A 70,559-nucleotide genomic window follows, 5' to 3' on the forward strand; every position below is an offset into this window, starting at 1 on the left:
CCTTTAGCTTGAGCAGTAAACCAAAGTAGTTCATTTGTCCAGCCATCGATACTTCTGGTAAAACCTAACCTAATTAGCAAACGTGCTCATAACTCCTTTGTGACAGTGCAATCAAAAAGAATGTTCAACAGTCTCCTTTTGCATTATTACAGAAGCTACATTCAAGAGGGACATGTATATCAATTTTCCGCAGTTTGTCAGTTGTAGCAAGTCTTTGCCAAGAAGCTAACCAACAAGTGAATTTAAATCTGGGATGAATGATGGGATGCAAAACAATACTCTTCCATGTTATCTTTTGGTAAATAGGGAGTAGGTTAATGTACATCTTTTTTTATAGAGAATCTACCATTGTGGACCATCATTGCTAGCCTGCTCTTTAGATCACCTTGCAAGTGTTGTGCATTCAAGTTGATTTTAGAACCTCAACAATCTTTCTTAATATCCAAGTAGCATTCGTTGGGATGGAACATAACTCCACAGATTGGCTTTCATATAATATACCTACAACCATTTAATCCACAAGCTCTCCTTCTCTTTTGTTACTGCCCGCAGTAGCTTAAGAATAGTTTCTTGATTCCAAAGTGTCATATTTATTATGTTATGGATTCTTGCAACTTTAGGACTACATAACTTTGCCCAAGATACTAAGGCCTTCTTTGAATTCAGAATATTAAGTGTCCATAAGTAGGTTCTACAAACTCTCTATCATCTTCAAAATTCTTTTAGGCAATAGAATAATTTGTCCCCAATATATTTGAATGCCAAAAATAACTGATCTAATTAATTGAGTCCTTCTAGCGTAGGAAAACAATTTAGCTGACCAACACCTGATTCATGCAGATATCTTTTCAACTATTGGTAAACATTGTGCCAAAAATAGTTTCTTTGAGGATAGTGGAACGCCCAAATATTTAAACGGTAGCTCACCTTCTTGATAGCCAAGCTGACCAAGAATTTCCTGTGTCACCCTAAGTTTCACCCCAGTCATATATATACAACTTTTGTGTTGTCCTGCAGTCCTGAAGCTTTAGAAAATCTTGTAAAAGCACCATGTAGCATCTGAATTGACTTCACCTCAGCTTTATAAAAAAGCAATAGGTTATCTACAAAAAAAACATGAGATTCCCAACCTTTTACACCTTGAATGATACTGGAAATCAATGCTTTTGTCCAATTGATAGAGTTCCCTTTGGAGGTATTCCATGTCAAGCACAAAAAGGTAAGGAGACATAGGGTCCCCTTTTCTGATGCCTTTCTTGACCTAGAAAGGTTTTGTGATTCCTCCATGAGTATGATACTGAAGTAATGCAAGCGATCACCCATTTTATGAATAAGTAAGGAAATCCCAACTCTGACATGATTGATTCTAAGAAGCACCATTCAATGGAACACAAGCTTTCCTTGGTATTAATTAAGGAATTTATATGGATTTGATGTTGAATTTTCCCAAATAACTTATGAACCCCTATGTCTCCAAATTGTGACTTTGTGATGTGGGTGATTTGTAGTTTGATGAATGTTGTGGGGTTATATTGTATTAGTTAAGTTAATTGAATCATGTTGTATTTTCATTTTAAATGTAGTAATCCTAAATTAAATTGGTGGATTGTGATCCTTGATCCAAGAAGGGTAAGACATGAGACTTATGCCAAATTGTTGCTTAATGTGTATACTTTATGAACATGATTATACTCTAAATAATTGTGTGTTGAATTGCATGTGGTTTAATTGTAGAAAGACTCCACCAAAATGACATATATTATGGGTGATATCATACATTTAATAACTATATTACTTGAACTAAGACTATATCCATGTCTAATATAATAAATGCTAGAGGTGTTGAGTAAATATGGTCTTTGGTCCTTAGAGGGCAATATATGATATTATACATACCTTGTTAAACTGTGTTCACGATGTAAGACCATCTTTTGAGCAAGTAAAGTGATCATGACTTTAGTGTAATTGTGGTGTAGTTGAAAGTATGTTCTCACTCTACACTTTAACATGATTATCTCATGATTATGATGATATTACTATGTTGATTGAAAATTCATTTTCAGACACATAATGAGTATAATGTGAAAGTAATCATCACATATTGGAGACTCTATATTGAAAGGTAGTTCTCACCAAATTGAATCCAGCATAAAGATTCTAGGTTGAAAGTCAGTTCTCACCTAATTGAATCTATCATGAACACATGGATTGTGAAAGTGTTTCTCACGCATGATCTAATGATTTATACTAATGAAAGAAGTTAGGATTCAATAAATACTTCATGGTAATTATGCTTAGAACCGAGTGGATATTGAATATGAGATGGAATCTCCCCCCGCTAGAAAGGAATCTCATGAGATAGAATCTCCCCCGCTAGAAAAGGCTGGTTTCAAGAAACAATCTCCTTATCCCATAACTATGTGCCCTAGGTTATTTAGCCATTGGATTCATTTCCAAGATTATGCATTTTAGTTCTACCTTAGGCAAGTAGGACAACTCTTTTCGGTTGGAGGCATGAAACCAAATTACATGCAAGCTCACATGGTCTATGTCGGTTAAAGCTAATTTCCACAAGGTCAAGTCTAGGATGTGATATGGATATTCTAGGAGTTATAATTAATATGAGTGGGGGTATAGGACTTCATTCATGCATTTCAAAAGTAGTCTTTGAGATCATGTAATGAATATGCTTGGGTTTAATTGGTAGTTGTAACTGATGTCAAGGCTACTTAAAATGTTGCATGTTAACTTGGCTTGTGGTTATGAGTTGTTTTTATTGATGTGGTTGACTAAAAGTGAATATTTCCTAGTCTACGAGAGATAAGTTGAGGATGAGATTAAAAGAGGGTCTTAACCTATGCATTGCACAAGCTTGCCTTGAGGTGGCTCATGATGTTTTGCTCACATATCATGTTAACACTAGATTGCATTAATTGTGTATATGTTCCTATTGGTATCTCTTATTTGCACTAGTTGTGATTGTTGTCTACCATGATATGGACAATGTTACTTCATGATGTCTTGTATGCTTATGATTGTGTTTTCATACTATTTTCCAAAAATGGTGATTTAAACTAGCAGAGTGCATGCATTCAACTAAAATGTCCATTTTAGTATGTTTTCAAAGGTTTTCATGCATGGCTATCATACTTAGTACATATATGTGTTAACCCATATTTCTTCTATAATTTTACAAAGTATAGGGTTTGTAGGCTTGAATTTTATTAGAAGGAAGATAGTTTTTTTAAAGAGCATGGAGTTGAAGATTTGGTGAGTCCTGATAGATTCGAGGACAAACCCATTATTACTCATTATGTCTTTTATTTTACTTTAGAACTTTTGTATGGGTTATGTACCAAAGTGTTATTCAAGTGTGTAGATGGTTTGAGAATTATTGTCATAGACTCCCGGCAACTATTTTAGTAAAAGACTTCAGTTGTAAAGAAAAGTTTTAAATTTCCATAAAATTTCCTATGTTCTTATGCTATGATATACTAAGAGGCTCTTCGGATTTTTTTACATCATTTTATGTCTAGGGAGTACTCTCGTATCGTAACATCTAAATTGATAAAGACTCAAAGTTTCAAAATTAATAATTAATAGACAGTAATTATAAAAAGAACCGAACCAGCCCGATCCATTATTGGAAATCGGGACCGACAACAAAATCCTAACCGAGCATGGATAGGTTTTTTTTCTCCTTTCGTTGTTTAGATCAATACCGGCCCAAACAATTATTGAAAAAATGAGGTTTGGCCAGATTTGGTATATCAGAACCAAATAATTAGAGGGACACGCTGACCCGTCCAGGCCCAATAAACAAGCTTACTTGTTGTTTCCATAATACCAAATTTGTGGTTCGAGAATGAATATGTATATTTTTTTAATATTAAATATTTATTGATAAAAAAAAATATAAAAATCATCAATAGGTATAAGTACAAGCAAGGGGAGCAAGGCCTTATCTTACCAAACCTAAGAAGGTATGAACCTCTACTAAATAACAAGCGTGAAGAAAATAAGAACTAGAGGGAACTAGGTATTCTATGACCATAATTGAGTTAGTAACACACACTATGATGATATTTCAAGTGAGCATATACTTAAATAATACAAAATTATAAAAGCCAAGAATAAAGTTGTAAGACCTCAAAAATGACTTAGGTGAATCTAGAAACTAACATGGTTGTTATGATGGTCTAAGGTCCTAAAATTGTTTATAATGTGGGTTTGAGGCAATGTTTAAGAGTTTAGCTGCATTGGAAGTCAAACGTCAAGGGACAAACATATTTGAGGTGGAAACGTCTGGGTGCGACTCCATGTAGGAACCGCAAGGGGCCCTAAAGGAGGACCCTAACATTGGAGTTCAACACTGCCAAGCAGTGGCAATCGAGGACCCAAACGACGGCCAGTCGACCAGGAAATGGCCAGCCGATGGAGACACTTCTCCTGCAGGTTGGGGAGCTGCAGGTGCAACCCAAGAGACCCTCATCGACGGGACATGGGTGAGACCACGGATCGTGGATACATCCGTCGATGGGTTGCTTGTTTTCTACCAGCATTCAGTTAACTTGTGGGGTGAAGTTATAAATTCACCCCATGTCTTATTAAATGTGAGTACATTTGTTTTAAGTGTTTATGGGTATTTTAAGAGTATATAAGTCATTAACTCATTATAACCCTAACACCTAAATCAAAACATATTCCCTCCAAAAGTTACTCCAAAAACCTCCATATGAGTTCAAAGTGAAGATGGGTCTTCAATGGAGTTTATTCTTCAATTAGCTTTGGATTCTTCAAATAAGGTATGAGAGTTCTTGATCTAAGACTTCCTATCACCTTAGATCCAACTTCAAAGATGATTTTCAAAGGATTTTAAAAATATGAAAAAGTCTAATTTCTACATGAAGTCTTGGGTGCTCGCATAATGGTTTCCAAACATTTATATATGATGAAATTGATGTATAATTGATGTTTTGCAATGAAATTCTCCATGAAACCTTGATCTTCTCAAATCTCTAAATTTCACTAAAATATGGGTGAATTGATTATGCTTTGAGATTGATGAATTCATGTATAGATTGTTATGGGCTTTTGATTCATGTATAGATTATGTATATATGGTGTATAGGCTGTTTTAGTTTGATTAATTGAGTAATGAATACTCTTAGATCTATTACATTCTAAGCTTATTGAATTGATATTGACTTAATACTCATTGATTCTAGTGTAGATTTTTATGTGCTTTCTAATGATGTAAGAATTGTATTCAATTGATATCCAATTGATAAATCTTTATTGAATTGACTTAGATTTCATTGAGTATTATAGTTTATGTATTGAATTGATGTTCATGGCCATGGGTAAGGGTATTATGGTATCAAATTGGATGAATAAGCTTTGGAATTGAAGTGTTAAGATGGAGTGGGGGTATGCTGCCCTAATTCCTTTTATTTTATGGTAATTAGACTTCAATTATATTGTGATTGGTATGGTACACTTATGGTGGCGGTGCTATGTGAATTCATGTGGCCTTGTCGGCGTTACTTTATACAATGTGATGATCATGGCCTTGTCGGAATTACTTTATGCAATGTGATGATCATGGGATTGTCGGCACTACTTGAAGTATTATGATGATTTGCTTAGTTAATTTATGTGAAGCATGAGTATATCTATCTATTTGGGAAGTAATGGGAAGGTATGTTTTTTTCTATGTATGTTAGGAAATCATGTAGACTATGGCTATGTGCTTCTATGTGTAGTCTTAGGGTTGATGCATGGTTGTTCCTACTTGATTATATGAGTTTATAATAGTAATATTTATGGTGATATGATAGTGTATAGGATGACTTTAAAGATGATAATGGTTATTCCTATGTGCTTATAGAATGAGTAGTAATATGTGTTAAGGCGAAGTATGTGGTGTCTTTTCTTGGTTGACTTGTGTCCCGTACTTGATGCTTGTATGAATATGAATATGTGATGTCTTGACTTAGGATGTTATAGTCTCTTAGTCTTGAACGTATGAAAGATATGTGACCTTGAATGATGTTAAGAGGGTCTTTTATGTGAAACCTTGAACCTAGTGGTAAGGTTATGGATGTTGAAGTCGTAAGCCATAATTGTATCCTTCAAAGTAAAGGAATGATGGACTTAAGGTTAATTATCTAGAACGGCATCATATTAATCCTTAGGAAAGTCATCATGAGCTTTTTCTCGCCATTGTAAGGTAGCCCTAGTGGACCTTTTTTGGTAGGGTAAATGTGATTGGGTTATGAACTTGTTCTGGAACCCTTTTTTGTGAAACTTTAATGTGGTTAATCTATGAAAACGAAGGCTAGTACCGAGTGAGTATGGTAAAGGTAGTAGTTCTCTTAAGTATGAGACTAGATTACATACCATGCCATTCATATTCCTTAACCATGTGCCTACATGGGATGTGTCCTAGTTCTACCCTTGGCAAGTAGAACACCCTCATCTGAGTAGGTTAGAACTCTGAATTCCATGAGTTTCTACCATGGTCTATGTTGGTTATTGCCTATTCTCATCATATGGGATAGCTACTAGCATGAGAGAAGTTCTATGAAATTTAGGTGGTGGTATGGGACACTATCAATACATTACACAATAGGCTTTAAAGGTGTTGGTGAGAGTCCCTAGGTCTTGTCTAAGACCATTACTTGAATGTCCTTTATGTGGTGAATGAGTCCTAAATGAACTAGCGAATAAATGACTTAATTTAAGAAAGTATGTTAAATGATGTAGTACTTACCTAGAGTAATTAAGGGTTGTCTAGTTAAGGTATGAAGGGGCATAGGAATTGTCACTTCTTATGTTACCTAGATAACTCTTAAGAATGACTCTAGTTAGGGATTTTGGTTGATTATGTGGACATGGTCTAATCCTTAGGTATTCTTAAGGATTACTTAGGTAATCTTGAAGAGGTCAATCATAGATGTTATCTTCTTGATTTATTTAAGTAAGTCTTTTGATAGACTTTGAAGGAGAATGTCATACCACCTATATGTTAATGTGTTAAATGAGAATGATTCTATCTTAGGTAGTCTATAGAATATCTTAAGTGTGTGTGTATGGGATTGTATGGTAGGTATCTTCACAACTCACTCAAGTGAACCTTAGAATCGTCTATGTAGGAAAATCTCATGTTCTTATGTTAATGTCTCTTAAGTGTGTATGTGACTCGTTATAAGTAAGCTTGACGTTCGTTTAGGCACATTTAGAGAGGGTGTATAGGCGGTCTCTCTTTGTGTGACTTAAGTGAATCCTAAGATGGCTTTGAGTGAGAAGATTACATGATAAAGGGTGTTTAAAGTGAAGTGAAGGAACTTCACTGTAACAGTGAATTGAGTTCACTGAACAGTGAAGTGAATTCACTGTAAAGTTTCTACAAATGTGATTATTGGCTTAAGTGATTTCTTATGTTTTTCTAATTTGTTAAATGTTGTTCTTATGCTTATAGTATGATCTTTTAATCGAAATTCATGAATAGCATGTTGTTTACTAATGTCCCTTTTTCATGATTTTTACATGACTTCCATACTTAGTACATCTAATGTGCTAACCCCTTCTTTTCCCTTTTGACTAAAGTGTAGGGAATTGGAAGTATTGATGTGCCATGGAGGATGGATAGATTTCTAAGGTTTAAAGATGAAGTATTGGTGAGTCCTCATCGATTCAAGGACAATATCCACATGTCCCTTATGTTATAGTCTTTATTTTATTGTCTTGTATGAGATTAGTCCCAAGTGTTGTATACTCTAAAGTTTAGATGGTTCAAATAGATGTTGTAAAGATTTAATGATTTAAATAAAAGTCTTCCGCCTGTGTAATGTTTACAAAAGAGTTCTTCGTGTGTCAAGAAAGTTTTAAATTCTTACTCATTTTAGTATGTTTATTAGGCAATGAACGATACGAGAGGCTTAGATAAGACTTCTTGAAGTCTCATTTTCCGTGTGACGACACAAGGACGCTCTAATTTCTAGGGTGTGCTTGGGGGTAGTGACAAAAGTTGTGTTATCAACCTCAGCTTTCCTTTTACAAATGTATGAATTAAAAAAATAGGTTATCTGTCTAAAGTGACTTAGAAGTATTTTCCTCTTGTCTTCTTCTTCAAATTTGTCCAACAGCACATGGTAGTTCATCACTTTTTCTTGAGTTGATTGGATCTTTTTAAATATATAGGCACTGTCATATGGTTTTGTTTTTCTAGTAGCCTAGGTAGTCACCATGGAACAAACTCTCTTATTACTTTGCCATTCCAACTGTGCTTCCTACCATATGTCTTCCTTTTGCTCTAGTTACTTCCACTTCTTTGATACCTAAGTGATATATCCCCATCCCTGGATACTTTATCAAAGCATTCTTCTAGTATATCATCTTCCTCATTCTCATCAAAAGAATCATTGCCCAAATCAATAGCATAAACTTTAGTGGGATTAAATTTTGATGTCAAGGCCTCTAATAACTTTAGTGGGATTAAATTTTGATGTGAAGGCCTCTAATTTATTCTTATTTTCAATCACAATTTTAGGCACAAATTCTAAATCTTTTGGCCTGAATTTTTTTATCCAAAATTGGAGGTGAGACCTGCTCTTCTTCATCAACCAATAAGCCCACCTAGGAGCACTCATCTCCCCCCGATTTTCCTTTGAAATAATCAAACTAGTTGTGAGATTAGCTTGAGAAAGTGATGACATAACTTTCATCAAATCTTTGTCATTCCCTTTGGACAAAATAAGTTGTCCAGATTCACCTTGAAGTTTCCCAAATGACTCCAAATATTGGTTAGGGACCTCATGAGCAAAGGTGTTTAAAGTGACTATGAGTGGCTTGGTCGCTATATTGGATTTGAGTGTCATGGCAGCCTTACATACTTGAATAATCTTATTTACATCAATATTAGAAATATGTAATGTTGGATACATAACATTACCATCTTTTATGGTATCCTTCAAGAAAGTATCAAAACTATTCTAGCATAATAGGTCAATTGAGGAATTACTTCACGAACCTGGAGAAACATTAGATGATGCCATCCTATGTATAACCACATTCCATTTCTTTGGTACAAGTTCCTCTCCCTTTGTTCAAATCCTTGTCCAGCTTTATTGCTAATGATCCATCAACATCCTCACTCGTATTAATAGCAGTTAAAACTGCAATTTCCTTGGCTTGATGTACCAATTCTTCAACATGTCGGGGGACCTCATTTAAAAATTCGTGATTAAAATTGCCAATACAAGAAATATTGACTTGCTGCATCAAATTTGGATTCTTCGACCTTTGATGTTGTGTTGTTTTTATAGGTGTACAAAAAACTCTATCACTTGAACTTGTTCTCATATCACCTCAATTTCCAAGCTCCAAATTGTTCTCAATAGAATTTTCATTTGGTAAAATTGAAGGTTCAGAAATTACTTGATGGTTCACATCCTCTTTTACCACCTCCTCACCAATCAAAGAGGATTTAGAAGTTGAATCTACAAAAGTATCAGTCCTAAACTCATTACTACATATATCATGCAGTTTTGAGACTCCATCAGCAGTAGGTAGCCAAAGAACTATAATTTGTAGCCAATTTTTGCATCACATTTTAATTGCTAATTGATTTTTCGATATATCCATTCAAAATATCACATGAATCTCCTTGTAATTGTTCCATATTGTTAGCCTCAGAATCAGATTGTGTAAGGGCAACATCTCTCCCAATTTCGTCGACTAAACGATCAACTTGTGACAATGTCTTCCCTAGTAACAAACGACATTCATTTTCCTCATGTCCTTGATTTTTACAATAAGTACAATATAGTGGAAGATTATCATAGACAATTCTTTAATAATGCTCAATAATTTTACCCGATTCTTTCTCCTGAATTTGTAGTCTTACACTATTTGTATGCTTGTCTAGTAGGTCTAGAATTATCTTAACCCTAGTCATACTTGGCCAAGTGTAATCTTGTGTTGTTTTATCAACTATGATAGTCTTTCATGCAGTTGTACCAATTGATAACAAGGACCTTCTTGCAAAGAGATTTGTAGGTAAATCTGGCAATGAAACTCACACCCAGGCTTTAGGTGTTTCGTCCTTAGGGTTGAATGATGGATTCCATAGAAAAATTTTAAACAAATACTCCTCTCCACCAAACTGAAAATAGCCATAAGAACTTGACAAAAATGTACGAAGTCCTCATATAAATCAAACCTGATCAACAAGTGACGAAAATCAAATTGTCCAATATTACAGTTTCATTTAACATCAAATTACTTCAGTATACACTTTCACAACTTAGATAAGTCTGGTTTTCCATATGAAAATCTGATAATCACTGCTTGATGCAAGCCTTCTTCCTTGGAAAACTGGTCTTTTTCCTCCACAGTAAATCTCACAGTAGGTTCCCCATGAATAAACTCAATTGGTTTTAGTGTATCTTTTGACAATTTTTAGATCGATTGGGTGATTTTAGAATTGCTGAGTAGGATATTTTTGAATTAAGGTTGACGTTTTTCACCCCCACAGCCACAGGCTGTGAAGAAGGCGAAGCAGTCATGGTGTCTATCATGTCCCCATTGATCACTTGAGAGAAGAGCGGATGCTAGGGTTTTTAATGTCGAAAAATCTTATCCTTTTGTTGTTGATTTAGGCTAACATCCATTTATTTTAACCATGTTACGAAAATACGCTCATTGGGATGAATGAATATGTTGGGTATATAGCAAGATTTAATGGAAAAGAGAGGAAAAATGAAAAGAGAGGAACTTGAAAAGTACTCTTATACTTTAGTAAAAAAACATTTCTGCATCATCGGTGGTGGAAAAAAATAGAATAGTTTAAATATAGATACACTCCTATTAATTGTTGAAACGGTTGGAAAGAGGCACCCCCCTCGCGTCTTCATTGTCGTTCGGCTTCGGCCACGACTTTTGGAAAATGATCGATCGAGAGATTATTTTTTGGACAAAGTTTGATTTAATTATTTATTTGATTAATTAAATTAAATTAACTGGACAAAACGTTTTCAATTAATTATTTGATAACCCAAATATTTTCAATTATTTAGTTGAGATTAACCAAAATGTTTCAACTTTTTAGTTGATTAACCGAAACATTTCGACCCGACTCGAATCGCGAAACCTATATTATTTAAATTCTCGCTATTGGAAATGATTGTTCTGAAAGGTTGCAACTTTCAAGAACAACCATGACCATTTGAGTGGTTGCAAACTTTCATGAATGGTCGTCTGGATTTTCAAAGGATTGCAACCTTTCAAAACCAGTTCCTTTTTGCTATAAATAATATTCATTCGTCAGACTTTTTCCTTACGAAATTTTCTAATTTCTTCTTCTGCACACAGTTTCTTCGTGTACTTTACTGTTGAGTGGCTCTTTGACTCCAGCCTTTTAGGTATCACTAAACTAGTGATTGAGATCATTTTATCCTGAAGGACATATTTCAAATCAAACTTCGAATACTAGAGGGGAATAATTTCCTTAAGGGGACACTGTGCATTTAGTGGGCTTGATCTTTTTCCATTATGATTTTTCCAGATTCTGGTATGTTTATAGATTTTAATTTTTTGTGAATGAACTTTTGTTCTTCTATTCTTACTGGTTCATTAAACTTTGGTAACTTTGTATTTTCACAAAGTTTGTTGAAATTAATAAATCTATTTTTAAACAGAGATCGACAATAATCTTAAGGAAATTATTTTTTTTTTAATTTGTGTTTCTAAAGGAGACAAAAATCTTTGTTATTTTATACCCCTATTAAATTTGCAACATTAATTTATTGCTTACTAAGTCTGTACGGATTTTTGTTCATAAAAAATGGCAAACAACAATGTTTTGTTGCACCAACCCAAACTGTTGTACCACCAGCAGAGAAATTGGGAAATTTTCCGATGTGAATTTCAAAGGTGACAGAAATAGGTATTTTTATATATTAACACTCTTGGTCTGCAGAAATTTACCAATGAAGAAACTCAGTGTGTGTTGCTGAAATGCCAAATAGAGAAAAATTCATGATTTTTAAAGCATAGAAATAAGTATACTTATGATGTAAGGGCTATATTTTGAATGCTTTATAGGATGAATTATATAATGTCTATAGTGCAATGACAACTTCGAAAGAATTGTAGGATGCACTTCAGAAGAAATATAACATGCATGCTTTAAAAAGTTATTGGTCGCAATGTTTTTAGACTATAAAGTGATAGATAGTAAATCTGTTGGATCACAAGTGAGAGATGTTCAACTTATTTCCCATGATCCGATTACTGAAGATATTATAGTAAATGAGGTTCTTCTAGTGGCTGCAATGATCGAGAAGTTACCACCTTCGTGGAACGACTTCAAGAACTATCTAAAGTACAAGCATATGGAAATGAAGCTCAAAGATCTTGTGATTCGGCCGAAGATAGAGGAATATAATAAAATCACCGAAAAGAATTCGCGAAAGAGTTCTACAATAATTGGGATTAATATTGTTAAAGAAGCTCCTACCAAATACAAGAAGAGAAAGGAGTCAAACGGACAAAAAACAGAACATGCCAAGAAGAAATTCAAGGCCAATTTTTACAATTGTGGTATGGCTTGTCAGAAGTCTTCTGATTGTCGTGCTCCAAGAAATGACAAATACAAAGGCAAAGGTAAAAGTCAAGCAAATACCGTGGAAGAGATAGGAGATGCAGATGACATGTTTACAATGACAGAGGAGTGCAACTTATTTGGCAATCCCAAGGAATCATTTCTCGACTCAGGTTTCACTCGGCATATTTTTTCTATGAAAGAAGTCTTTGCAACATACACTCCTGCCGATTTAGATGAAGATTTTTTCACGGGAAACACAACAACTGAGAAAGTAATGTTAAAAATAACATCCGACAAGGTGTTGACTTTGAACGTGTTCTGTATGTCCCTACTATTAGGAATAATTTAGTTTATGTTGCACTGGTCATTGAGAACGGGTTTAAGTGTGTCCTAGTTAGTGACAATAATGTAATAAGTAAGAATGAGATGTTCTTAGGGAAGGGATACCTCAATGAGGGCCTCCTCAAACTGAATGTAATGGTTGTTGACAGTATTAACAAGAATCTTGCTTATGTTTACTTATTAGAGTCAAATGATTTATAGCACACCCATTTGGGACATGTAACTTACAAAGCCTTGTGAAAATTGGTTACTTTAGAAGTATTTCTTGATTTTAAATGTGATAAATCGAAATGTGAAATTGTGTAGAAAGTAAGCTTGTGAAACATCCTTACAAGTTTATTGAAATGAATTCAAACCTTTATACTTAATTCACATTGATATATGTGATATGAAGTCACACTATCTCGTGGTGGGAAAAAGTATTTTACAACTTTTATTGACGATTGCACTCGATTTTGTTATATACATTTGCTTAATAGTGAGCATGAAGTAATTGATGCATTAAAGCAATACAAATGAAATGTAGAATCAGTTGAATCTAAAGATAAAATGATTCGGATTGATAGGGGTGGATAATACGAATCTCCTTCTGCAGAGATATGTTTGGAATATGCTATTATACATCAAACTACTGTACCTTATACACCACAATCAAATGGTTTGATAAATCGGAAGAACAAAACATTAAAAGTAATAATGAATGTCTTGATAAACAGTTCTGGTTCAGCGTTAAACCTTTGGGGTAAGCCATCCTTATGGCTAATAAGATACTCAATAGGATACCCCGTAGCAAAACGCAATAAATTCCATATGAGTTGTAGGAAGGAAGGAAGCCCAACTTGAAATATTTCAATGTGTGGGTGTTTCTAGCAAGGGTAGAGGTTCCTTTACCCAAGAGGATGAACATTATACCCAAAATGATGTATTATTTATTAATTGGATATGATATGAATAGTAAGACCTGCCAAGTAATCCTGAGATTCATGTTAATATGATAATTAAGTTAGATAACGCATTATTTCAACACATTTCCATATAAAATTAAATGTGAGTTAGCAAGTGAAACACCTGAATGACCATGAGAAGAATCAACAGAAAATATACTACCTAGTGAGGATCCTAGCTACGCCAACGAAAACCCACTTCTTTCAGACTAGATTTTGTAGCATTGTTGCTTGAAAATGAGCCTCAAATATTTAAAGTAGTTATGTCTTCTTCTGACTCAACTTATATGAAACAAACAGCCAATATTGAGATTAAATGAATTTTAAGTAATCATACTTGAGAATTGGTTGTTCTTCCTCCAGAAAATAAACATTTAGCATCAAAGTGGATATTTAAAAGGAAATAAAAGTTGATGGGACTATTGATAAATATAAGGTTAGACTTTTAGTCATAGGATACAGACAAAAGGAAGGTTTAGACTACTTTAACACATACTCTATAGTAACAATGATAACATCAATTAGGATGTTAATAACACTAGTGGCAGTGCATAATCTTAAAATCCACCAAATAGATGTAAAGACATCCTTCTTAAATGTAGAGTTGGAGGAAGAAATTTACATGAAACATCCTGAAAGGTTTGTAGTTCCTTATAAATTGAGAAGCTGTGCAGAATTGTAAAGTCGCCTTTTGGGCTCAAGCAGCACCCAAACAATAGCATGCTGAATTTGACCAAATAATGTTGGCAAATTGATTCAAGATTAACAAATATGATAAGTGTATTCATATTAAGAATGTTCTGAACCATGAAGTCATTGTTTGTCTGTATGTTAATGATATATGCTAACAATTAGTAAAGATATTGACGATATAAATGCTACTAAGTGAATGTTGTCTAACAAGTTTGTTATGAAGGACTTAGGAGTTACTGATTTGATCTTAGGGATCAGGATTCTCAAAACTCCTCAGGGACTGCATTATCTTAATCTTATTGTATTAAAAGATTACTCGATAAGTTCAAATACTTGATTTTCAATATTGTCAAAACTCCAATTGATTTAAATTTCACATTTAAAAAGAATATAGGTGGTGACTCTCAATTGGAATATGTCAAAGTGTTGGAAAGTTTGATGTATAGTATGAATTGTATACGACCACAAATAGCATGTGCTATTAGCAAACAGAGCGGGTTCACTACTAATCCGAATCTAACTCACTGGAGCATGAAACGTGTGTTGAGGTATCTAAAACATACACAACACTATGATTTGTATTATAATAAATAAATAAATAAATAAATAACCATTATTGAAGGATATACTGATGCAAATTACATCATCGGGTCAAATGAAGTAAAATTCACAAGTGGTTATGATTTTACACTTAGCAGAGGAGCATTCTTTTAGAAATCATCCAAACAGACATGTACCGCTCGTTCCACAATGGAATATGAATTTATTACTTTAGATGTTAGACCCGCAAACTACTTGATCTAACTACATGCAGACATGTCAAGGACTTGGGCATTGGTCTTGACATGGCTGATGAAAAAACAGTGCAACACAAGTTCAAGGTGCTTGGGTGTTGGCAAGGAAACTTGAACGTGCAAGGCTTACGTGCGGGCTAAGGGCATTGACAAGGCAGCGTGTTGGATTGACAAGTAAAGGATGTGAAGACTTGACAATGTCAAAAACAAAGGCAGTTCACCCGAATTGCTGAAATAAAACTAAGTGTTGGAGGACAGCTAAAATATTCTAAGTGATGGAAGCTGGCTGAAATATTCTAAGTTTTGGAATGTAACCTGAAATATTCTAAGTGTTAGAATATAAGTATTTCGTGTAGCTAAGAATGTAATTTGAATTAGATTCTATCTGTTAGAAATATAACTGTTGGAAAACTTAGTTTGAACCCTGTGATGTCAAGTGTCGGACAGGTGTCATTTGTAACTGCTGCATGTAACTACCATGTGCAGGATTTTTATTAAGGGTGGAAATTCGTCTAAGGCTTAGACAGAGTGTTTTTAGCCTTAGAAAAATTCGTGAAGCCTTCCTTTGTATTAATTACAGATTAATAAAGGTTGGTAAGAGTTTTTGTAAAGTCTGCTTGCTGTTTAACTTTGTTGCTTGAGTATTTTTATACTTAGTCAAATTTGTGGGTGTAAAGTATGTTTAGTGTTACAGACGTTTGTAAAACTTCCTAGAGTGGTGTTCGGTAAAAATAAATCGACCCTTTTTCAATTAGTATCAGAGCACGGTTGAACGATGGTGAAAAACGCAGAACTGTGGGAACTGGCATGAAAAATTGAATTCTTCGTTGGGTTTACTGATGATATTTTGGGAGACCCTACGTTTGTTGATTTATTTACACAATTCATTTATTTGAGACTTGACGCTGAGAAAGTTCAGGGGGAGATTGGTGTATATTGGCAGAATGTTGATAAACATATCACTGAAATCTTGGATTTTCGTACCACAACTACGCAAAAACTTGAGGGACTACAGAAGGAAAATGAGAACCTCCGTGCAGAGCTAGTTGTATTGTGTCGGGCTGTGGCTACGTTGAGTTCAAATCGTGTTGAATCATCTAAGGTTAAGATTTCAGAACCTAAGGCCTTTAGTGGCGCAAGAAGTGCTAAAGAACTGGAAAATTTCATTTGGGACATGTAACAGTATTTTACTGCTGCAAGAGTTCCTGACGCTAACAAGTTAAATATTACCACAATGTACTTGACGGGTGATGCTAAACTTTGGTGGAGGACTCGAAATGCAGATAACGTAAGTGTTGGTCGTCCTAGAATTGATACATGGGATAAATTAATAAAAGAAATGTGTGATCAATTTCTTCCTAGCAACGCATCTTGGCTTGCAAGGGATAAATTGAAAAGGCTAAGGCAGACAGGTTCGGAGAGGGAATACATTAAAGAATTTACCTCTGTAATGTTAGACATACAAAATATGTCTGATGAGGATAAATTACACAAATTCATTTCAGGTATGCAAGGCTGGGCTCAAAACGAACTCAGGAGGCAGAATGTTAAAGATCTGCCTGGTGCAATTGCTGCTGCAGATTCGTTGGTTGATTCCCGGACGACTCGTTCTTTGACAGATGTTCCCTCCACTTCAAAATCTAAAAAAAATTATAAGAAAGGGGAATGGAAAAAGGATAGTCGCGAGGACAATACAAATGACAAAGGAAAGGCACAAATGAAGGATGGGAAAGACAGACCAAAGAATAAAGATGCTAATTCTAAGGCTGTTGGAGTTGTGGTGGTCCTCATTTGGCCAAATCTTGTCCAAACCGGGAAAAAGTGAATGCTTTGTTTGCTGGAAATATGAATCAAAGGAAGGAGGATGAGGAAATCGTGGCTACAATGGCAAACCCGTTGGGATTGTCCTTCAATCATATTATAGGGATTAATAATGTTGGAAAAATGTCTAGTACTTCGAATCCTCATGCTTCCCTAATTCATATAGAAATGAAAGTGAAAGAACAAAGTTGGGTAGGAAAACATAACTTGATGGTGATGCCGCTTGGTGAGTTTGAAATCATACTTGGGATTGATTTTCTAAGAAAAATCCAGTTTGTTCCGTTTCCTCATTTAGATGGAGTGATGGTCATGAATGGAAGCAATGTTGGATTTCTCAAAAGAGTTCATCCATTTGGGAACATTAACAAAGTTGCAAAGAATAAAGACAGGGGAATGTTCTTGTCTGCTATGTCAATCAACAAAGGGCTGAAGAAAGGTGATGACAATATACTTGGTGCCTTGGTCGAAATGAAACCTGATGTGAAGATGGAAGTGCCTGATTGTGTTGCTGAATTGCTTAAAGAGTTTACTGATGTTATGCTGCCTAAATTACCAAAGCAATTACCACCAAGGAGGGATATTGATCATAAAATTGAATTGCTGCCTGGTACGGTTGCTCCTGCACAGGATCCTTATCGTATGGCTCCTAAGGAATTGGTTGAATTATTCAAACAATTGAATGAGTTGTTGGATGCTGGATTGATTCAGCCATCTAAGGCCCCATATGGTGCTCCCGTTTTATTTCAAAAGAAATAGGATGGGACAATGTGAATGTGTGTAGACTACAGGGGACTGAACAAGGCAACTATAAAGAACAAATGTCCGGTTCCGTTGTTGTATGATTTGATGGACAGGTTGAGTAAGGCATGCTGGTTCACAAAACTTGATCTCATGACGGGTTATTTGCAGGTTAAAATAGCAGAGGGTGATGAACCAAAAACAACATGTGTAACTAGATATGGTTCATATGAATTCCTTGTAATGCCATTTGGGCTGATAAATGCCCCGACAACGTTTTGCAACTTAATGAATAATGTATTGTTTGAGTATCTTGATGACTTTGTTGTTGTCTATCTAGATGATATTGTCATTTATAGTAGAACATTGGAGGAACATGTTAATCACTTAAGTTTAGTTCTGTCTCAGTTGAGAAAATACACACTTTATGTCAAGATGGAAAAGTGTGAGTTTGCTCAACAAGAGATAAAATTCTTGGAGCATCTTGTTAGTAAAAACCAAGTTTGAATGGATCCTAAGAAAGTGCAAGCCATTGTTGATTGGAAGGCACCTCGTCATGTGAAGGATTTGAGGTCGTTTCTTGGCTTGGCTAACTATTATAGAAAATTCATTGTTGGTTACTCAAAAAAGGCAGCGGCTTTGACAGATTTGTTGAAGAAAGATACAAAGTGGGTTTGGTCTGAACGGTGTAATGAAGCATTTCAGAATTTGAAGAATACTATTGCATGGAACCTATACTCAAATTTCTTGATTTTGAGTTACCATTTGAAGTGCACACTGATGCGTCAGACAAGGCAATTGGTGGCGTATTAGTGCAAGATGGTCATCTAGTGGCCTTTGAAAGTAGGAAATCGAATGATGCTGAACAGAGATACACAACACATGAAAAGGAAATGGTTGCGGTGGTACACTGTTTGCAAGTTTGGAGAGTTTATCTCTTGGGTACTCGATTTGTAGTAAGAACTAATAATGTAGCAAATACATTTTTCAAGACACAGAAAACGTTGAGTCCTAAGCAAGCACGGTGGCAAGAATTCTTGGCAGATTATGATTTCATATGGGAACATAAACCAGGAAAACACAACCAGGTAGCTGATGCACTGAGTAGAAAAGAAGTGTCTGTTGCAGTATATTCAATTTCAAAACTTGAAACTGATTTCTATGATAGAATCAGGTTGTGTGCTGCAAATGATTCAGTATATGTTAAATGGATGGGTCAAGTGCAAGATGGCACAATGAGACGGTATTGGGTCGAGGGCGATCTACTCTATTTTAAAAGGGGGAGAATCGTTGTACCAAATCAGAGCGGGTTGCGCAAAGACTTAATGAAAGAGGCACATAATTCTGCTTGGGCTGGACATCCCGGTGTTGAAAGGATGTTACCCTTACTGTCTCGTGTTTATTTTTGGCCGAAGATGGAAGATGATATAGAGGCATACGTCAATACTTGTCATGTTTGTCAAATTGACAAGACTAAACGTAAGAAGGAAGCAGGTTTGCTGCAACCTTTGCCTGTTCCTGAAAGGCCATGGCTATCAGTAAGCATGGATTTCATTTCTGGATTCCCTAAAGTAGATGGCAAAGCATCTATCATGGTGGTAGTTGACAGGTTTTCAAAATATTCTGTTTTTATTGCTGCACCTGAACTATGTTCATCTGAAGTTGCTGCTGATTTGTTCTACAAACATGTGGTTAAGTATTTTGGTGTTCCGGCTGACATTGTGAGTGATAGAGATACAAGGTTCACTGGTAAATTTTGGACAGCATTGCTCAATATGATGGGAACTGAATTAAAATTTTCTACTGCAAATCATCCACAAACAGATGGACAGACAGAAAGAATTAATCACTTGTTGGAAGAATACTTGAGGCACTATGTGTCAGCAAGTCAACGGAATTGGGTAACATTGTTAAACACTGCGCAGTTTTGCTACAATCTGCACAAGTCATCTGCAACTGAAATGAGTCCTTTTGAAATTGTTTTAGGCAAACAGCCTATGACGACACTTGATGTCGCCAAATCTAAAAATCAGGGAAAGTGTCCAGCAGCATACAGGGTTGCAAGGGACAGACTTGAAATGTTATCCGAGGCACAGGATAGCTTGAGCAAGGCTCAGTGGCGCATGAAGAAGTATGCTGATCAACATTATCGCTCAGTTGAGTTCAATGTGGGTGAAAAGGTGTTATTGAAACTTACCCCACAAATCTGCAAACAGATTGTAAGTAAGACCAGACATCGGGGTTTGATTCCTAAGTATGATTGTCCATTCGAATTGGTGAAACGAGTGGGCGAAGTTGCTTATAGGTTAAAGTTGCCAGAAAGGTTGAAAATTCATCCCACTTTCCAAGTGAGTTTCTTGAAACCTTACTTTGCAAATGCAGATGATCCGGACAGAAACAGGTCAAAGAGGGCTCCTCCATCAGTACCTACACAGTATGATGCTGAAATTGAGAAGATCCTTGATCATCGAGTTTTGGGTAAAAGTAAGAAGAATACTAAAACAGAATTCTTGGTTCATTGGAAAGGAAAGAGTGCAGCTGATGCAGTTTGGGAGAAGGCAAAAGACTTACGGCAGTTTGATGCTCAAATCGTAGACTGTCTTAAAACAATCTCAATGAGGACATTGAGTTCAAGTGGAGTGGGTGGTCTGTTAGACCCGCAAACTACTTGATCTAACTACATGCAGACATGTCAAGGACTTGGGCATTGGTCTTGACATGGCTGATGAAAAAATAGTGCAACACAAGTTCAAGGTGCTTGGGTGTTGGCAAGGAAACTTGAACGTGCAAGGCTTACGTGCGGACTAAGGGAATTGACAAGGCAGCGTGTTGGCTTGACAAGTAAAGGATGTGAAGACTTGACAATGGCAAGAACAAAGGCAGTTCACCCGAATTGCTGAAATAAAACTAAGTGTTGGAGGACAGCTAAAATATTCTAAGTGTTGGAAGCTGGCTGAAATATTCCAAGTGTTGGAATGTAGCCTAAAATATTCTAAGTATTACAATATTAGTATTTCGTGTAGATAAGAATGTAATTTGAATTAGATTCTATCTGTTAGAAATATAGCTGTTGGAAAACTTAGTTTGAACCCTGTGATGACAAGTGTCATTTGTAACTGCCGCATGTAACTGCCATGTGCAGAATTTTTACTAAGGGTGGAAATTCGTCTAAGGCTTAGACAGAGTGTTTTTAGCCTTAGACAAATTCGTGAAGCCTTCCTTTTTATTAATTACAGATTAATAAAGTTTGGGAAGAGTTTTTGTAAAGTCTGCTTGCTGTTTAACTTTGCTGCTTGAGTATTTTTATACTTAGTCAAATCTGTGGGTGTAAAGTAGGCTGAGTGTTACTTCCTAGAGCTGGTGAAGAATTTAAATGGCTCGGAATTTCCTAAAGGATATTCGAATATGTCCCAAACCTGTGAGACCTATTTACATACATTGTGATAGTCAAGCACCAATAGTTAAGGCAGGGAGCATCATGTACAAAAGAAAGTATCATCATATAAGACGGAGATAAAACACCGTAATACAACTTCTCTCTAGTGGAATTTTCACAATTGACTATATGAAGTCAAGTAATAATGTGTCAGGTACACTAAAGAAAGGCCTACAGAGAGAGGAATTGAAAGATCATCTAAGGGAATGGGTTTACGTCTTAGGACAAGTCAGCATGGCGATAACTCCATTAAGTAGATTGGATATCCCAAGAGCTAGATTCAAGGAGAAAAACAAAGTTGTGACTTACAGTTCAACATTGATAATCAAATCAATCTATTCTCATGATGAAGACAATGTTCAGGAACAAGGTTATGACTTTAAGGCTTGTTAATGAGTTAATAAAGCTTAAAGTTTTAATTATTTTCCAAGTTAGGCTTATTTGACCAAATAGTGTATCTACGACATGACACGGTTAGAAATCACATATATGAGTGTGAAGTGTAAGTTGCTTCAAAGAGAATTTATGTCAAAAGCCCATTCTCTATACATTCATGAAACTATGAGATTTTGATGGCTGAAACAAACATAAACGTAAGAACCATAAACGGAAAAAGGCTTAATTGTGTGACATATGGTTGTCTAGGTATACACAAAGCTCAACATTTCAAAGATATCGCATCTATCGATTCACCGAGTATATCCGACATATGTTCACTACGGAAAGTACAAGGGGAAACTTACTTATCCAGGTGCAATTTATCCTTGCTTGTAAAGTACACACTCGTCTGTGCATTCCTTATGTTATAACCATTCTTCATTCATATGGGGTATTGTTGGGTATACAGCAAGAGTTAATGATAAATGAAGGAAAGATAAAAAGAGAGGAACTTGAATAGTTGGGGACTTGAAAAGTTCTCTTATGACTTAGGGAAAAGGTGTTTCTCCCTCATCGTGGTGAAAAGAAAATAGAATAGTTTAATATAGAAAAACTCCTATTAATTTTAAAAAGGGTTGGAAAGAGGGACCCCCTCGCGTCGTCGTCGTCGTCGTCGTTGATGCTCACTCGGCTTCGGCTTCAGCCTGTTTTATTTAAATTTCTTTTCATTTTAATTTGAACTTTCCGCCGTTGGAAATGATTGTTTTGAAAGGTTGCAACTTTTAGAAACAATCATGACCATTTGAAAGGTTGCAAATTTTCATAAATGGTCCTGTGAATTCTGAAAGGATTGCAACCTTTCGGAGCTAGTTCCTTTTGGATATAAATAACATTTATTCTTCAGACTTTTTCCTTACAAAATTTTCTGATTTCTTCTTTTTCTTCTGCACAAAGTCTCTTTGTGTATTTTATTGTTGTTGAGTGGCTCGTTCACACCAGTGTTTTGGATATCAATACATTGATGATTAACGTCATTCTATCTTGGGAGGACATATTTCAAATCAAACCTCGAATACTAGAGGAAAATAATTTTCTTAAAGGGGCACTGTGCATTCAGTGAATTTGATCTTTTTTCATTCTGATTTTCCAGATTCTGGTATGTTTACAAATTTTTAATTTTTTGTGAATTAATTCATGTTCTTCTGTTCTTATTGGTTCATTAAACTTTGATAACTTCGTGTTTTTGTAAAGTTTGTTGAATCAGTGATTCTGCTTTTAAACACATATTGGCAACATAATATGTATCCATGATCGTAGTAATAAAGAAAATTTTGAATGATATATATATATATGAATGTCTTGCTCAACACAATCAATCGCATGCTACAAGCTTTCTCGAATAAAAAATGTACTTTCGAAATACTTTTTTAGGCCAAATTTCATCAATTAAGAAAATTATTTTCAATACGATATTCATTTCCACAAATAACTCCTCATGTACAAAAATGCATGGAAAACAGACTTACAGAGTAGTACTCAATAACGATATATTATAAGTCATATAATATCAATTAATTAGCAAAATCTTAACTTGAAATTTACGATAATGATTCATCTCTATAATACTCTAGTCTCATCATTTCTCCCAAGCCATAACATTGTTTATACAATAAGCTATAACCCAAATAAAGTAGAGCGTGAGTCATAATCTACCTCAAAAGCTGAGAAAATTCATCATAAATTCTTACACAATTACCTTACTCTTGTGTACCTCCAAAACGCTCCCAATCTATTAGAATTATGTTTTACATGAATATACTAGTCTAACGACACTCATATTGTCAAACTAAAGTTTGGATCAAAAAGTTAACCACAAACCACTGAAGTCAAATTTAGAGTTTTCTTTTAGAATCGTTTTAACCATAAGGATAAGTAACTTATATTTGGATTCTTTTCTAAAACGTGATTTGGATTAACTCTTAAATCACCATAATATGATTTATAACTTTAGGTACAAAATTCCTTAATTTTAATACTCAAATGTTGTTTAACGATCAAGTCAGTGATAAATCCAAGAATAAAAATCAAGTAAGGCGATACAATCTTATCTTTGAAATAAAATCTTCAAATACCTTCAAGAATCTCTCCAATTGAAGCTCAAAACATCCAAGAATTTAATTTAGAGGTCTAGATCTATTTGGGGGAGATAATTCAATCTGGGTAGTGGGTGTTCTTCTGAAATGCGATATTTCTAAATAGATACACTAATAAAGAGTGTTAAATCTTTTACAAATATTAGTTAAGTGTTATTAGATTCAATATAATAAAAGTCTTAGCAAAATATAAAAAAAAATATTCTATGATTGAAGTAAAGTTTCTTTGTTGATTATAAAGTCAAGTTTCTTCAGTGATGCTCAAGAAAAAAGAATGATTTTATTTATTAATGCTACTTATGTGATTTACACTCTCATGAAATTCGCTTCAAAATAGTTATTATTATATAAACAATGCCCTTTTGTTTTACATACTTACTACTTCTTAATACTTCAGTATTTTAGACGATGAAAAGTTCATATGACTTGCAATAACACCGGTTGAAGTTTATATTAGTTTAATTTTTATCGCTTATTTAAGGAGTAGTTAATTTGAGATAAATATTTTCATTAATACAATATATGTTTATATTTGTATAGGTATTTGTATTTAAATTAAAGTATTATATATGTCACAAACGTATTATCAAATTAACAAAGATCTTCTAGTTTCAAAATACATTATTTTAACTTTAAGATCTTTAAAAAAAAACTTGTAGTTGAGAAAATTACAGATGTCACTTGTTCATTAAGCGGGTGTAAACATTTGATGTTGGCAAGTTTTTTCCTACTCTACACCTGTCTAAGATGTACCTGAACAAGACAATATAATAAAATTGAAGTAACAATTAAAATAAATATTATATTTACATTAATAATGTAATAAAGATCAAAACGAGGTATTAAATTATAGTTACTTACCCTAGAAAGAAAAATTAGAGTTGAAAGTAGACTTCTTTTTATTATTTCCTTATTAAATAACTAACTGCACAACAATCCAAAAAAATTAATCTAATAATTTACATTGTCACAACTCTTTCCTAAAAAAAGTTGCCATAAATAATTTTTGTTATAGAAATTAGAAACCGAGTAAATAATAAAATTAAAAGTTTCTATAACATATTAAAAAAGTTCCTTAAAAGTTATGTATGTAGCGTTAAAGAAGTGCAACATCTGTATAAATCGCTATCCTATTTTCTTCTTTTCATTCAATCATTCTTGTAGTTTTGAGAAAAGAGAATGTAGGAATTGGTTAAATAGTTCCTTTTGTAGTTAGTTAATTAATTAAGTTGATTAGTAGAAATGCTAATTAGCTAGTGGGGTCCACAAGGTTGTTAGTTAGTTAGTACGTACTAATACTGTGTAGTATGAATAGAAAGCATAGTTCATTGTAAAAGTTAGTTACATTTATTAGATCAATAATATCTTTCTCTTCTTTAGTTCATTCTTAGATCATATTTTCTATATGGTATCAGAGCAGGTTCATCTCACCCGATGTTGGGACCCCCAAAATCAAAACCACGCACCAAATGCTAAGCACTAGGCGTGAGGTGGGGTGTTAAAGAATGACAAAAGTCTCAAATTAGTGGTTAATAAGATGGGTGGACTCCTTATAAGGATTGGACAATCCTCCTCCCTTTGAGCTAGCTTTTGAGGTGTGAGTTAAGCCTAAGACCTAATTTCAGATGGTATCAGAGCTAGGAATCGAGTTCGATTCAACTGTGTGAAGCTAGGATCTTGTATTTCTGCCATTGAAGACCTTCTGTGAAAGCAGAGGTAATGGTGAACAACAAAGAATCAATTACTGCAACTGCAGTCAGAACAGAGACGCTAGATGAAATCAATAAAAAATGTAACCATCCCCTGTATTTTCATCCTTCAGATACTCCTGGATGTGTTCTCATCATAGTACAACTCACAGGAACAAAAAATTACTCTATATGGAGACGACCTATGCGAATCAATCTTCGAGCTAAGAGCAAGTTAGGGTTTGTATTGGGAACATGCAAACGAAGTGACTATCAACTGGAATTGGAAGAGCAGTGGGAAAAATGCAATTGTTTTATACTTTCCTGGATTATGAATACAGTCTCCAAGGAATTACTTAGGGGGATTGTGTATGCAGATGATGCAGCAACTGTATGGAAGGATCTCAAAGAGAGACTCGACAAAATCGATGGATTGAGGATTTATCAACTTCACAGAGAGATCTTCACAATTCATCAGGGTAATTTGACTATTTCTAACTATTTTACAAAATTGAGGTTACTATGGGATGAGTTTGATGCGTTTTTACCTCCACCATCATGTAACTGTGATAAGTCGAGGACATACGTAGATCACACAGCATACTTGAGGTTATTTGAATTTCTGATAAGATTGAATGAAGTATATACTGAAGCGAGAAGTCAAATTTAATGATGAATCCACTGCCATGTGTGAGCAAAGCTTATTCTATGATAATGGCAGATGAAAGTCAGCATACAAATGCAGGGACTCATTCTAATAGAGAACCATTAGATTCAGTAACCTTATATGCAGGGAAAGGACCCTATCAAAAAGACACAAGGAACTTTCAGCAGAAGAAGAAAAATTGGGATCAATTTTGTGACTATTACAAGTTGCAGGGACATGTTAAAATGAATTGTTACAAATTGAATGGATATCCACCATATTGGAAGTTCAAGAAGAAGAATGTATCAGGAGTTGATCAGGGAGGAACTTGTCAGATGCAGGGGTTGCAGATCAATGATAAACACCTCTAGCCAACCAAGTTAGATGTGAGAAGGATTCTGATGTATTTGATTCAAGAGCCTTGACTAATGCAAGATATGAGCAGGATTCTAACAATGCATCTTGATCAGGAGTCTTGGGAACTCATCCTAATTTCTCTCAAAGGCAATATTAAAGAATTACGCATATGCTGGATAAATAAGAAGGACAAGCATATGATAGTACTGTCGCAAATGTAGCTATGGCAGGTATGAGCTCAATTACTCAAGTTTTTTTTGTGAATGATGAAAAAAGAAGCTGGATATTTAACTCAGGGGATACGTGTGACATGACTTCTAAGCTAGGAAGATTAACTCAGTAGAAATTGCATAGGTAGAAAAGTATATCTACCAAATGGAGAGACTATTACAGTAACACGTACTGGGAATTGTGACATAACTACTGGTGAATCACTAAAAATGTCTTGGTGGTTCCAGAATTTAATTGTGACCTGCTCTCTGTATCTCAAATAACCAGACAATTAAATTGCTCAGTTAATTTTTTTTCCTGAGTTTGTTGTTTTCCAGGAACAATTAAATGGGAGGGTGAAGCGGATTGGTAAGGAATTGAATGGATTGTATTACTTTTCAGATCAACCAACACAAGGAGAAAATAAAGCATATGAGATTTTACTGATGGCATAAGATGGAAAACTAGATAGTAGATTGTTATGGCACAACAGGTTAGGTCATCCTTCAGTCAAGGTGTTGAGACAACTGTCATTATCTTCAACTGATACAGATGTTGCTTGTGATAAATGTCATGTGTGTCCATTAGCAAAACAAATCAGATTTCCTTTTAGTTTAAGCTTGTCTAAAAGTACTTCTATTTTTATTTGATTCACTTAGACGTTTGGGGACCATACAAAAGTGATGACTCACAATGGTTATAGGTTCTTCTTGACAATTGTTGATGATAATTCTCGAATGACATGGGTGTATCTACTTGAATTGAAGAGTGATGTGTTTCATACCTTACAATCATTTCTTTCATTTGTTCAAACTCAATTTAAGAAACAGGTAAAAAGGATGCGATTTGATAATGGAAATGAATTTTTCAACAAAGAATGCAATGAATTGTTTAGTAAACAAGGGATAGTTCATAAAAGTAGTTTTGCATACTCCCCACAATGAAATGGAGTGGCGAGAGGAAACATAGACATGTCCTTGAAATATCTAGAGCACTTATATTTCATGGACACATTCCTCTTAGAATCTAGGGAGAATGTGTTCTTGCAGCTGTGTATTTGATAAACAGGTTGCCAACAACAGTACTAAAGGGAAATACACCTTATGAAGTGTTTCATAAGGTGAAAGCTAAGATAGATCATCTGAAGACCTTAGGTTGCTTGTGTTATGTAACAAGAGTGCCTAAAGCTGACAAATTTTAACCTAGAGCAGATGCTTGTATTTTTTGGGATATGCATTTGCTCAGAAAGGATACATATTATATAATTTGAGTCAGAAAAGGATGTTGGTTAGTCGAGATGTTGTTTTTAAAAAAGATATATTTCCTTATTAGCATATCAGTAACAAGTAGTTACCCCTATTTCCAGTTGATGATCAAACACTTCATGATGATGAATTCCATGAAGCAACTCATCATTTCCCACATGAGGAGATATTGACTAATGTTGCCTTACAGGACATGAACATAGTTGAAGGGAATGATCATGTTGATCATAATGTTGCAGCAGAAGGAGGGAATTCAGTTGAAGGAAATGGTCATGTTGAAGGAGGGACTAGACAATCACTTAGAGTATCGCATCCACCTATATGGATGAAGGACTATATGAAGCAAGTATCAGATTTGAACCCGCTTTATACAATTGGAAACTATGTCTCATATCAGCATATTTCTCCATCTTATGCTGCATATTTGTCTAAATTTTCCACAGAGGTTGAACCAAGGAGCTATAAAGAGGTAATTAAGGATCAAAGGTGGGTAGATGCCAAGAAAGTAGAGATCTAGGCACTGGAAGATAATGGGACTTGGAAGTTAGTAAACTTTCCAATACACAAGCCTGTTATTGGTTGTAAATGGGTTTTTAAGATCAAGTATTGATAGATTTAAAGCACGACTGGTAGCTAAAGGGTACAATCAGAATGACGAAATTGATTATCAAGAGACATTTTCACCAGTGGTGAAGATGGTTATAGGTAGATCTATAATCTCATTAGTTGTTGCTGAACATTGCATTATTAACAAAAGATGTTTACAATGCCTTCTTACAAGGTGATTTGTTTGAAGAGGTGTATATGGAATTTCCTAAGGGATTTCAACCACAGAGGAAGAATATTGTCTACAAGCTGATTAGGTCTATTTATGGACTCAAACAAGCTTCTAGACAATAGAATGCAAAGCTCACAACTGCACTTTGTCATTCTGGATATACTCAGAGTCACTTGGATTACTCCTTATTAACTAAAAAGAGAGGCTCCAAGCTGGTTATTATTTTACTATATGTGGATGGCCTGTTGATTACAAAGGATGATGCTAATTTGATAGAAGAGACCCAATGTGTGCTACACAGTCACTTCAAGAACAAGGACTTGGGAGAGCTTAAGTATTTCTTAGGCATTGAATTTCTTAGATCAAATAAAGGGATGATGATGAATCAAAGAAAATATGCCCTTGAGTTGATATCTGAGGTAGGATTGGCAGTTGCTAAACCAGCTCCTACACCACTAGAATGAAAATTACTAGTGTGGAGTATGACAAGAGTGCTGATTTACATGATGATTTATTTGAAGATGTAAGCAGGTAACAAAGACTGATTTGCAAGCTATTATACTTAACTAACAGAAGGCCAGACATAGCATTTGCAGTATAATTTTTGAGTCAGTTCATGTAGCAACCAAAGGCCTCACATTGGAATGCAGCTTCAAGGGTAGTGAGATACGTTAAGGGTGATCCAGGTAAGGGGTTATTGTTGAGTTCAGATCATAAGCCTCAGCTTACAGGGTTTTGTGATGCAGATTGGGCAGCTTGCGCAAATACCAAAAGATCGGTTACTAGTTTTATCTTGAAGTTTGGTGATTCCCAGATTTCGTGAAAGTCTAAAAAACAAAACACAATTTCCAAAAGTTCTGCAGAGGGAGAGTATAGAAGTCTAGCAGCACTGACTGCAAAGATAGTTTGGGTTACAAATTTGTTTCAAGAGTTGGGGATTAATTTATTAGCACCACCCAACATTTATTGTGACAGCAAAGCAGCTATACAGATTGTTACTAATCCTGTATTCTATGAGCGTACTAAACACATCAAAATAGACAGTCATTTCATTCGGGAGAAGATTCAAGCAAGATTGATTTTAGACCAATTACATCCATACCAAGGACCAACAAGCACATCTATTGACAAAAGCACTTGGAAGACCACAACATGAATCACTTATTGACAAGCTTAAATTTTTGAACTTGTTCAATAGATCCAGCTTGAGGGGGAATGTAGGAATTGGTTAAATAGTTCCTTTTGTCGTTAATTAATTAATTAAGTTGATTAGTAAAAATGTTAATTAGCTAGTGGGGTTCACAAGGTTGTTGGTTAGTTAGTACGTACTAATACTGTGTAGTATGTATATAAAGCATAGTTCATTTTAAAAGTTAATTACATTTTTTAGATTAATAATGTCAATATCTTCTTCTTTATTTTTTAGCTCATTCTTAGATCACATTTTCTATAGAGAAAAAAGAAAGAGAAATTGAGTGTATAATGAAGAATCTATATATATATATAAATCTGAATCAAGAATTGCTGATGTGGCATGCCTCTAAGGGCTGGATTATTTTATTTATTTATTGGAGATTTTTGGTGTAAAGTATTTTTTCATTTTAAAATATAAAATATTATTTAATATTTTTGTAAATATTAAAGCATAGTATTTAATCATTCTCACATTAGATCATACATAAAAGCTTCAGTTATCAAATTCTTACCTTAAAAACATTTTTCTTAATTGTAAAATTTAAGAAAATTTATTCTTTACACTTAATTAGAGAATTTGAAAAGTTTTTTAACATTAACTTTTGAATACTATATAAACCATACCATTAGATTGCTACATGTTGGACATAAGATTGTTTGTAAAACATGAAAGTCGGACGAATATGATGTTGTCGAGATAGCCATGGATTTATGCGCTGCTGATCGAAGAAGACGACTGAATATGGAGTTTGAAAACCTATGAAGCTTTTGTCATTCTTTTGCATTTGTTTATTTACTTTTCTTTTTTTTAATCTAGCTAGTGCTATAATTTATTTTCCTTTTTGATTATTGAGATCGATTCCACTTTTGGAATTGATAGATGTACTATTTTTTAATTTTTATTGATTAATAAACCTTGATAGAACATTTGTGTTTTTTTAAAAAAAAAAAATGTTTCATGTAATATAATTAAAATTTAAGTTTAATTTACAGTCATTTATTTTGTTACATATTTTAATTTTTTATTTTCTCTAATCCATGAAATCTAAAAAAAATATCAAATTTCTCATCATTATAACAATTTATTAATTTTCATTTTTCTTTATTATTACTACAATTTATTATTTTTATTTAAATTCTTTTTGCTACCTTCTATTTTTATAATTTTCTAAAAAGAAACGTATTTAACTCTGATTCTTATTTCCATAACTTAACATTGTACCTTCTATTTCTATTATTTTTTTGTGAATATATATGTTTTATTTATGTCTCCTTTTATTACCATGAATATGTTCTGCCCATTTTTTCTCAATTAATTTCCTTTAATTTGTTGTAAAATGTTGAAAAAAATTAAAATATCTTATTTTTTTATCATTAATAAAATACTATTAGTTAATTTTTCTAAAATTTTTCTTTCATTCTCCTAATTTTCTTTCATTTATTAAAAAATAAAACACTTTTTAAATTCTGATAAATCTCTATCACACTCATTTTTAAAGTTTTTTTTTTTTGTAATTTGTCAGAAATTTATTTATAACTTAATCTTTTTAAATTTTTAAACTTCCATCTTTTTTTGAGTAGTAGGAGTTTAGTTTTATATATATATGTAAACTATAAAAATAAAAGGTAATAAGCGAAATATAAGGAAGAGAAATATTTAAGAAATATATTTTTATATGTAAGCAAAACTGTAGCTTTTGAATTTCTTATTTTTGGAAAAGTATAACTGATTATTAATTAATAATTGATTTTTTGTTTTTTGATTTTCTTTTTTTCCCCTTCATTTACAACTCAATTCTTTCTGAAATTGTTTATCATGATTTCTATTTTAAGAGTCAAACTATAAAAACTTTGACTAACATTTTAAGATGTATTTTTTCATCATATTAATATGCAAAAAAATGTAATTTATAGTACTTTTCATGTAGTTTTAGAATATCTAATTTTTCTGTTTAACATATCAAATTAATGTAATCTAATTTACCTTTGAAAATTAATAAAATTGACTTTCGATAAGCGCAATATGACAAATAATTCCGGATGGAGAGAGTATTAAATAAAATGTTAAGAAACTAAAAAGTCATTTCTTTAATATAAGTTTTAATGATATTTATTTTCATTACATTAGCAACTTTTTATTTTTCTAATTTCTAAAGTAATTAATAATCATATTGATATTAGATATTATAGTCTATAAATAAAGATAGTCAAAATTTTATAGAAATTATCACTTTAATTTTTTTGTTATTATGTTTTTGAGAGATATTGTTAGATTATGCAGAAATCATCGCATTGATTTATTTTTTTTTTGTTGTTTTTATATTCTTTATGTTTATTATTTGCATATTTTAGCTTGACTCAAAAAAATAAGATGCAAATTATTAAATTATGATTAACCTATGGAGTGGATATTAGCAAAACTCAAAAGATTAATTATGCATTAAATTTATATATTATTCTTTGCTATAAAAAATCAAGGTCTAACAATTATAATACAAACACATCTTTATTTATATAATACTTAATAAAATTACTCATAACTTATCATTTTTTATAATCGTGCGAAGCGCGTATAAGTTCACTAGTTTCCAATAAACAAGAACCATGGGATATTCATAGTCATGAAGTTAGCTAGTGAAGAAAATTACTCAAGTTGTCACCAATTTGCTTTAGACCTCATTTGTTTACACTTAATGATCTGAATCTTTATAAGTCAGATTCAATATATTAAGTATGTTTAATTTTCATTTGTTTACACTTAATGATCTGAATCTTTATAATTCAGATTCAATGTATGTTTGATTTTTAGGTTTAAATCTGAATGTCAGAGTCAGCCATTGAGTTCATTGTTTTATTTTTTTAAAAAAAATCTTAATGAATTTAAAGAAGTTGAACAAATCAGACCTGTAGGAAACTCTTAACAACATTTAGACTCATTTATAAATTATTAGATAATAAATCATAGCTTATATGCTTTGAATATATTTTCTTATCTCATAACTAAAAGCTCTCTTTATCACTTTTCTCAATCAAATACAATTTTTTTTTAACCGTAAATTTTTATAAATTCTTTGAAGTATATTTTTATATTAGTAATTTTTTTACATTGTTGTATGTCAAGAATATTAGTTACAATAATATTTTTAGTGTATTATTACTTATTAAAAAATTTAAATAAAAAAATAATACTCCACATGATGATTACTAAAACTTTTAAAATTATTCTCTAATCAAAAGTTAGATATTGTATTGAAATAAAATTTATATTTTTAATAAGAATCTCAATAATCAGATGTATATTCAATAAGGTCTTACTTCAATCTGGTCCTCTAAGCAGTTGTGATAACGTCTCTCAACTAATGTTTTTAGTCTTCTCTGTAATAAAAAATATCTTATATCTTCCGAATTTAGGTAAAAACACTGTAACATATGATTATCATTTCTAAAATTGAATTAAGTATCATACGAAATAAAACAGAATCCAATACCCACAGTACAATAACTTTTCAACCAAGTTCCCATCTTACACAACAAACATTAGATACAGACATCTAATATAAGTCGACCAATTTTTACTATTTTTTCCAACTAGAAATTAGAGAAAAGGTAAAAGAAAAAAAAGACAAGTGAAATATACTCAAACTTGATCGAGATCGTTAGTAACGATTTTAATTTTGAACGAAACCTTTTACTTTTTCATCATTTAATAATATATTTTTTTAAAAAAATATAAATATCCAACTGGATAGGTGATCTTTAAAATAAACTATTAAATATTTTATTAAAATAGTATATGGGTAACAGATTCCTTCCAAAATCTGAATTTGTTTCAGAAATTTCGATTTAGAGCCGTTCAAAAAAAACCTGCTAACTAACTATACTAGGTAGAGAGTGCATGGATGAATTTTAAAATGAAAAAGAAGAAGAAACTTGAGAGGAAAGAGTAATTAGGATGTAGAAAATAGTATTAAAAATACATCATTTCAGTTTGATTTTTCCAATTGAAACATGTGGTAGCGTCTCCATGAAAATCGACCCCAAGCAAACTAGGGGCTGGCGTATCCCACACTAAATACTTGCCGTTTCCATCTTTAAATATGGATGCTTCCTCAAGTACTGAACATTCTCCATCCCCATCCTCAATTATGCCAACATCTGTTGATTCTTGTTCTGAGAGATTGAGTTTGGCGTCGGATCCATAAAGCCTGCGTGCTGCATCATCATAGGCTCTGGCTGCTTCCACTGAAGTATTGAAAGTACCTAACCAAATTCGTGCACCCCCATTCGGTTCTCTAATTTCTGCTACCCATTTACCCCACGTTCTTTGTCTCACGCCTCTATACGTGCATGAAGCGTTCTCTGGTCCACCTTTACCTCTCATACAACCTTTTCTAGAACGTGATTTCCTCTTGGATTCTACACTCTCAATCCTACTTTTGCCACATTCCTCCATTCTTTACCTTTTATTTTATTCAAATCAAAAAGTGAAATACACACGACGACATTTTCGTTTATACTTGGACAAGTTACAAGTGTACACACATTGGTTATGCACGTGGATCATGTGCCACGCGGCACACAGTAGATAATACAACTCTACAGGTGAAGTAAAATCGCTAACTCTCATGATTTATGTATTAATTGAAGGGCTAACAGTATTTAAAAACGATTATATATTTCTTTCGTCTAAAAATATGGTTCATTTTTATTTTTCGGCTTATTAGAAATAATTTTTCTTTTACTTTTTTGGTTTTAAAATACTCTTTTAACTTCAATTTTATTAAATTCCTTACTAATTGGTTGATTCTTTTATTTATACTAAACAAAATTATTCGAATTCTAATATTTAGCTTATATAAAAGATAAAATATAATTATATCAATATTTATTTATGTTTTAATTCATAATAACTATTCCCTTTCATCCATTTTTATTTGTCATGTTTTGTTTTTCAAAAGTCAATTTAACTAATTTTTAAAATTAAATTAAATTACCTTAATTAAATATCTTAAACAAAAAATTTAAACATTTAAAAATTATATAGAAAATACGATAAATTACAATCTTTTATATATCAATATAATATAAAAATATATTGTAAAATGTCATATCATATAGACGAAGAGAGTAACATATCACAATGATAGCACTAGTAATAATAAAAATTATTTGGATATAATTAAATTTGCAGGTAAAGGAAGGTTGTCCAAATTTCCAGAAACTTCTGTACGTTGAATTTGAGGTTAGCTTTATGAATTTCAATTGTTGGATACTCTTTTCATCATCCAAAAAGAGAAAAAGAATTCAAGATACAATATTTAGTATTATATATGTTATTTATTAAAAATAAATTAAAGAAAATATTAAATATTTATATAATTAAATTTTAATATGATAATTTAAATATAATTAAAAATACCAGAAAACTAGAAATTAAAACACAAAATAATAATAGTGTATAAAACATAAAATGAAATCCAAATTCGTTGTGTAAAAAATGAAGAATAATTTATTGAGATATTTTAGCAGAGATTCCACGTGTGTAGAAGCGAATACCTCCGTTGGCGCACAATAGCGGGAGACACGATGGTAAAAGCATTGATTATCGTCCAAATTTTGCCGCTCTAGTATTTGATAATTTTATCAAATATTGATAAAATTATCAATTTCCCCACAAATAGTTAACCATATTTTGTAAAAAACAAATGAATAAATTATCATTATCATCATTGTTAATAAGTGATGGTTTTTCCGTCCGATCAAAATAATAAAAAGCTATCACGTCGCCTCATTCTAAATAAGGGGTATTTACGTAGATTAGATGGATTCGTCGGACTATCAGATATTTTTATATTTTTGGTTAACATACTATACGTGGTTTAGCGCAAAATTGACGCATTGTTTTGCCTCACATCGGGTCAATGTTTCCGTCTCATTCTGCTTCTTCTCTTCGTCTTCCCTATATCCAAGTTTCTAGAGCAATGAATTTCTTTCAAACTTCACACATTTTGTGGCTAATTTGCCTCAGATCTATTGTGGTAAGTGTTTCTCCAACTAATTTCTCTGATTGTCCTTGTTTCTGAGCAATTTTTCCTGTATTTTTATACAATCTTCACATGCATATGTACAAATAGATACTTCAATGCGTGCTTGTTCTCTAATGGTGTTTCGCTTCAGACAATTAGCAGTGAACCTATTTCGAATAGGTGAATCCAAGGTGTTCGATGAAATGCCTAAATAAGCCAACTATTTGGCAAGAATTTTCATTGTTTCTTTTTTTGCTATTAGCCGGGAAATTAGGGTTGCATTGATGTAATTAGATATTAGTCTTCACCTCTTCAGTTCTTTGTTAAAGTTTAGGTAGTTTTTTTTACGTTTTGGTATGATAAAAGTTATTTTGCCCAGCTGCAAAATCTGTTGTTGGAAATGTTTCTCGTGTGAATTATAATCATAACGCCTAGGTAATCAATGTGTGTGCTTATAGCTATTATAAATCAACTAGAACTGATTCTTTTCTTTATTTCGACGCTTTTTACATTTATCAGCATTTTCCTTTCTTGTTGTGTAGTAACTTTTTCCCCTAATAAATAATCAAAAATTTCAAGGGCACAGGGAAGTGAAACTATTGATATCAAAGATTCTTTATCTCATTTTTTTCATCTTTTCGTAAGTTATTCATAGGTAAATGTAGCAGGCAACTATATCTTCTTTGTTCCTGTCTGTAGCCTCCGCTTGAAATTTCGTATAAGAGAGTGAGGCTCTATTATATTATGGGGTTATTAGTTGTGCTATTATACTTCTCTTAGAGAAGTATGAATCCAAGATGAGTTGTTGATCAGAAAGACACAAAGGCTTGCAATGTCCTTTAGGACACTGATAGGTGTCGATGATAGTTCCAAAAGAATTGAGGATTGTGCCTAAAGTTATTAGGAGTGGATCGATCAGTCACTTCTTCTATTTTATTTTCTATACTTTGTAAGTTCTTGCATAGTGTTAAGCTCGATCAATTTAACTAAGAGGAAGTAAAAGAATTTCTAAGCAAAATATAAGAAGGGTAAGGAGAATATGGTACACAATGAGGATGATATCTCATTGTAAATCAACGAAAGGATGTACAGGTTAGTATTGCCAATGGTGAAAGACAATCAAAAGATCCATCATTTTGCAATTTTACTTTCATCAGGTATGTTGTAAAATCATTTATTTCTTTTTGTATCATTTAGCAACACTTTTGTAACAATCACATTATTGTCGCGTCACAGATAAACTCCTTCCACTTCTTCAAACAAGAAGGTTGTGGTATTGCTTCAAAAACTTTGGACCTTAGCTGAAAGACCAAAAGAGATTGTGATATGTTTTAGTAATATGTTCAAAGAAAACAAATTATTTAGCCTTTTTAACCAACTCCCAGTCTAATGTTATTTTCCACAAACAATTTTTGTTTTATGTCTCAAAATTGTGTAGATATCAAGTTTAATCATCTCTTCTTTATTTACGTTTCAATACTTAAGTCCGTGCCCTTCCACGAGCATCCTTTATCTACTACATGTATAAGAGTCCTAATCTATTTTATTTTTGGCATTGGGCCTTGTAATGAAATTTGAGTGAGACATTAAAATAACATCCAAACTTACTTTGCCGCTGTTAATTTTTATTTTATATCTTAAATTTCCATCACTATCATACTAATTCAGGATCACAACTTATTTGACTTTCTACGGCATAGAATTCTATTTGTGATAAATACTTTGTATTAAAAATCTTTTCATATTTTGAATTCGAAATAAATTTCTAATTAAGAAAACAATAAATTTATCTACTACGCCACAATTTTTGATAATACTACTAAAACTAAATTGGATCTGCTAATTGCGAATAATCAATTTTGTTGAAAAATTATGAAATTATTTTATCATATATTCAATTATGAATATTAATTAATTTAAATACTTTATCTCATCATTTAAATTTGAAACAATGAAAATTATCTATTTTATTTTAATAAAAAAATAACAAATCCCATGAATATCCTATCCTGTCGTATTCTACCCAAAAAAATAATAAATCTCTAAAAGAATCAATATTGGATAAGAAAAGAAAAGGCACATCAAGTACCTTGATTTTAATTTATTTTTTGCTAACTGTTATAATATTCACGCATTTAGATTTTGTTCTCTAGTCCCAATTAATAATGTGATAGAAATGAAATTTCAATATTCAAACTTCTACATTTTGATTATATTAGGACATTATGTTCTAAATATTTAGAAACTAATAAAAAATATTATAAATTAAAATAATTAATAACTTAAAATGTTTAAAAAAAAAAAGAGTTTTAGTGAATAAAATGTTTAATCAACTCTCAAAAGTTTTAATTAAGATAATAAAAATAGATAAATGCAGTTATTTGACTTATAAACACAGTTGAATCATACGACACTCATTTATAACTCGAATTCGACAAATAAGAATAAAGAAATAACATGGAACGTACGGTAAAACATATATAAATAAATACTTAACAAATTAATAATCTTCATAAAATAATTTTTTTCTCTGGTTTCGACTTGGGTCAATGAAAAAAGCTATCAATTTTGAAAAGATAATATGATAATATATTTTCAGAAGCCCCTATATAAATATATGATCTATTATTATCATAAATTAATAATTCTTTAAAAACACAAATATATCTAGACAATTTAGTAAAATATGATTCTATTTGTTCTGTTTTTTCTTAAAATTTAAATCTAGTTGAAGCTAATCTCTAGTTTTTTTATTGCATCCAAGAGCAACGGTATTGTCTTTTCGAACTGCACCATAAAATATGAAGAGTTCTAAATGCGATAAGCGTTTCCTTATGCGTAATTGGTTCCAAAGATATAATACCATCTTCAACTTCATCATCAACATTGATTTTTTCGATGGTATCCACAATTTTTTTTAGATTTGGACCTCTGAACGTTTATCACTTTCACCCGAATAATTCAACAGGTTATTGACATCCATTTTATTATAATAACCGAGATTATTCGTCAGTAACTTCAAGTTCATGAATGACGTTTTCACTAGTAGGTTCATTTAAATCTATTGAGATCGCATCCTCCGGAGGAATTGCACAGTGTCAAAAACAACTTTCTATTGTCTTAGATATATTTATTGTCCAAACAGGAATAGCGAAATTGATTGCATCCAAAATTAACCTTAGTTGGATTAGTTTGTCCCATTTCACAGTCTTTTAATATCCTACAACAAAATCTTTTTAATAATACATCTTGAGATATCTTATTATCCCAACATCATAAGGTTGAAATTAGTAAGAAACTATGATTTTGATGTATTCATTGTACTTTATGTATACTTTTTAAAAAAAAACGTGAAATCAATAAATATGATGCATAAATTAGTAAAAAAATATAATGATTATGATAGATTCAAAACTAATCTTTATTAAATCTCAAATCGTTCTTTAAATTAATAAAAATTAATTTATCAATTAATAATATCTCTATAAAATAATAAAATTTCATGGTTATACCTATATTAATTTATAGAGGTTTTACTCTATAACTTATGAGGCAAAGAAGGAAGTAGGATCACCTTGGCGAATATAGGTAAAATTTGAGGCACGTGAATTCGTGATTTTATTTTATTTTAACAGTTAGTTGTTGGCGAATATAGGTAAACTTAGAGGCACATGAATTCGTGATTTTATTTTATTTTAATAACTAATTCTTCTGTTTTATTTTAATTTATCTTTTTACTTTTTATTTGCATTTATAAATTATGTAACTTTAGTATCCTTCAATCCTTATTTAATTTTTTTGAAACTCATGTTTTCAATCATGAATATGCATTAATTTATTTTGATTAATTAATATAATTAATAAATATTGATTATTTACTTAACTTTTTTAAGTTGGTCAAATATATATATTTTAAGGTTAATAATTTATAAAAATAAAAAAGAAACATTATAATAATTTATATATTATTTTTATGAAATAACAAATATTATAAACCAACTATTTATATAAGGAGTGACATACAAAATGAATCTGAGAGAATATGTATATATGTCAAAAATGTTAAAATTAATTGAATGTTGAATTGTTTCCCTTAGACGAGTAGGATTGAATACTCAATATGTTTTTTCTTCTTCTTTTTAGTAATATATCCATATTTTAAAAATGTTAAATTCATAATTGGTAATATCACAAACTCATACGAAAAGTTGGTAATAAATAACGGCAAAGACGAAACGCATGCATGCTGCCATGGAAAAAGATTAGTTGAATAGGTGGCTAAACAGCCGCACTTGTCACCTAAAACTTAGCTCTTATTCTCTCCCTCTTATTACATCATAGCAAACTCCTTAAAATTATCGAATTCAAAAGTGAGATAATTAAATTAAATATAATTATATTCAATTTAATTATATTGTTTGGACCTGTTTGATGGATCAGGTTAGCATATAATTGAATATAATTGACGGAGTAATTACGGTCTTCGATTTACATAAAGGGACTGTAAATTTTGATAAATTTTAATTTATATTTTATTATTATTATTTTGAATTCTTTTTTATTGTTATTGTTTTAAAATATTCTAAAAGTTTATTTTATATTTTATTTATATCACTTATATTCCATTTTTTTTTTCATTTTCAACCTAACCTTCGCTTCATTGATGTTATGCAATATTTTGTAGTTCTATTTTTCATTAGCATAGTTTTATTTGCATTATAAATTTTAAATTAGTGTAGAATTTTTTGTTGACTCCCAGCGTATATTATTCGATTTATAACTGCACATTTATCTTTCGCAGTGCCGGCTCTTGCCTATAATATTTTAAATTATTACCTTAGGCTCCCAATTTTTGGGAGCCTCAAATTTCTATATATAAAAATCATGTTTAAGTTTTCCACGAAAAAGATATATATATATATATATATATTCTTTATTTGCTAACACTCACAACTTTTTGTCTTTTTGTCAATATATGAGTCAATAGTGAAAAAGTGTTGAACAAAATAAATAACAAATATTCTTTATTTCTTCGTAATTTTCAAATTAAAGTAGGATATGCCAATTTATCAACTTTTTGAATCAGATTCTATTATTTTAACCCTTATCTTTATTTAAAATTTATGAACTCATTACTTATAGAACTATATTATCGATTCATATAATAATTTTCTCAATAAATGATGTTTTCCATGTTGAATTGATAAAATCTTGCTTAAAAACAATATTTTAAAAAGGTATTTGAAAAAAATCATTTATGAAAAGATATTAAGGAATAATCTACACCTAAATAATTTAAAAATAAATACATCCAGATAAAATTTATTTAAATTTTAGGCCTCTAATCAAAATTTCGCTTTAGGCCTCGAATTATGTTGAGTTTCCCCTGATCCTTCGCGAGAGTTATATTACCCCCTTGAACTACCTTAATATAGAATAGGCCGGACTCATAAACAGATTCTTAAACTTGTTGGGTTTTTCCCCTCAGGTACCTCAACTATGTCATTTTCCTATTAAACCATTGAACTGCCCATAATTTGTTCCTTTTAAACAACGTTGACTGATTTTGATCTACTTTTCTATTGTAAATGTCTTCAATTGTGTTCATATTATAATGATTTTGATTGAAGGAATGAAGACAAACTGTGTGTTATTAGTCTCGTTTGTTTTATAACGTGTTCAAATGACTTGAAGTAAAACACAAATATTCTCAAACATTTTCATTATCAATTGAACTAATGTGTTCTGAAACAACATATGTATCATGTCTATCAATACACTCACAAAATCTAGTTCCACATCAACCAACAGTGTTTAAAAGGAACAAATTATGGGTGATTCAATGATTCAATAGGAAAATAACATAGTTGAGATACCTGAGGGGAAAAAACCAACAAGTTTAGAAATCTGTATATGTATTTGGCCTAGAATAAATAACTTATTTTAAGTGTTGAGTTGACATAAAGAGTGTATTTCATTTTCTTTGAGAGAGTGAGTTGCCTATTTTCTTTTTAAATTAGAGTTTTTTCTTCATTTTTTTTCTTTCTTTTTCTTTTTTCTTATTTATCTATAGGTAACTATACATTTTTCACCATTATAATTGTTGAAGCTTTTTAAATGGATGTTTGGTATAGCATTATCAATAACTAATGCATTTTATGATTAAATAATTTTTCAATAGACTTTAGAATATATCTAGCAAATTGATTATTTTTTTTTAAAAAAAACATACCCATCAATCATTTTTTTTAAGACATGGACTCAAGAGTAATAAAATCAAAGTGAAGTAATTGTATATATAAAAAAAAGTATTTTTGAACTCATTCAAAGGAACTAAAACAACACAATTTCTTATGCATTTTAAAAAAATATCCTACATGTTCTCCTAAAATCCATGAATAATCATAATCAAAAAATTATATCATAAGTTAATGATGAAAATTTTAGAGGGATAAAGAATAAAGAATGGGGAAGAGAGAGGCTTCTCAAATTGGTTTTGAATTGATCTTCTCATCTGCGATGATTTTGAGTTGTCGAAGGAATCTTTAGGGACTGAATCTGATCTCAAATGTTTATGACTCTTTTAATCTGTATCTTGAATTATCTAAGGGAGGAAATCGAACGATATATAAGAAAATCTAAAAAAAAAGTTGAATTGATTGAATGAAAGATTTGATTAGGAGTGCTATCTTCTAAGCTCTAGAAATTTGGGGTAGATGAAAAAGTGACTTGAATTTTCATTTATAAAATTGTTAGAGATATAAAATTTATTCAGGTAAAAAATGGTGTCATTATATTTAGGATTGAAGAAATGATTTGTAAATAAAGAAAGAGGAAGGAGGAGAATTTTTTTTTTAAAAAAAACTATTAAATGGTTAAAATGCACGTATCTAGTGCGTGTATTTCACCACGAGACACCTGATAATGACATTTCAGGGAGAAAATAATTTCACTTTAAAATAGCTTGAAAGAAGGGGATAATAGAATTCTCGTGAAATATAAATATATAGTTGAAAATTTGATAATAGACTTGAAAGTCATTTGACCATTCATTTTCTCTTTCCTTTTCTTTTAAATTATATATATATATATATATATATGTATGTATGGTATGTCTAGTGTTTTCCGCAAGATGAGGGCTAGTGGAGGTGGTTAAAAGAAGAAGTGAAGCCTATATCTACCATTAGTGATGTCTGAAGGACAAGTTAGTTAATTCACCAGCTTTTACATTTGCAATGTATTTTTGTTTTCAAGGAAGAGAGTTTGTGATCAAAAGTTCCTTGTTTATGTTTAATGAAGATTTTGGAATTAGTGATTTTTAAGATATTTTTGCAAAAAAATAAATTAATTAAAATTTGACATAAGAGTATTATGATAATTTTTTATTGAGAAAAGCCATAAAATCACCATCGAAATTGTCTCAAATTATCAAAAAAATATCTTAACTTTATTCGTGTCCTATCTCCCTATTAAACAATTTAAGAGTGTTAATAAATATTTCACTTTTTACTCAACCTTAATTGCAAGAAAAAAGTGCACCCACGCACCAATTGTTATTTGTCACGTATTAAATTCTTTTAATTCTTAGTTTCATTTTCATTTCATTTTTTCTATTTTTATTAACTTTATTTTTAATTTTTTCAATTCTTCTTCAACCTTCATTACTCAAATTCTTACTTCTCTGTTGTAAATTCTTCAAAAGTAGCAGTCATTGTCGCCTTAAACTTATAAGTCTCTATGATGCTTCCCTGTTACAACACTATTTCCGTCACTAAATTATTATTAAAAAAATCAATTCAAATCACAAGATACTAAAGCAAGGTAATGAAATTCTATATTCACACAAAAAATAAGAATAAACAGAGTTTCATAGTACTCTCTAATCAATCGAATAATTGAATTCACATTTATTTATTTATTTTGTTAAAAAAGAAGATAAAAGAAGAAAAAGAAACAAAGAAAAGCAAGAAATAAAAATAAGGGAAAATGCACAAGTACCCCCTTAACATATGTTCGAAATCGCAGAGACACACTTATACTATACTAAAGTTTCATTACCCCCCTGGACTTATTTTATAAGTAATTTTATACCCCTTTTCGGCGTACGTGACACTAGTTTAAAAAAAAGTCAACCAGCGTTGGTCCCACAAGATAGTGCCACATAGGCCGAAAAGGGATAGAAAATTATTAATAAAATATGTTCAAGGGGGTAATAGGACCTTAGTATAGTATAAGTGTGTCTCTGAGATTTCGGCATAGGTTGAGGGGGTACTTCTGCACTATCCCTAAAAATAACAAAAAGTGATAAAAACGGATGAAGTGAATGGATCTTCTAAGTTGGAGAAGATGAAAAAAAAGGTAATTGGATTTATTATATTTGGGTGAAGAAGATAATGAAAAAAAATGAATTCGTTAAAAAGAGAGCACCAACATTGAACTTGCCTTGGAAAAAAAGTAGTATCGATTTAAGGGCTACCAACGACTCTTTTCTCTTTGAAATTGGGGAAGATGATGTGAATTAATTAAATAAGTAATAATAAAAAAATAAAACAACAAGTGGCACTTTATAGGTTGTTAATGGCAGTGAAAAACTGCCTCACACACCTCATGTGTGTGGTAACAACCCATACGAGCAAATGAGTCAAAATGATCTATTTACAAAGATATTAAATAGTTATCTGGGCTGATAGGACATTTCTAAAGTTAAGTGTCTTTATGCAAATAGGGGACAACTTTAGTGGTGAGTTCATGTCTTTTCTCTTTTTTTGTTTTGAATTTATAACTTATGTATATTTTCTAGTATTGACTAATTAAGACTTCACATTACAAGACATTTCTTAGTTAGATTTGATAAACTATCTTTTTGTTAAATATTTTAATAATTTATGATATTTTGTTTATACTATTAATCTTTTTATCATGATGTTTATAAAAATCTTGTACTTCTAATTTTTTTGAATAATTAATTGAAATATAGTAACTTGAAAAATATAAATTAATAATACATTCATAATACTAGTTAAGAACATATCTTTACTATTTAATATATTTTCAAAAGATAATTTATATCTTAAATATTTAACTGAATATCATTTATAAAGTTTCTTATTTGTTTAAAATAATTGTGCATCCAAATAACACATATCTGATCACAATGTAATTACATTGTGGTAATCAAACAAGTCTATGTAATTGCTAAGTTAATAATTACTATCCTAATTATTACATTAATTTTAATAATCAAGCGACTTTTCAAACAAGCCTTTAGTAAATTTAGCTGTGTAAAATAAAAAAAATTAATTAATGATAAAGGAGAATTTTAATTGAAATTGAATAATATTATTTTTTATCCAATTAAGATGTATATGTAGGTCTCATTTGTTTGCACTTTATAAAGGTATTAATATTAATCATTCAGATTTGCCCCATTAATGTTTTTGTTTTTTAGGACGAAATCTTAATTATTCAGATTCAGTTCATTAAGTTTGTTTGTTTTATTTCCTTATAAGCCTCTTAATGGGTCTAAATATATCTGAATGAATCACATCTGTAACACAGTCTTAACACCATTCAGACTCAAAAATAAGACTCCTATCTTAATTCAACTACAACACAACTCAAAAAAGTTTTTTTTATATTTAGTACGGTTCTAGAAAATATGGAAGTATTAATTATTTGATCGATAACAATAACAGATGTCTATTATAAAATAAAATATTTTTATAAACTTAATATTACTACTCTATATAAACTATTTTGCATTGCATTGCATTATATTAGATGCTAAGAGTTTTTGAGTGGAAATAATAGTCATATTAATGGTGTAACTTAATGTTAATTCTTAAAAGATAATTCATATTACCTTGTTACGATAAAAATGTTTAAAATATTATTTTATGTATAAAAAACTATTTTACTAAAATGAAGTTTTTATAATATTTTGTTGATATATTGTTTAATTTCGTATGCACATTCATATATTGAAAATAACCGGTCCCAATAATTCAGTGTTCAGATTCAGAGACAACATCTTAATATTCAGATGTTTATTCAGATTTACACATGTAGATCTTAATGCACATTTTAATATTCAGATAATATAACGAAGGATAAAAGGTAAATTATTAAACAAAAATTAATGGGTATTTTAAATATTTTTCCTATTTTTTAACATTCTACTTAAAACAAGGGTTTGAAACAGATAGGTAACGACATGTTATTTGTAATGAAGAGGCAATTTTAAAATTTCAATTTGTCTGTCATTTTTACTCGAAGCACTTATGTGTTTGCACTACAGCAGGGCTTCAAACAGCTTTGATATTGAAGAAAATTGTCATGATTAGCTAATCTCATATTCAATTATCAAGAGTAACGGTCAGGATTAAAAGTTAATAAATGAAGCGCAAAGGCTAGGATTGCGCCACGTCGGTAACATCCACATTAGCTCAAGTCACAGTTAAAAAGCAACCACCAAGAGAGAGAAGAGGCATTGATCAAATTGGTATTATTCTCGAGCTCTCTTTTCTCTCTTCTATCGGATTCTCTTCTCTTTTCTTCATCTTCCTAATCTAAACATTCTAGTAGCAGGATTGGAGCTCTGTCCATGGAGGTTTACTATCTTAGTTTCTAGTTTCTTTTATTTCCTTTCATTTTTGTACAATTTCATTTGAATGAAAACAGAAAAATTTTTCAAAAAGAGAATCATTCGCTCATAGTTACATTTTGTTGAATTATATTTCCTATATTGAGGTCAGATCGTGACAATTGGTATCAGAGCACCGATTTGTGCAACCTGTGTTTGCTAAAATGGTTGAAGGAACTCGATCTAAAGTGATGGAGGACAAGCTATCTCGACATGAAGAAGTACTTGCAGAGGTGGTTCGCCATCAACTAGAGATTTGTGACAGTCAAATACGAATTCAAGGGACATTAGAGCTAATTTTGGATCGACTTATGAACTTGGAGAGGACCCCAAATCGAAGGAATGGAGATCAACAACAAGGAGATGGATTACTTCCCTTTCCTGGTCAGGAAAACAGGAATAACAGGCTACAAATGGTCCAATACCCCCTCCTCAATGGAAATTAGCCAGCTTCTATGGTCACGATCCTAAGATATGGATTCGTAAATGTGAGAGGTATTTCCATTTATATAAAACTACAGAGCAACAAAAGGTAGAAGGAGCTGCTGTATATTTGACTGGTGACGCAGAGGGTTGGCATCATGCATTGTTAATGAGTAAGAGAGTGGTAGTTTGGACTGGATTTAAGGAGGAATTATGTAGCAGATTCAGCTTAGAACCACTAGAGGATGTGGTGGAAAAATTCAATAAACCTTTGCAAACGGGAACGGTAGATGAATTATTACGGGAGTTTGAATATTTGAAGGCTCAAATGTTGATAAGAAATCCTACTCTAAATGAATCACACTTTTTGTCCAGTTTTATAGGAGCATTGAAGGAAGAGATCAAGTATGGGGTTAAATTGTTTAAACCTACTACACTTAAGTTTGCAGTTGAACAGGGTAGGCTTTAAGGGAAGGCTATTAAGTCGGTGAACAGGAAGAATCAGGGATCATATAAGCCTTCTGTGGCAATGGGAAGTTTTCAGACAAATGCTCAAACACCTAAGGCTGTTGTTTATCCACCTGGTAAATCCAGTGCATACAGGTTAACGTCTAATGTCTATGAGTATCTGAAGACTAATCACCTGTGTTTTAGGTGTGGGGAGAAGTTTGACCCTGGCCACATTTGTTAGAAGAGACAACTTAACTACTTAGAGGGGGAAATTGAGACTAAGATAGAGATTAATGAGGGACATTCTGAATTGATAGTAGAAGGAGAAATCGAGCAGGAAATTCAAGAGGTTATGTGCTTAAGTGCACTGTCTGGAGGCAACAGAGGTGTGAATTCCATATTAGTGAAAGGTATTGTGAAGAATAGAAACCTTGTTGCGTTGGTGGACTCTAGGAGCACCCACAATTTCATTGACGAGCACACTATGAAAGAAATTGGTTATCAGCCTAGTTATTATGCCCCAGTTAGAGTCACGGTGGTCGTTGGTAACTATGTGATGTGTACCTCAAATTGTATGGGGTTTATATGAATAAATATAATTCCACCAAGTTTGATCACGAGATGAATAATATAACAACTGGAAAGAATAATAACAAGCTAATTCTACATGGAATTCCGGAAAAGGGTAGCTTAAACATGATTTTTGGGAGTTCAATGGCAAGGGTGTTAAAGAAGGGTCAGGCTCTTATTGCTCATTTATTTATGGTAAAAGTTGACACTAGTAGTGTTCAAGAAGTCGAGAGTGAACAAGTTCAGAGAGTGTTGGAGCAATATGAGGATGTCTTCAAGGAACCGAAAACATTACCTCTTATTAGGTCATTGGACCATGCAATACCCCTCAAACCTGGAGCAGTACCAGTAAGTTTGCGACCTAATGGGTATAACTATTATCAAAAAGAGGAGTTGGAAAGATGGGTCAAGGAAATGATTAGTCATGGTATTATTCAACAGACTCGATCTTTTTTTTCTTCCCCTATTGTACTAGTCAAAAAGAAGGACAACTCATAGAGATTTTGTGTGGACTACAGAGGGTTGAATGAGATCACTATTAAGGATAAATATCCTATTCCAATTGTTGATGATATGCTAGATGAACTGCATAGATCCATCATCTTTACAAAGGTGGATCTCAGGGCTAGATACCATCAGATCAGGACGAAGGTGGAAGATGTGTATAAAACTGCTTTTAGAACTCACATGGGTCATTATGAGTTCAAGGTCATGCCATTTGAACCTACCAATGCACCGAAAACTTTCCAAGCACTAATGAATCAGGTTTTTCAACCTTTTCTCAGAAAATTTGTCTTGGTTTTTTCTTATGACATTCTAGTGTACAGTTTGTCTCTTGAGGACCATATTCATCATCTTATTGCTGTGTTCACTACTCTTAGAGAACATTCACTATTTGCAAAAAGATCGAAGTGTTCCTTTGGTCAACCTAAAGTAGAATATTTGGGTAATGTTATAACTAAGGATGGTGTATCTACAGACCCTACTAAAATAAATGTTATGATAGAATGGCCTACTCCCAACTCCGTTAGAGCTCTTAGAGGATTCTTGGGGCTAACAAGTTACTACAGGAAATATGTGGCAAGTACCATATGCATACCCTTGACTGACTTATTAAAGAAAGGTTCTTTCAAGTGGAATGCAGAGGCTGGTGAAGCCTTTGTTGCTCTGAAATGAGGAAGAACAATCTCCCCCAGCAATACCGATCCTCCCTAGTTCAATCAGAATCGAGAACTACGGAGAGGTTCTAACTGGCCTAGCCTAACCAACCGCTACAAGCGGGCAGGAAATAACGGCTATGGCCACCACACCTATACTAGCATTGCCTGATTATTCAAAGGAATTCGTAGTTGAAATTGATGCAAGTCACTGTGGTATAGGGGCCATTCTGATGCAAGATGGCAGACCCATTGCCTATCTCAGCAAGGTACTGGCTCAACAACACAGGGGTAAATCTATCTACGAGAAGGAGTACATGGCTCTATTGAATGCAGTTGACAGATGGAGACATTATTTGCAATTTAAGCATTTTGTAGTCCAAACTGATCATCATAGTTTGAAATACCTTTTAGAGCAAAAAGTAACCTCAACATTGCAACAAAAAGGTCTTACTAAACTTTTGGGGTTAGACTATGAAGTTCAATACAAAAAGGGGTGCAGAAAATAGAGTTGCTGATGCACTTTCTAGACAACATGAGATATGTCAGGACGATTCTGACCAAGTCACCGGGAAATTATTGACAATCAGTGTCACAGTTCCTAGGTGGATGCAGGAGGTAGGAGATAGTTATGTAGATGATGACCTTGCTCAAAAGTTCATGGTGCAGCTTGCGGTGGACTTAAATAGTCCTACTATTTGGCAATTCACTTCTGGTGTTCTGAGAAATAAAAGGAAGATTTATGTAGGTGGTACTGGAGATTTAAGGCAAAGGCTGATATCTACATTCCATGCTTCTCTGATGGGTGGTCACTCTGGGCAGTTGTGTACTCTAAAGAGGTTGGCGTCATTGTTTTATTGGCCCAACATGAAACAAATGGCGGTGCAACATGTTGAGAGTTGTGATGTATGCCACAGGAAAAGGGATGAGAATGTCGCATACCCATGGATACTGCAACCACTACCAAATCCTAATCAAACTTGGAGTCATATCATGAATTTTATAGACGGATTGCCGAAATCCAGCTCCAAAGATGTGATATTAGTTGTAGTGGATAGGCTATCAAAGTATGCTCATTTTGTTGTCATGTGCCATCCGTTTACTGCAGCCACTGTACCTAATAAGTTTTTGAAGAAGGTACACTGCTTACATGGTACTACCGAGTCCATTGTATCTAATAAAGACAAAAAATATCTCAGCAACTTTTGGCAATCCTTATTCAAACTATTGTGTACTCAACTACACTTTAGCACTACTTATCATCCTCAAAGTGATGGTCAGACTGAGAGAGTGAATAGGTGCATTGAGAACTATCTGCGGTGCATGACATCGAACAGACCTATTCATTGGAGACAGTGGCTTCCTTCCGCTGAATGGTGGTACAATACAAATTTTCACACTGGAATGCAGAGTACTCCATTTGAGGCTCTTTATGGTTATTCACCACCCCAACTATCTGTTGGACCCCTGCTTGAGTCTGTTGTTCCTGCTGCTGAAGATGTTGTTATGCCGCGACAACAAATGTTACAACTTTTGAAGGACAACCTCCATAAGGCTGAAGAAAGAATGAAGGTGTATGTTGATAAAAATCGATCAGATAGAGTGTTGCAGGTGGGTGACATGGTTTACCTTAAACTTCAACCATACAATCAGACCTCTCTTGCTTTACGGAAGAATTTGAAGTTGAGTTCAAAATACTATGGTCCCTATACAGTCTTAGCCAAGGTAGGCACTGTGGCCTACAAGTTACAGTTACCACCCTCTTCTAGAGTGCATCCTGTATTCCTTATGTCCCTCTTGAAGAAGAAGATAGGAGATAAGAGGATAGCTCAAACTGTTCTACCTTCTACTGGCGCAGACGGTCAATTCTTGGTGAAACCAGTTGCTGTCCTTCAGAGACAAATGGTGAAACATAATAATAGGGCCAAGGTGAAAGTGCTCATTCAATGGTCTAACTTGCCTCCTGAAGATGCTACTTGGGAGGATTACGAGTTAATGCAAGCACAATTTCCAGATTTTATTCTCAATCCTTGAGGACAAGGATGTTGTTGTGCGGAAGGTATTGTCATGATTAGCTAATCTCATATTCAGTTATCAAGAGTAACGGTCAGGATTAGTAGTTGATAAATGAAGCGCAAAGGCTAGCATTGTGCCACGTCGGTAACATCCACATCAGCTCAAGTCACAGTTAAAAAGCAACCACCAAGAGAGAGAAGAGGCATTGATCAAATTGGAATTATTCTCGTTCTATCTTCTCTCTCTTCTATCAGATTCTCTTCTCTTTTCTTCATCTTCCTAATCTAAACATTCTGTTGCAAGATTGGAGCTCTATCCATGGAGGTTTACTATCTTAGTTTCTAGTTTCCTTTATTTCCTTTCCATTCTGTACAATTTCATTTGAATGAAAACAGAATATTATTCCAAAAAAGAGAATCATTCAGTCGTAGTTACATTTCGTTGAATTATATTACCTATATTGAGGTCAGATCGTGACAAAAATGGGGGTAATTTTTTTATTTCACTTATCCAGTACAACTAGATTTCTAATATTATATGAAATTTAATAACCTATTAATTAGTTTTTTTTTGAGATTTCTCTTATATCGATTTGGATATCAAATCGCACCATCCTATTGGTACTAATTTTACTTTGTATGTATTGTGTTGGCTGCTCAAGGAATGTGGTTCTGTTGACTGCTCAAGGAGTGCGGTTGGAGAAAGTAACCTTATTCTTGTTTCTTTATTTACTTAATATTTCAATTCAAACTGTTTTTTTTTACCTGGATTTTGTGACATTTCATTCATTTACAATACCTGTAACTACACTCATATATCTTTGGAATATCCATGTGATATTAGGCTCACCTAGAGAATCCATCTCAAGGAACATTGTTTAAATAATTCAACTAAAAATGATCCAACTCAGAAAGCCTAGTTGATTCTCATATTATGCCTTCTTCATATAAACCTCCAGAGCACATCCAATTATACTTCCTTTATGAAATTTAAAACTTGATTTGACATCCAAAAAATATAAGATTTACCAACAGGCCTGTTGTTCCAAAAGTCGTTATTTGATTGGTATGATAACTTCATTGGTACTGTATTTATTTTATACTATTGTGTTTCTGTACGGAGATGCTTTCATCATATATCATAAATGAGAAACATATGTGGTATGAATCAAGGAAGGCTCGACCAGAAATTAGGATGTGAATCGAGGGATATTTTTGTTAAGATGGTGTACCGGGATTCATACATGCATCATTAGTGTCAAAGGTTATCTTTTATAAACAATGTTTGCACAAACAAACACTCTAAGACATTTTTATGAAATATCACTGAACTGTTGTAATGAATGTTTTGTTAATTCTATCACGTCGGCTGTAAATCTTAGCTCGGTAGTAGGATCAATAGAGGCAATTAGGGATTCGTTTTTTTCAAATGTATCTATGGTAAATTGTTGTCACGACCCAAACCGGGTTGCGACTGACACCCACACTTTCCCTCCTATGTGAGCGAACCAACCAATCTAACCTTAACATTTCAATATAATATCATCAGAAAGTAATGCGGAAGACTTAAACTCATTAAATAAAGACCAATTCATTAACTTCTAAAATTCAACATCTATTATTCCCCAAAATCTGGAAGTCATCATCACAAGAACATCTACGATCAAATGACTAAACTAAGAGTATTCTAAAAGCTAAAAATACATAAGAAGCTAGTCCATGCCGGAAGTTCAAGGCATCAAGACTTGAAGAAGAAGATCCAGTCCAAGCTAGAAGCATTAGCTCACCCTGAATTTTCGATGTAGTAAGACTGGCTTGAATTACTGTTGAGTTGAAGACGATGGCACGTTTGCTGCACTCCACAAATAAACAAGAAGAGAACATAAAAGTAGGGGTCAGTACAAAACACGGGTACTGAGTAGATATCATCGGCCAACTCAAAATAGAAATCAATATATATACCAAGTAATATCATAAAATCAACTATGATACTCAACATGTAGCAACAACAAATACTATATCATTAACAATTACCGTCAAGTTCACACATGAGGATTCAAGCCTCGATACCATACTCATTTGGGAATCATGTTCATTAGATTGAGTATATTAACATCTTTCAAGATTCATTATCTTTATTTCTCTTGTGTCGGTACGTGACACTCCGCTCCCTCAATATTCATTAATCCTCTTGTGTCGGTACGTGACACTCCGATCCCCTAAATCTATGTGTCGGTTCGTGACACCCGATCCCCTAAATCTATATGTCGGTTCGTGACACCCGATCCCCTAAATCTACGTGTCGGTTCGTGACACCCGATCCCCTAATACTACGTGTCGGTTCGTGACACCCGATCCCCTAATACTACGTGTCGGTTCGTGACACCCGATCCCCTAATACTACGTGTCGGTTCGTGACACCCGATCCCCTAATACTATGTGTCGGTTCGTGACACCCGATCCTCTAATCTCCTTCCATCAATTCATCAAGCCTTCTTTCTTACCAAGGCATCATCATTAAAAAGAGATTAGGTTTTTATCAAGATTTGGGATTCAATAACTTCATCATGCTTAATATAATCACAATTATATAATCACGTTCATTCATGCATACAATTAAGCACATAGCAGGGTTTACAATACTACCAATGCATATCATTCTCTATTAAGAGTTTTACTATGAAAGCATGAAAACCATAACCTACTTCCACCGAAGAATTGCGATCAACAAGCTATCTTCTCAGAATCCTTGCTATCCTCTTCGTTTCTCTCCCTCTACTCGTTCTCTTTCTTTTTCAGTCTCTCTTTGTTCTTTCTTATTTTTCTTATTCAAACCCTCTTTCTTTTACCCTAATTAACATATAATTAAGAATAAAATATGGCAATAATGTCCCACTAATTAACTTAAGGTTACCTCTTTTAACCCCCAAGTAATTAGACTTAATAACATTAACCCAATAACTTTATAATTAAGGCAAGAATAGTCAAAAACATCCCTTAAAACGTATCAAGAAATCCGACCCAGACTGGGATTGCGCAGTCTGTGACGGGCCGTCGTGCCTGCGATGGTCCGTCCTGCAAGTCGTCGCAAAGTTCAGAGACCTAAATTTCCACCAAGGGTCTGTGACGGTCCGTCCTGCCATTTCGTTACGAAGTTCAGAGAGTCGATTTTCAGTACCCAATTTTCAGTTTTTCTTGTTGTTTTGGAACGAGACCCTGCGACGGTCCGTCGTGCCCATGACGGATCGTCGTTGGGTCCGTCGCCTCTGCCTGTTTTTCCACAAATAAAATCTGCTGCTCAAAACGACTAAACAAGTCGTTACAATAGATACCAATTTACCCATTGTTCGTCCCCGAACGATCACAAGAAGAAAAACAAGGGCGAGAAGGAGTACCTGAATCTTTAAACAGATGTGGGTATCTTTCTTGCATATCTGCCTCCTTCTCCCAAGTGGCTTCTTCAACCGGTCGATTCTTCCATTGCACCTTGATGGATGCAATCTCTCTTGACCTCAACTTGTGAACTTCTCTATCTAAAATAGCAACAGGCTCCTCCTCATAAGACAAGTTCTCATCAAGCAAAACTGAATCCCAACGGATAATGTAGTTTCCATCCCCATGGTATCTTTTCAACATCGACACATGGAATACCGGATGCACTTCGGACAGCCCTGGAGGCAAGGCTAACTCATAAGCCACCTCCCCTACTCGCTTAAGTACTTCAAAGGGACCAATGTACCTTGGACTTAGCTTACCCCTTTTACCAAACCGCATCACCCCTTTCATGGGCAAAACCTTCAGCAAGACTTGTTCACCCTCCATAAACTCCAAGTCTCTAACCTTCCGATCTGCATACTCCTTCTGTCTACTTTGATCCGCTAGAAGCTTTTCTTGAATAGATTTCACCTTCTCCATCGAATCTCTCAGAAGATCGGTACCCCAAGGTCTAACCTCGAACGCATCAAACCAACCAATGGGGGACCTACATCTCCTACCATACAATGCTTCAAATGGAGCCATATCAATGCTCGAGTGATAGCTATTATTGTATGAAAATTCCGCTAAGGGTAAGAAGCTATCCCAATGGCCACCAAATTCTATCACGCACGCACAAAGCATATCCTTTAACACTTGAATCGTTCGCTCAAACTGACCATCGGTCTGAGGATGGAACGCAGTACTAAGGTCCAACCTAGTACCCAATTCCGCATGCAATGTTTTCCAAAACCTAGAAGTAAACTGCGTACCTCTATCTGATATGATGGATAGTGGAACCCCATGCAATCGAACAATTTCTGAGATATAGATCTTGGCTAACTTCTCGGCATTGTAAGTCACCTTAACCGGAATAAAATGAGCAGACTTAGTTAACCTATCAACAATCACCCAAATAGAGTCATACTTACCCATTGTCCTTGGAAGACCAACCACAAAGTCCATTGCAATTATTTCCCACTTCCATTCCGGAATGGGCATTCTCTGAAGTGTTCCTCCGGGTCTTTGGTGTTCGTACTTTACTTGTTGACAGTTTGGACACTTGGCAATAAAGTCAACAATATCACGCTTCATTCTACTCCACCAAAAGTGTTGCTTTAGGTCACGATACATCTTGGTTGCACCCGGATGTATAGAATACCTTGAACTATGAGCCTCTGTCAGAATGGTGTTGATCAAATCATCGATGCGGGGTGCACATACCCTGCCCTTAATCCTCAAAACACCTTCCTCATCGATTTGTGCTTCCTTAGCCTCTTCTCGCAACACTTTATCTCGAATCCGAATCAATTTTTCTTCATTAAACTGCTTTCCCTTAATCTTGTCAAGGAAGGAAGATCTTGCCTCCACACAAGCTAAAAGTCCTCCCTTCTCATTTGCTTCTAATCTCATAAGGTCGTTAGCCAGAATCTGAACTTCTCTAGCTAATGGGCGTCTAGAAGCTTGCAAGTGAGCTAGACTTTCCATGCTTCCCGCCTTTCTACTTAAAGCATCCGCTACAACATTCGCTTTTCCCGGATGATACAAGATAGTGATATCGTAGTCCTTTAGTAGCTCCATCCATCTCCATTGCCTCAAGTTCAAATCCTTCTGAGTAAAGACATACTGAAGGCTACGATGATCCGTGTAGACCTCACACTTAACCCCATATAAATAGTGTCTCCATTGCTTTAATGCAAACACTACCGCAGCCAATTCCAAATCATGAGTTGGATAGTTACGTTCATGCACTTTTAATTGTCTTGAAGCATAAGCAATCACATTCTTCTCTTGCATTAGCACTGCACCCAAACCCGAATAGGATGCATCACAATAAACAATGAAGTTCTTACCCTCTACTGGCAAGGTAAGGATAGGTGCGGTAGTCAACAAAGTCTTGAGCTTCTGAAAGCTTTCCTCACATTCGTCCGACCATACAAATGGAACATTCTGCTTAGTCAAGTTCGTCAATTGGGAAGCAATAGAAGAGAATCCCTTGACAAATCGACGGTAGTAGCTAGCTAACCCAACAAAGCTCCTTATTTCTGACACATTAGTAGGTCTTACCCAATTCTTCACTGTCTCAATCTTAGAAGGATCCACCATCACTCCATCCTTAGAAACCACGTGCCCCAAGAAGGACACTGCATCTAGCCAAAACTCACACTTAGAGAACTTGGCATAAAGCTTTTTCTCCCTCAACATTTCCAATACTATTCTCAAATGCTCTTCATGTTCCTTCTTGCTCTTTAAGTATACCAATATATCATCAATAAATACGATCACGAAGAGGTCCAAATATGACTTAAAAATCCCGTTCATCAAGCTCATGAACGCAGCAGGGGCATTCGTAAGACTAAAAGACATCACTACAAATTCGTAATGCCCATACCTCGTTCGAAAAACAGTCTTTGGCACATCCGTTGCCCGTATTTTCAATTGATGGTAACCGGATCTCAAGTCAATATTAGAGAAGACACAAGTACCTTGTAACTGATCGAACAAGTCATCAATGCGGGGAAGAGGATACTTGTTCTTTATGGTTACTTTGTTTAGTTGTCTGTAGTCTATACACATTCGAAAACTCCCATCCTTCTTCTTTACAAACAAAACCAGAGCACCCTGCACTTGGTCTAATAAAGCCTTTGTTTAACAACTCTTGAAGTTGGGCTTTTAACTCTCTTAACTCCGCGGGAGCCATTCTATAAGGGGGTATCGAAATGGGGTGAGTACCCGGTTCAAGGTCAATACAGAAATCAATATCCCTATTTGGTGGCATACCAGGAAGATCTGCAGGGAACACATCCAGAAACTCACGGACCACCTAAACCGACTTAATCGAAGGTACTTGGGCAGTGTCATCCTTGAGATGTGCCAAGAAAGCTAAACACCCTTTACTAACCATTTTCTTAGCACGAAGAAAGGAGATGATACGCACCGGATTGGAAGTGTAGTCACCCTCCCACACTAACGGATCTGTCCCAGGCTTGGCTAACGTCACCGTTTTAGCATTACAATCCAAGATCGCAAATTGCAGAGAAAGCCAAGTCATACCCAGAATTACATCAAAATCATCCATTTCTAAGATAACCAAATCTACATAAGTGTTGCTCCCCACAAAGTTCACCAAACAAGACCTATATATCTTTTCAACTACCACAGACTCACCCACCGGAGTAGAAACACGAATAGGCATATCAAGTAATTCACAATGTAAATTTAGACCATTAGCAAATGAGGAAGATACATAAGAAAACGTGGATCCAGGATCAAACAATACAGAAGCCATGCAATCACAAACCAGAAGATTACCTGTGATGACAGCATCAGATGCCTTCGCTTCAGACCGCCCAGGGAAAGCGTAACAATGGGCCCTATCGTTTGTTTGTCCATTGCCCCTACCATGTTGTGATGTAGTGGCTCCAGTTTGCCCATCACCTCAACCATTTTGGTGACCACCATTACCTCGACCACCACGTCCTCCAGAATAACGGCCTCTACCATGACCACCTCTACCTCTAGCCATTGGGGGTCTATAACTCTGTTTTGGACAATTCCTCCTAGTATGTCCAGTCTCCCCACATCCATAACACTCTCTGGAGTCAAGCATAGGTCTCTCAGAGAAGTGTTGACCAGTCTGATGTGGACCCCCAACTACAGTCTGTAGTGAAGACTGAATTGGTCGAACTGAGTAACCTCCGGAACACTGTCCTCTAGAGTAAGAACCATTAAACTCACCTCCCTTTCGAAACCTCTTTGATGTCGATGCCATGGTGAATTCATCTAGCTTCACTCCTTCCACCTCTACCACGAAATCTACCACTTCTTGGAAGGATTTTGCCGTAGCCGCTACCTGTAAGGCTGAAATCCGCAACTCTGACCTCAACCCCTTCACAAAACGACGAATCCGCTCTTGTGGACTGAAACAAAGTTGGGTGGCATATCTGGATAGTGCACGAAACTTAGCCTCATATGCATTGACCGACATCCTACCTTGCTCTAGGCTCAAGAACTCATCCCTTTTCCTATCCCTCAATGTCCGAGGGATATACTTCTCCATAAACAAGCTAGAGAATGACGCCCAAGTCATAGGTGGTGCCTCTGTTGGTTGACACTCAATATGTGACCGCCACCACATTTTGGCGTTCCCTTGAAACTGATAACTCACGAACTCAAAACCAAACCGTTCTACTATACCCATCTTGTGTAGTAGCTCATGACAGTCAACCAGAAAATCGTAAGCATCCTCAGATTCCGCACCCTTGAAGACTGGAGGTTTCAATTTCAAGAACTTACTGAAAAGTTCATGCTGATCATTTGTCATTATAGGCCAGTAGTCAGACGTGGAAACGTGCCTATGTCCAATGAGGCATCCACACGAGGAGCCATAGTGGCTGCATGTTGTACCTCTGAAACCGCAGGTGTTGGTGCAGAAAACACTGGAGGTGCCTTATCCTGATAGGACAACCCACTAAGATAAGCGAGCACTTGATTTATCATCTCTGAGGTAGGCTGGGGTGGCAATCCCTCATTCTGCATTTGTTCATTTTCCCCATCCTCCCCTTCTCTTATTACCTCCTCAGTCGGTGGAAGAGTCACTGCCCTAGTATCAGATGGACTAGGTGCTCGTCCTCTTCCCCTAGAGGACGTCCTCCCACGACCTCTACCACGGCCTCTTGCCGCTGCTCTTCCTCGAGCTACAGCCCCAGTGGCTGGCTAAGTCGCACCCTGTCCTGCCGGTGCTGGTGTTGATGCTGGCGTAGTCATTGCTCTAGTTCTAACCATCTGCGAAAGAGAATGACGATGGTCAGATACCAATTCGTATCGCCTAGATACCAATTGGACTCAAGTAGTAGCACGAAAGAAAGAATGAAAGAGTGAAATTTTTCTAAAGTCTTATAGCCTCTCAAGGAAAAGTAAAGGCGTCCCCCTACCGTTCCTTAAGACTCTACTAGACCTGTTCTTGTGTGATGAGACCAACGAACCTAATGCTCTGATACCAAGTTTTTCACGACCCAAACCGGGTTGCGACTGGCACCCATACTTTCCCTCCTATGTGAGCGAACCAACCAATCTAACCTTAACATTTCAATATAATATCAGCAGAAAGTAATGCGGAAGACTTAAACTCATTAAATAAAGACCAATTCATTAACTTCTAAAATTCAACATCTATTATTCCCCAAAATTTGGAAGTCATAATCACAAGAACATCTACGATCAAATGACTAAACTAAGAGTATTCTAAAAGCTAAAAATACATAAGAAGCTAGTCCATGCCGGAAGTTCAAGGCATCAAGACTTGAAGAAGAAGATCCTGTCAAAGCTAGAAGCATTAGCTCACCCTGAATTTTCGATGTAGTAAGACTGGCTTGAATTACTGTTGAGTTGAAGACGATGGCACGTTTGCTGCACTCCACAAATAAACAAGAAGAGAACATAAAAGTAGGGGTCAGTACAAAACACGGGTACTGAGTAGATATCACCGGCCAACTCAAAATAGAAATCATTATATAAACCAAGTAATATCATAAAATCAACTATGATACTCAACATGTAGCAACAACAAATACTATATCATTAACAATTACCGTCAAGTTCACACATGAGGACTCAAGCCTCGATACCATACTCATTTGGGAATCATGTTCATTAGATTGAGTATATTAACATCTTTCAAGATTCATTATCTTTATTTCTCTTGTGTCGGTACGTGACACTCCGCTCCCTCAATATTCATTAATCCTCTTGTGTCGGTACGTGACACTCCGATCCCCTAAATCTATGTGTCGGTTCGTGACACCCGATCCCCTAAATCTATATGTCGGTTCGTGACACCCGATCCCCTAAATCTACGTGTCGGTTCGTGACACCCGATCCCCTAATACTACGTGTCAGTTTGTGACACCCGATCCCCTAATACTACGTGTTGGTTCGTGACACGCGATCCCCTAATACTACATGTTGGTTCGTGACACCCGATCCCCTAATACTACGTGGCAGTTCGTGACACCCGATCCCCTAATACTACGTGTCGGTTCGTGACACCCGATCCCCTAATCTCCTTCCATCAATTCATCAAGCCTTCTTTCTTACCAAGGCATCATCATTAAAAAGATATTAGGTTTTTATCAAGATTTGGGATTCAATAACTTCATCATGCTTAATATAATCACAATTATATAATCACGTTCATGCATGCATACAATTAAGCACATAGCAGGGTTTACAATACTACCAATACATATCATTCTCTATTAAGAGTTTTACTATGAAAGCATGAAAACCATAACCTACCTCCACCGAAGAATTGCGATCAACAAGCTATCTTCTCAGAATCCTTGCTATCCTCTTCGTTTCTCTCCCTCTACTCGTTCTCTTTCTTTTTCTGTCTCTCTTTGTTCTTTCGTATTTTTCTTATTCAAACCCTCTTTCTTTTACCCTAATTAACATATAATTAAGAATAAAAGATGGCAATAATGCCCCACTAATTAACTTAAGGTTACCTCTTTTAACCCCCAAGTAATTAGACTTATTAACATTAACCCAATAACTTTATAATTAAGGCAAGAATAGTAAAAAACGTCCCTTAAAACGTATCAAGAAATCCGACCCAGACTGGGATTGCGCAGTCTGTGACGGGCCGTCGTGCCTGCGATGGTCCGTCCTGCAAGTCGTCGCAAAGTTCAGAGACCTAAATTTCCACCAAGGGTCTGTGACGGTCCGTCCTGCCATTTCGTTACGAAGTTCAGAGAGTCGATTTTCAGTACCCAATTTTCAGTTTTTCTAAGTGTTTTGGAACGAGACCCTGCGACGGTCCGTCGTGCCCATGACGGATCGCCGTTGGGTCCGTCGCCTCTGCCTATTTTTCCAGAAATAAAATCTGCTGCTCAAAACGACTAAACAGGTCGTTACAATTGTAAAGTTTATTGTTGATAAAATAATGTAGCATAGAAAAGGGAAAAACGTTAAATTTTGTATCGATGTTCATCTAGATCGTTGTGTATGTAGTCTTTTGCAGGCAAACTTATATGTACCTCATGTTCTATCTAACTTGCTGTGTGCAGAGGCCTTTGAAATCCAGGTTATATATACTTCATTGAAATGTCATCAAATTAGTAAACTTTCAGATTCTATGTTATTATCTACTTCGTACATCTATTAATTATTCGTGCTAAGCAGTTGAAGCTAAGAGAGATTATAGTAATTTCTACATGAACCTTTAATATATTTATTTCCATCGAACCTGCTCAAGAGTAATTGAGAAACTAATGTCCTTTTGTGTTGATGTTTGACCACATGATTGCAGTTTAACTGAACGAAATCATGAACTTTTATTATATTATTATTTCTTAGTAAGTATTTTTAATATTTTTAGGTCAGGATGCTTTACTTGTTTATAGCCTATAACATAAAGTATGCTATTGCATTTTCCATCTTCATATAAACAGCAATGTTAATCCATCCTGTAAATTATACAAGGTCTAGAAGAGTGATATGGAGAAACTATATTATAAAGGGAGAGACTTGAGATGCAGATGTGGAAAGGTCAAGTTCAATGATTTTATCTCCTGGGATGCTTAATGTTGTTTAGCTATTGTTTTTTCTCTAACTGTGAAGCAGTGAAAGTCATTTATACTCTAATTGTATTAGTGATGTTTTTACCGTTAATTCCCTAAACAACATATACATCTATAAATTAGAAATATTTTATAGAACTTTGCTTTAGAATTGAACGCAACATTAAATGCATTGGTTGGAATTTATTATCATATAGTCTAATTGTTCGTAAATTTTAAAAATATTTGTCAAAACTTTGAAATAGGATGTTCAAGCTACATTGAAAGCTTGAGACTCATCCATGGCTGCTTCTCTTCTGATGTTGCATCAAGGAAGAAGAAGAGAGAAAAAAGGAACTGTAAAACATTATTTGTGAGGATCTGAAAAACTAATTCATTCCTTGTGTATGTGTACATTTATAATAGATGATATGGAAAACATCTAACAAACTATCTAACAAACTACAACTGTCAATTAACTAAGTAACCAACCTAACTAACTAAGTAAACTAATCTAATGCACTGTGAAAGAATAAATATGTAATATATGTATATACATTATTTCAATACCCCCCCTCAAGTTGGAAGGGGTGTAAGAACTGCCAACTTTTCAAGAACAGCTGCATGCTTAACACCAGTGAGAGCTTTGGTGAGGACATCTGCAAGCTGATCAGAAGTAGGCGTGTGATGTAAAGAAATGAGATCTTCATTCAACTGATTTCTCACAAAATGGCAATCTACTTCAATATGCTTGATCCGTTCATGAAAGACTGGATTCTTTGCAATATGTAAAGCTGACTGGCTATCACAATAGACAGCAATAGGAGTGGAAAAAGGGACAGTAAGTTCCTTGAGAAATCTATATAACCATACCAATTCACCAACAACCTTCCGGATGGCCCTATATTCAGCCTCAGCTGAGAACAAGGAGAGTATCCTGTTTCATAGATTTCCAGCTAATGGGACAATTTCCAAGAAGAACCAAGTAACCACTAATAGACCTCCTAAAATCAGGACATGAAGCCCAGTCAGAGTCGCAAAAAGCTCTGATGGTATAGGAGGAATTATAAGACATGAAGAGGCCCAAAGTAGGATCACTTTTGAGATACCTTAGTAGATGAAAAGCAGCTTTCAGATGTGGTTTTCTTGGAGCTTGCATAAATTGAATAAGATGTTGAACACTATAAGCAATATCAAATCTAGTGTTAGTGAGAAAATTCAACTTGCCAATCAGTTTCCTATAATAGGTAGGATCTGGTAACAAAGTCCCTTTCTTTAGCCTGTAGTTTCACATTTGGATCAAGTGGTGAAGTAAAACTGTTGTAAGTAATGCAGTCATACTCTTTGAGTAACTCAAGAACAAACTTTCTTTGAGAAATGAGTATACCATCAGTCTTGTATAATATTTCCAACCCCAAGAAGTAATGCAATTTACCTAGATCTTTGATTTTGAAGCTGTCATGTAAAAATGCCTTGAGCTGTTGGATTTCAACTAGATCAGTTCTAGTAAGGAGAACATCATCAACATACACTGCTATGAAGATAACATAGTGATCTGTCTTTTTATAGAAAAGAGAATTATCATTCAAGGAGTGTTGATATCCACTAGAATATAAAGCCTAAGCTAGCTTGTCATACCATTGTCTGCTGGCCTGCTTAAGACCATATAATTACTTTCTCAACTTGCAGACCATGTTAGAATCACTGAGAACCAGACCTGGTGGAGGTTGCATGTAAACTTCTTCATGAAGATCTCCATAAAGGAAGACATTATTAACATCTAATTGGTATATGTCCCAGCCTTTTTTAGCTGCAGTGGCAATCAAAGCTCTCACAGTTGTCATTTTAATGACAGGAGAAAAAGTTTCAGTATAATCAATACCAAGTTGCTGAGTATATCCCTTCACCACCAGCCTGGCTTTGAACCTTTCAATACTACCATCTGCTTTATGCTTCACTTTGTACACCCACTTACATCCAATAGCTTGTTTATGTGGTGGTAGAGGAACTAGATCCAAAGTGTGATTGTCATGCAGAGCATTAAACTCTTGAGTCATTGCCTTTTGCCAGGCAGGATTGATAGCAGCCTCTTCATAAGAAGAAAGCTCATTGTAATGACAAATACTCTCAACAAGATTCTGATTATGATGGTTCAATGATTCAAGTGCAACCTGTTGGTTTAAAGAAAACAAAGCATTGAGGGATTGAGATGCAGGTTTCAAGGGATGTATATAGTCATTAAGGTGGACAAGAATCTTAGATGTACTGGTAGACTTTCTCCTTACAGGAGCATGTTTGGTAAATGATGGTGTGGAATCAGTAAGTATAGGTTCAGGAGAATTTGTTGGCAAACAACTAGGACTAACAATTGGAATAGTATTGTGTGGTGATATAGGAGACATCTGAATGGTAGTATTGGGATGACAATTTGTATTACTTGACACACAGTGCATATGCTCCTCATCACAATCATTATTGTAAAAAATAACATCAGGAATATTTTTTCATGAATCAGTAAAGGAAGGTAGTTTAAAAGGAAATATGCTCTCATGAAAAACAACATCTCTAGATATATGTATCTTCTTAGTGGCTAGACTTAGGACCTGGTATCCTTTGGTTCCAAAAGGATATCCAACAAACACATGAGGAGTAGTTTTAGGATCAAATTTGTGATTGAGATTTTTTGGAGTAGTGGGGTAACATAGGCAACCAAATACTTTATGTGGGAATATTCTGGTTTTCTTTTCTACAAGAGTTCAAAAGGGCACTTGGTTTTGAAGTGAGTTGTGGGGAGTCTATTTATTATATAGGTTGTTGTGAGTAGACATTCTCCCCAATATTTAATTGGAAGTTGAGATTGGAACAAGAGTGCTCTGGCAGTCTCCAACAGATATTTGTATTTTCTTTCAACAACACCATCTTGTTGTGGTGTGTATGGGCAACTCTTTTGGTGGATAATGCCTTTGGACTGAAAAAACTGATTGGCTTCTATGTTTGTAAATTCCAGACCATTGTCTGATCTAATAATTTTGATGTGAGTATTGAATTGGTTTTCAACTAAAATGACAAATGCTTTAATGACTTGCAGGGCATTACTTTTGCATGATAACATGTGTGTCCAAGTGCATTTACTATAATCATCCACCATGGTAAGGAAGTATTTATACTTATCATGTGTTGCTACATGATATGGACCCCATAAATCAATGTGAAGCAGTTCAAAAATGTGCTTGGTAAAAGTGGTCTTTTCAGGAAAGGGTAGCCTTGTTTGTCTAGCCATAGGACAAATGTTGCACAAAAAAGGTTGTTTTTAAGAGAAATGGGCAGGTATTGATGAGATATCCTTCATTTTGCTAAAAGGAACATGTCCAAGTGTATTGTGCCACATCAAATCTACATCATCTTTATGAAATGTAGAAAACACAGGAATAAGTTGTGTCTTATTGATATTCAAAGTAGAGAATGAAGAATTACAATGTTTTTCATTGCAAGGTAAACTAGAGACACTAAACTGCTTTTTTTCAGAATTAGTATTCATGACAGTGTTAAAACATACAGAGTTTTTCAAGCAATGAGAGCATAGGAGGTAAAGGCCATCTTCCACTTCACCAATCTCCAGAGGCCTCTTCATTGAAGGGGCCTGCAGAAGACATATTTTTTTAGTAAAAGAAATAATGCTTTTAGGATTTAAAGTCAAACAATGTACAGATATTAGATTGTAATTGAAAGAAGGAGCATATAAAACTTTGTGTAATGTAATATCAGATGTCAAATGAACATTACCAATTTCAGTTACTTTGACCTTATAACCATTTGGAAGATTAACTAGAACAGGATATGGTAATTGTTTAATATTAATTAGATGAGGTCTATGGAAGGTCATGTGATTAGATGTACCTGAATCTATGATCCATATGTCTTTTCTTGCTTTTGAACACTTACATGACAATTTACCAAATTCAATAGAAGAGATTCTGTTAGAACATGCTACAATACCTGCAAAGTTTACAGATCCATTGGCAATGTTATTATCTGATGATTCTCCCATGTTTGTAGGATGAAAATGTTGTACAAGATTCACCAATTGTGCATACTGATCCTTAGAAATGCTCAGCTGTTGCTGGTCTTTAGAAGTGTTTAGCTGTTGTTTTTCCTTTCTCATATCATCATCTCCAGTAGACAACATGTTTGCAGAAGGTCCTTGAGCATGTACTACTTTCTTACTTTTCCAATCAGAATTGTTGTTGTTGTTCCTTTGGTTCCTTTCATTCTGATAGTTCTGATTGTTTTGGGGGTAACCATGAAGTTTGTAGCACTTTTCTTTAATGTGACCTGCTTTCTTACAGAAATCACATATAACTCTGTATTTGTGAGAAGTTTGACCAGTCTGTGGTGAATAATTGGTTCTAAAACCACTTCCACCATTGCTCCCAGATGCATCATAATTTGTTTAGAACTAGTATCATTATTTGCATTATATCCCCTAAATCTTGAGACACCAGCATTAAGAGATGTGGAGGCAATGCTTAATTGATTTACCAGGTTTAATTTCTCTCTGTTTTTCATCTTGGACAAGTAGTGAAAAAGCTTGCGGCAAGGAGGGTAATGGATTCATCATCAAAATACTGTCTCGTACTGCAGTGTATACTTCATTTAACCCCATTAAAAATTGTATAAGTCTCCTGTCCTGTTCTCCCTTGTGTACACTCTCTTTTGCACCATAAGTACAAGCACAATTACACTGTGTTTTCACATTTAAACTACTCAACTCTTCCTACAATTTCTTCATTTTTGTATAGTAACCAGTAATGTCAGAAACTCCCTGTGACATATCATTGATTTCCTTTTGAATTTGATATAGATTCGCACCATTGGTTTGATCATATCTATCTTCCAACTCCCTCCAGAGTTCAGCTGCATCATTCACATATTCAACACTATCAGCAATCTCTTTGCCTAAAGAGTTCAAAATCCAGAATGTGACCATATTGTCACACCTCTCCCATAAACGAAAATTTGGGGAACTACTGACTGCTTCTCACACTCGCCATTAATAAATCCAAGTTTTTTCTTTACTGATAAAGAATGCAGTACACCTCTTCTCCAAGATCTATAGCCAACTCCATCGAACAGATTTGATACAAGCATTGCACCCGAATTATCAGATGGATGTATGTATAATGGACTGGACGAATCAATTTGAGGAATGGTGGTAGTAGTAGCATTGGAATTGGTAGTGGTAGTCATCATCAACAGTTATCAATTCGTAAACAGTTGGATGAACAACAAAAAAAATCAGAAGATTAAGAAGCTTTGAGATTTTCAATCGAGATAAAGGAACTCACACAATCTGCAGATCGACAACACACAAAGGATCGATTACGAAGAAAAATCGACCTGGTGCTCTGATACCATGTCAAAACTTTGAAATAGGATGTTCAAGCTACATTGAAAGCTTGAGACTCATCCATGGCTGCTTCTCTTCTGATGTTGCATCAAGGAAGAAGAAGAGAGAAAAAAGGAACTGTAAAACATTATTTGTGAGGATCTGAAAAACTAATTCATTCCTTCTGTATGTGTACATTTATAATAGATGATATGGAAAACATCTAACAAACTATCTAACGAACTACAACTGTCATTTAACTAACTAAGTAACCAACCTAACTAACTAAGTAAACTAATCTAATGCACTGTGAAAGAATAAATATGTAATATATGTATATACATTATTTCAATAATATTTATCATGTCTTTTGTAGGATTCAAAAACTTGATGAGCCTACATGTCCCGAACCAAAAGAGAAGATGATTTTATCATTTTAATTTGTCCTAAAAAGTCTTTTAGGACCAGATGAGGTGGACTCCAAAAGTTTGTAGATACCAAAAAAATGGAACCAAGCATCAATATCAGGACCAGATTCGTGGTCCTTAAAGTAGGTTTAGGGACCGGAACAAACCTGGTCGCAAAAGTGTTTTAGAGACTGGTTACAAAAAACTCGTCGCAGTTGACTTTTAGCGAAGAAGCCATTAGGGACGAGCGATGACCAGATTTTACAGGTCTCTATTGACTTTTAGGGACGTGAATGAGCTTTTTAGGGATCAGATTTCTTTTCCCTAATGGCTATTTTTCTTGTAGTGTTGGGTGCTTGTGTCTTTTTTTTCTCTTTTAGATAAAACAAAATTAATTTATTTTTTTACTTATTTTCTTTATATTCTTGAACTGACTTAAATATGAGGAAAAAAAAGTGAATCTTAACGCATTTCTTCTTCTTCTTTTTTTCTACTATATTAGAGGTGTGAGATCCAATTGGAATCAACATGTGAGCTTCATGTCATATAATTTCAAACTATGGGTATTTTAGATTTCTTTGGCAAATGCAATGTGGCTTACTTTTTAAAAAGATAGATACAACATGGTTTTTGCTGGTGAAAATAAAAAGATATATCGCCACGTATCTTCTAAATAATTTTAACATTTCTTTCTCAAATTTCATCTTCAAATCTTTTTGTATTTGCAATTCTGCATTTTCTTAAATTGGGACAGAGAAAGTGTTTTCTTCGATATGATGATTTAGTATAGAGGGTTATATATGATTTCAAATTTTTGTTATGCGTCCAACTGAAAATTGGAGTGGAAATAAAATGCATTTTTCTAATTAAAGTGATTTATGAAGAACATGGAGTAAGTATACACAAAAAGGAAGAATCAAAAGTGATGTAAAAGTTGTAACATTTATAACATTGACATCTCCAATGCACGTCTGTTGTTTGCCAAAATGTCACTTTTAGAAAGTCAAAAACCTTTTAATTGTGTAGTAAAATTTTCATTTTACATATTTGTTAAGTTCTTGCAATCTACATTTATGCCAAAGAAGCGTTTATATATATATATATATATATATATATATATATATATATATATATATATTCCTTACATGGAGAAAACTTTCACATATTTTCTAAAATACAAAAGATATTAGTGGTTTAGTATTGTCATAGAAATAATTAAATTTTAATAGAAAGTAATTCTCAAAATATGTTAGGAAAAAAAACCTTTTGTTCAATTACATGTTTTCATATTTAGTTTCTCAGATTTGTCGAGAATAGCACTTTTTATGAATTCATGGTGCACTTCAATATTTAACTTCTATTACATATTGTTAGAAAAATATTGTTATTTCAAAAGATTATTTATTTAAGTGTATTTACAAAGCCAAATAATTTAAGTGTGTTAAAAATATTAAATGATAAATTTGGGAGTGTATGTCATTCTCTTTCTTGATACATGTTCATCCACATGTCACTTTGCAATGGATGAATTTGGACAAGTGGCATGTCACTTGTCAACTTGGTTGCCCCTCCATTTGCCTATAAAAAGGCATTACATTGTGCATTGATATGTAGTAAGAAAATACTGCCTCACATTCTGACTCATTTTTCAGTTTTCAGCTTTCACTTCCTATGGTTAATTAATTAATGATTTTGCCTTTGTTATAATTCCTCCTAATAACTTGCTGATGATAATTATTTTGCTGATTCTCGTTATCTCTATTTATTAAAATAGGGAAGTACTTGTTTAATCTTGAGAAAATATTTCACAGCGTTAAAATAGTTTCTTAGGACAGTGCAAGCACGACTTAAGTATTTATTAATTTATGCACTATTTTTATATATCAGTCATTGTAGTAATTTTTATCTTATTTTCAAGATCACGTTTTGATAAATAATAAAGTTATTATTATTAATAATATTATTATTGTTGTTGTTGTAAAATTTTCTAACATTTCCCCAACAATCTAAGAAACTATTGACATATAATTTGTGTCCAGAAACTTTTGATGACTTGTGTACTGAAACTATTGATGATACAAATGATATTGAGGGCAATAAAGTTTCTACTACCCTGACTAGTACAGTTCAAGTCATTCTGTCGGAGGATTACGGTAAAGAAAATTACAGGCATGTAAATAGACATGGTTACAAATTCAATTCTAAAAATAAGAACCTTCATGGAAAATACACCTAAATAAAGGATGTTGAAAAGAAATGACAATCCCGCTAAGATAAAAAATAATTTGGGTGAAACGGATGATCTTATTATTGCGGTTATTTCAGAAATAAATGTTGTGGCTAATGTGAGAAGATGGGTGATAGACTCCGGTGCTACTAGGCACATTCGTATAAACAAAAATA

At 33.9% G+C, this 70,559-nt stretch overlaps 1 protein-coding gene and 1 long non-coding RNA gene across 2 annotated transcripts; both read left to right on the top strand.

The window, feature by feature from the left end:
* Positions 1–17,228: 17,228 nt before the first annotated feature.
* Positions 17,229–17,960, top strand: LOC138348146 (uncharacterized). Its single transcript, XM_069296756.1, has one exon. It carries the CDS (start codon positions 17,229–17,231, stop codon positions 17,958–17,960), a length of 732 nt encoding a protein of 243 aa, XP_069152857.1.
* A 13,712-nt stretch (positions 17,961–31,672) lies between these two features.
* LOC104646982 (uncharacterized) lies at positions 31,673–37,668 on the top strand. Its single transcript, XR_741148.4, has 2 exons — positions 31,673–37,230; positions 37,310–37,668. It is a non-coding gene; the product is annotated as an uncharacterized lncRNA (long non-coding RNA).
* Positions 37,669–70,559: the final 32,891 nt, after the last annotated feature.

The sequence above is a fragment of the Solanum lycopersicum genome, chromosome 4 (assembly GCF_036512215.1).
Source record: "Solanum lycopersicum chromosome 4, SLM_r2.1".
Taxonomy (NCBI): domain Eukaryota; kingdom Viridiplantae; phylum Streptophyta; class Magnoliopsida; order Solanales; family Solanaceae; genus Solanum; species Solanum lycopersicum.

Bases quoted from the DNA above. Each gene is read 5' to 3' on its own strand.
- LOC138348146 (XM_069296756.1), top strand. From the start codon at position 17,229: ATGAATCAAAGGAAGGAGGATGAGGAAATCGTGGCTACAATGGCAAAC.